This window comes from Bombus bifarius, unplaced genomic scaffold (genome assembly GCF_011952205.1).
Source record: "Bombus bifarius isolate JDL3187 unplaced genomic scaffold, Bbif_JDL3187 scf7180000008058, whole genome shotgun sequence".
Lineage (NCBI taxonomy): Eukaryota > Metazoa > Arthropoda > Insecta > Hymenoptera > Apidae > Bombus > Bombus bifarius.
In genome coordinates, this window is record NW_022884422.1 from 2,951,934 (window position 1) to 3,014,542 (window position 62,609).

Genomic DNA, 62,609 nt, shown 5'->3' on the forward strand with positions numbered 1-62,609 from the left:
AATACCATATAATTTCGAGCATATTTGCTTACTTAATAAATGATAATTAAATATAATTCAAATTATATCGTGTTTGGTCTCATTTTAATCTGAAGGATCTCACAAATATGCCAGTAAAAGAGAAATTTTAAGAAAGTCAGGAATAGAAAAGTTTTGCTGTTGAATAGCTATCTAGAAGATATATTATCTGACATTGGATCATGCTACACTACTCGATCGCAACGAACTTCGTAGTACGCCAGGGGAACCTCTCCTCCCAAGATGGCTGTGCAATTATCGAATGTTTCCTTAGTTACATGATTTAAAAACAATCTCCGGGAAAGAGCCACTTCACTTAATGACAGTGATATGATTAGTGTTGAGCAAAATTTTATTCAAATAACAGGTAGCGAATAAAAATAAAGAGCTCTAGCATAGTATCCGGATTGCAAAATATTCAGTTAAAATGACACTTTTTTCTTAATTAAAGGTTTTTGAGGTCGTCGAAGCAGAGAATGAGAACGCGACCAAACCGGTCGTTTTTCACGCAAATAAGGCGTACAAATTTCGGTCAGTTCGTTGATGTGTAACGTATTTTGTTGATATGATTTTTGCCATTCTTAATCTACTGTAGGGATTACTCTGTACGCTTGGATCGTGAGTTTTGGTTTAGGTTTGAGCCAATTTTTATTTTCCGGTATATTATTAGTATTAAAATACCTCCGGAAAGACATATCTAGTACAAAAATTTTGCAGTCCGGATACCTACTGTACTAAATCCAAATAAAATTTTATTTGCTGCTAATGAATAGGTGTGCAATTGAATAAGAATTTGTTTAGATTAAATTGTATAAATGTTATATACAGTTAGTGTAAAAGGTATAGAATATAGTAGAACATCGCTTATTAACAAAGTTTTAGCAAATAAATAATATGTACATATTCCTATAAGCCTGCAGATTTGCATTAAAAGAAATGGGATATTTATATCCTTTGTGAAAATATTAACAAATATCTAAAAGAATGGCAAAAATATATGTGTAATAAGTATTTGTGTAGTTACAGTTTAATGGGAAAAGCTAGAGAGAAAATTACTAAGTTTAATTATTTTAATACTTAGTGGGCTTTCCTTTTGATTTTATGAATTGAATATGAATTTTCGAACATTCCACAAGATCTACGCTCGCAAATTAATAGCATTATGCTTCGAATTGTTGAATCTTGCATCAGGATGAAATTGTTTTCGAAACCTATTCTTTTTCTACACTTTAATGCAGACGAAGATGAAACAGCAACTGTACGAATACTTACTACGCAGATATTTATTAATATTTTCACAACAGGAATAGATATCGCATTCTTTTTCCTTAATTATTCTGGGGACTTGTAAGAATATGTATATATTTTTTATCTATTAAAATTTTGTTAGTAAATGATGTTATACGATATTTTTGTTGAAGTTGAGTATTGTACGAGTACTTTTTACACTGATTGTATATAAATATATATGAGCTACATCGCAGATGCACATGGTACTGAACGTGTGATATATTTTCAAGTTTCATTGTTCAGTTATTGTAATATTGACTTTTATAACCGATTTTATTTTAGGTGCCACGTTAGGAAGTTTATTGTTCCTTGGTATATTAATAGTAAGAATTGTACCTGTATATTTGTACATAATTAGGTGAAAATAAGCAATTATTAGTATTATTATCCGAATAATTTGTTACGGATAACAAATAATTATTCCACAAATAAGATATTTATCTAATACAAATTTATTTAGATAATTATCTTAGATAGATATTTATTAAAAATTCGAAACAATTCAAATAATGCTCTACTCTGGACAGGATCGCATAATAAAATTACCACCGATTGGTTGTTCAAAATTGATCACTAGCAAAATCACTCAATCGGTGAAGAATTTATCGATGATTGTTCCCCGAAAGAAAAGACTGGTGTTGATGAAAATAGACCTCCTTCGACTTGATCATGAAATTTTCTCCTTGAACGAGCGACTCTATGAAGAGAAACGCTAGTAACTGTTCATTCTGTTAAACGACCGTTGCTCTTTACGCTATCGTACAATTTTTTTATACGTTATTTCATCGCTATTTAGCTGAGTAGACTAAAATGTCTAACAGCGATATTTGAATTTTATATCGTTTTTCATCTATCTCGCACATGTCAAACAAAATATATAAATCACGGTGCATAAAAAGTCCGTTTTTTATCGGTCGATCATTGATGTAATTATGAAAACAGTATATAAATACTGAAAAAAAGACACTTGAAATACGATGACTGTTTGTCATGATCAAGTTCTTTTTGGCACACTTTCTTTCTTGTTCATCTACCGAATTCGTTAACATTTGAGATAGGATAGAACTTGTAATACACATAGTGCGATTCAATTTAGACTACGCGGTATTCTTCTGACTCGTCGATATCTATCTATCATATATAATATTTGAAGTTATTAAAGTATTATTAAATACCTTACTAAACAACAAAGTCATCTAGGCAAATGATCTGATTATTTTGAGCGCGCAACATTGCATATAACAGATGGATGATTCATTTCTGAATAACAAATCGCAAATAGAAACGAACAAAACTTTCGTATATACATATTATATTTCTCTAAATTAACCCTGCCGTAATCCTCGAATTTTTATATGACGATCTTACTCCCATTTTAGCAGACAAGACACATTTAATGTTCCAAGAAGACTGAAAGGATATACGTACCAATAACGATTCTTCCATATTTTGCTCAAACTCGAGATATATTTTTTAACATTAGAAAAGTAAGACGCGGTTGAAGACAATCAAAAGAATGCAGGATTAAATCATGAACTTGATTCAAAATCGTTCGATTAATATTAAATACTTCAATCTTTGCAGATGGCGATTACAATGGAATTTGATACTAAACATAATATCCCGATTGATTCATTTTTCCTATAAGTGTCTAAATCTATAAGGCAATTGTCATGAGATCACGGGGGAGTTAAACAAAACCAAAATTATCATTGAACCAATGCAATCTTCGCGATGTACGCGATTTTCTTCGAATTCGAAACGATGACGGTTTTTACATTACTTTCACGAGCAAAGTAACAAGTTCTCTCTCAGCGAGGAACGCGTGAAGCAGCCGCACTTTTTCACATCGCGTGTATAATTTATACAATCGTACATATCGTGACCAAGCTCGGTCATTCTGATATTGATTTTTCTTTTCTTTCCGTTCGACCGACGACCCTTGTACGAGAGTGAAACGCTTCCTCGTAATTCAGGGTGTGCGTTACGTAGTCATGCGAGTTCCACTTGCGTATGTCTTTTTCAGGATCGTCATTGCATCGCCACAATGTGTCACGAATGCAAATACATAAAAGCCGAGAGAGAATCGAGATAACACCGGCATTGCGTGAATCATAGTGCGGCTACTTGATTACGTACAAAGTCTTATCGGAACTGTAGATTTTTCCGCTAATCATATTCGATGGGAAGGTGAAAAAAGAAAGATAGAGATACGATACGCGATCTTTGTCGGGGCAGTATACGCGAAAACTGAACATAGAGGTTAAGATAGGTTACTCGAGGAAAATAAGAGCATCGGTATTAACCTGCCACGTAAGATCTATCGATTTCTCATTGAACACGGAGACATCGGACAATCTTCTCAACCGTCGGTTTTTCGCTTCTAAGATGCTTCTCCCACCTCGACGCGCGACTCTGTCTTCGTTGTCTCCTTCAGACATAAAGTAGGTCGGTCGTGTCGACGAAGATGTAATTTCGTTCGGAATAAGAGGATACCGCTAAAAATTTAATTACCGTGGCAGAGGCGAGGCTGAACAAGTTTTACGGTGACGCAAAAGAATAAAGCTGATCGTACGGAATTATCCAATTTGACGATGACGCGCAGTTGTTACGTAGCATCTGTCGAGGACAGAGAAAGTAATGCTGTCCGATGGAGTTGCTTAAATAGTGTTTACTTTCGGCCGAGCCTTCCTTGCGGATTTTTAGTGGTTTGTTGTTCTGGGTTGCCTCGCTTCGTCTCGCATCATCAAGATGCCTTTGTGTCATTAAACGATAATATGGAAACAATTTTTTGTTTTGATTGATCAGACGATTAAAATAGCGATTGCTGAGCGAACAGCGAGTACCTGTACTTCCCGTTACTGTAAACTTACTTATTTTGGGCAAAATGATTGTTAAAATGTGAATACAACTTTGTGCATTGATTTTATCCTTTATCCATAAGTTACTCAAACGTATTAGAATATGCTGCGATTTCGTACTATGAATTAATATAAAATGTTGAAATCGTGTAATGTAAAAAGTATATCCTAACAATCGTTTTTTCCAAAGTAGGCAAGTGTCCAGTGACTTTTGGATGAGGGTAAGTACGTTAGTTAAAGCAACGATAGTACTGCTACGTACTCATATAAGCCGAATGCCAAATGGCACTTAACGCGTCTCTATTAATTCTTGCGAATCCGTCGTGATCGTCCGACATAGAAGACAGAATTGCTTTTGCCATTGACTGGCCCCGATAATATTCTGATTTTTCTTCTTCGCGACGAAAGTCGATAGGAACCGAGTAACAGAAGAGTTAATTATCGCAACATTTCGACCGTACTCCGCCTTTCGAATACGTTTTAAGATGGTCTCTCAAGCGTTTCGTCGATACAATTTCTAGTTTGAAGGGGAATCTGGTTCGACGATGCATCGTAGAAGATTAACTGAATATTCCTTTTAAAGGTGAACAACTCCGACGATAGAAAGAAAGGCGAAAAGAATCGGAGGAGAAGTCGGAACTATTATTTACCGAGTCAGGCTGTTCTTTGGATTGAGTGGTCTTATAGGCTGACACGATTCGATCCTCCGTTACCATACATATTTGAAGATAGATGTTCGTTTTAAACAAAATATTCTCTACGTTCATCATAATATTTCATGTTTGAATCATATCAATCAAGGTTGAAAAGATGTCGAAACATTCGCTGGTCGAGTTTTGCATTCGTAAATAACGCGATTGACAGACGTCATAGGAGGAACGAATTAGGAAGAACGAGAATGCAGTTTTGTCGGGCTTCCGGCCAGGGAACGACGAACGCAGTTGTAACCGGACACTACCGATAACGTCTCTTACTAAGTAACTTTCGATCTCTGTGTTTTTATATGGTTTTGCTATTAAGCAACGGAATTAAACACATTGCGTAAATTTTTAAGACGAAAGAGAAAGCGTTTGACGGAACGTTTGGTCTGTCTGCGAGCAATGAGAGCCAATTATACCGGAAATGAATGTAATGTCTGTGGTATTATCATTTTCAAACCTAACACGTTTGTCGGTCGTATGCGAAAGAATTATTAATTTCTCGTAGGCATAGAGCGGACCGGATATAACGGAATTCGAGGCAAACCGAGCCTAACCGACTCGAGTCGCCTGCCAAATCATCCGGAATACTATTTCAGCTGTAGGGAAAAATACGATTCTTGTCGAGGAATCGACAAAGAATTTTATAACGTTGATTATTTCGAACCGCTGAATTGGTAAATTTGATCGAAATTGAAAGAACGTCAATGGTAATACTGAAATGTCGCGCGCTATCGACCAAGATATTCCACAGTACGTAAACACAATTTGTAAATCACGAATATAACGCGTCTTTTTTATTTATTTTCGTCACTTCTATCTGCAGAGTAGAATGCCAGATTCACATTGCACATTCGATGTTTACATACCAGAGATTACGTTCTTCGACACGAAGATTACGTTTGATATCGATGATATCGTTAATCATTGAGAAAAAGTGTCATTTTGCAAAGAACGATGAATGTCATTCGTGTTGTATGAGGAAGGGATTAGAGGTTAGGTTAAACCATCGAAACCATCGAGAAGTTCAAACTGGGTGATTTCATTTTGAATGTTTTACCGGGAAATGTATCAAGATCACAATACGTAGATTATCGGGACGATTAAAGGGATACACGATGATTTTCTCGTCGATCAATAATCATTGTACCCGTTGAAAAAAACGAGGGTTATCATGTAGAACATATACATGGGTCGACGTGTCTGGTTTCGTTTTGTACGAAGCTCGAAATCGATCACGGGCTGTCCTAACCTTAAAAGCCGCGCCGGCACGCCTCAAACGTACAAAACCTAAATTTATTTAGAATCGAATCGTGTATGTCAAAAGATTACACCCACCTGTTTTTTGTCGTTGCTTTCCGTCTGTTCCTCCTTCGGTTATCTTTCTCTCCTTGTTACTAACGTCTCGTAGTACCGTGATTACCGGCTTCGCTGTTTCTCCAAGTTCTTACACTATCCGTTTTTCTTCTTGTCACCTAGCCGATGGTACATAAAATAAGCACGTTGGTGGTTTGTAGTCGCAGAGAAAAATGCGGAACTCGTCCTTATATCCTCGTGGAATGTGTAGGTTGATTGGTGGTACTCCTTCCGTCTTTATATCAGTTTCGTGAATCGTATTGCAAAATGGAATGCAAGCTCGACTCGCTTCTCGCTGTTAGAAGCAAGCAAACACGAATAAAGATGATGACTGCTCGTCATCAGATTCCTTCATCGACGTGATTTTTATCCTCCTCTCCGTCGCGAGCGCGTATCACGGAAGGAAAAAGGTGAAGAGGAAGAGAAGAACAGAGAGAGAGAGAGAGAGAGAGAGAGAGTGAGAGAGAGAGAGAGAGAGAGACAGACAGACAGACAGACAGACAGACAGACAGACAAAGAGTGAGAGAGAGAGAGAGAAATGGAAGCAGAAGGAGGAAGATAAAGAAATAAAGAGCGAGGGAAAAAGAGGAGGGATAACAAAATTATATCTGGACAAGAGTTTCCTGTGCACGCGGTCGCACTTGACTGACGGTACCTCGTTTCTTTTTGTACACTCTAACTGCCGGCCGTTTTCCGTTTACGCTACCTGCCACCTATTCACCTCGCTGTTGGTCACCGTCGCCCTACCCTCGTCCACGATGCTTCATTTTACCAGTCTTCTTCCCCCCCTTTTTTCCTTTCTTTCTTTCCGCCCTTTCTTTTTTCTTCCTTCTGTCTTTCTCTACGACTCTTGACCGACTCTTCGTAACCTGTCACTCTTCTGCGTGCTCGCATACGGATCTCCTACCTCGCCCCTTGCCAGATATCTCTATGACTCGTACTCGACGTAGCGCAGCGACCGTCTAAACCGAACAAAATAAACCGAGTCTCTTTAAAAATGATTAAAGGAAAAACCAATCGCGACAAAGATGAGGATGACAACGGGAACGACAACGAAGACGACGCGACGAAAACGATAGAAACGAGGGCCGCCGGGCCGACGACGAAAACCACTGCCGCCAACTTGCCATCTTGCGGACATTATTGTAAACGTTCGTGAATGGTTCTCAAACCGCGGATCTCTTACGTTATTTTTACTCAGATGTTTTTCTATAAGACATAGGTTTTCAAGAGCTTTCTGTTGTTATTTGTCATATCTATTGTGACTTCATTCAATAAACTTCAATATTTAAAAAAATTAATTCGTTTAATTAATTTAATTTTAATATAAGAATGAATGAGATATAACGGTTAGATGATTATTTGTTACAAGTATTAATGTTTTATGGAATATAAAGTTTTAAATTCTTCAAATTAGAGTGGTCACAGTATTGTTTATGTCGTTGATGATATTAAAGCGTGAAAATTATTTGGAAATAATTTATATATTAATATAATCGTTTAGAGATAATTGATAGGAAATCAAATGCGAAACTTGATCGAAGCACCAGTGAAGATGTGCAACGAATCAGGATGATTTTTTTACGCGGGAAACAACGTTAGAGTTTAGTCAGCTGCTTGTCAAAGATTCGCTCTCGTTTATTAATTTGCATGACTGTGAGTTATTGTTATATATTGTGTGTATACGTTATTTCAAATCAATTTTAATGACTATATCCAGGTAGTTATAAAATATGTGTTTGAAATTTAATGTGTGAAAAATATCAGTATCCTCTTATTATTCACATTTTTATTCAAAAGATTGTACAAAATTTATTATGTGATTAGGAAATATTATACACATATTATACACTACTTCGAATTATTTATGATTTTGTTATTTATTGTTTTATTATGTAATTATTCAAAATTTTGACAAATTTAAAAACTATAAATAAAAAATATATTATACAATTCTGCAATGCACGTATAATGCTGCGAAATATTAATTTATGTTAATTGATTTCAAATATTATTTTTAGTGATTAATAAACATTGCTCGCATCGGAAATCTGTGTGCGTCTGTGTAGCTTCATTTTCTTGGAAATTTCAGAAAAAAAAGTTTAGTCTTTAAAGAGGCATCCGTTATGAATTTATTTACATACATTTTTCATGTACTAACAGGTTAGATTATATGAGTGTCTTATTTTGTCATTCTGATAAAAAGTTAAAAGTTCTTACAAGAAGGCGGTGTGAAATCTATATCCTTATATAATTTAGAATAATTACTAATATGTGCAAAAGTACAGTTAAAAAAGCTATGATTAATGAAATTGGAAAATGTATGAAGTTACCTAACCTTATCCAAGTGCTTTTTGATCTTTATAATTAAGTGATCATATTTGTAAATTATTTATATGTCTCTGGTTTGCCCTCATTAATATTTTACGTTCGTTTCATTCACGCCATTGTATTTTAAGTGTAGATAATGGTGAATTGAAATTTCAAATTGATCATACGTATTTTCATTTTATTCTTGAGGAGAAATTAAATAGATATTGCCAATATTGGTGCAATAACGTGCAACAATATTAAATATTTATATTATCATAATATTATTATTATTATAAGCATATTATTAGAAGCATTAACGAGTTGTATATAATTTAAATCAATAATATTAGATTTAATAATAATGTCGAAATAATTCCTACTATCTTCATTATCATAAATATTCATAAATATTCATAAATAAAATAATAAACATTATTATAAATATTATCATGGTTTATACATTTTTGTCTTTTGTTGTTATTGCAGAATTTAAGACTTCGGCCGTGGTTTCTAGTTCTACGTGCTCGTGAAAAATTAATATTCATCACGCTAATGAAGTATTGTAGAAGCTTCTACTGACGATAATGTCAACGAACAAGTAATGGAGATGAAATAATGTAACAATCGTGGCGGTGAAAATATCGGCGCAGAATATTTCAAATCATTTTAGATCCTTTCGGTAGATGTAGGTCAAAATTGTTATCCCCGCCGCTCGAAATTTACGGCGAAAATTACTATGAAATCCGAGAACCAATTTCTTTCAGTAACAATTTCCAATGAAATAGTCAAATATAATGTTAAAGCAGACATCTAAATATAATTCACGTTTTCGAGCATGCATTTGGGATAATTATACATAGATATCTACAGCGTATCGCATAAATTGATAACTATAATTTAAGTACAATGACAAATAAGAGTGTTAAGCATGATCAGTAGAATGTAGATATTTATTTAGATTCATATCTTTACAAACATAATTAAAAAGTGGAACCTTAGTAAAGATATATTTTACCTATCAAATATTATAACGAATACTATACTTTGGTATTTTTGTATCTACAAATTATTCATAAATACATAGCAATTCACAGTTTAATGATTAGCATAGTCAACAAAGTAGCGTCATAATCGATGTGACTATACATAAATAAATAAGAAGAAGAGGAAAAAAATTTCTGTTTTGTTGTTAGATTCACCTCTGTCAAATTTACTATTCATATATTCTTGAAATAATTTGTGCATGGAAGGCCTAAAAAATCTCTATATATCGCTCAATGAAGATGCATAGTATTAAACCTTCTAGATGCGAGCAAGATAAAATTGTGCGACATTTGTTTGTTAGCCGATCGAGGCAGAAAAGAATAAGCAAGTGGACCAGAATATGAGTAACTCTGACAAACAGAAAAAAGAACAGAAAGTATAATGCTGTGTAATGCCTTGCGGGATGTTATGTAATGGTTATCCCAGTCTTGACGATCGGGGAAAGTGATTCTTACCTGACTTGCACAGTCACAAGATGCTTGCAAATACCTCTCAAAAGACGGTACTTCTTCGTTATATGATATTCGCATTTTGACATTTTCTTATTATTTTGGAGGATTCAAGAGAAACATATTTTTTTTACATATTCTGCTATTTATCTAGGTGCTTCTTATATTTTAATATCTCTTACACTGGATTGCAATCCGCAAAATATTAATTCTTTAAATTGAAGTAAAATTTGAGTTCAATTCTCATTTTTCTCAATTCAAATTCTCATTTTTTCAATAGAAAATTTGATACATTCAGAAAGAGAATAGGATCAAGCGCAGAAAGAACAAGACTCTGTTCCTTCTAATCAGCTGGTTTAGATTAGGTCTTTTTTCTGGCAGTAGAAGATACATTGATCAGTGTTTCTGATGATGAATAATGTAGAAAATGTAATTGCTAACACTACCTAATTAAATTATCATCAGGTGATATTTCGCATATTATAACTGGTTACTTTTTATATAATTGTTTATCGACTTCACTTTGCATAAATAATCTATTTGCTCATAGTGCGTAAAAAGAGGTTATTCTGTGCGTAAGAAAAGTGTAAAAGTCGTTAATTATAAATTTGTATAAAGCTAAAGGTGTTCTTTTTAATTCGAACAGTATTGGGCGATAGCGCAACAGAAATAAAACATAACCATTCCGAAATTATACGAAGGAGCAGTTAACACGATACAGCAATAACGATAATTTTACAGCAACGGTTCAAGATTCTTTGCCAATCGCTCTCATCTGTCGTTATTACTTTGATCTTTTGTTACGAAATTGCAGTCGCAATAATGATTAAATTTTACCCATTCGAGTTTATTTTGTCTACTGATTGCGAACGTTAATTTATCGATTCTTTTTTAGTTCTTAAAATCTGTACTTCGAAGAACAGCAAACATTCCTGATTGATTTTCCAGGAAGCTGTTTAACGGATCTTTGATAAACATGCATTTGCAAAGACATACAATGACGCTAGTTCGTAAAATAAAATCTTTTTGTTTGCTGAAAAAGGTAAACGAAGGAACTACGCATTAATAAGTTTTCTCATCGTTTAACGATGTATGAAATTCAGTAGTTATAATAGTTATCTTTCATTTGTGAAAGAATGAAAATTTGGGCAAAATATGCGTAAGTTGTCTGAGAAACACATGCATATGTTAAAACAGTATCGATTATGCGAAACTCGAAATATATCATTACATATTGTTAAAGTTTCACGGACAAATGATTTTAAATGAAAATATTATACATGAAATGTCTAATTTTTAATGGTAACATCAAACGGTTGTAATTTTTTTCTAACGAAACCTTATTGAAATTGAAGAGAATTGAAATAAGCTTTAATTTTCACACTGACATCGTTTTCGCTTTCACGTTCTTCGTTGTCAAAGCTCTCATCTCCACGGTTGAATTTTTCATATTGTTGCAGCCTTGATACTTTGAGCAGGTACTCTAGTAACTCCTCATGCAAATAACTAAATTACGATGATTCATTCTGACAAGTAAACTGTACAAAAGCAAGGTTAAGAACGTAAATAAAAAATAATAATTGCATCTGATAGAAGCAAGTTCAGGGCTTTCGAATGACATATAATACATCTGTAAATACGTAAAAATATTTAGAAACGCTTTAGAAAATTGACGTTATAAAACCGCGCATTTCATATGTAACGGCCATTAACTAAACTTATTCAGAGCCTTGAGACTTTCACGGCTTCGATTGTCACTACTCACATTGTTACACTTATTGATAGCGCTTACATAATTATCACTACTTTGTCTAATATTGTTTACACGGCTGCGGAGTTGGTAATCAAAGTTCCCCAACCAAAGTTTCCTCTTCTTTTTTATCTCCGACTTCGACTCTGATTCTGACACCGACCTCGACTCCATTTATGATACATTATTAACATACTAATTATGTGCATGTATACGTACATATCACTATTTTGCTCTGATAATGGAATGACCAAAAAATTTAAACTTTAGAAGAGAGACGCTTTAAAATTTAGAAAGAAATCTTCGTGTGCCGTTTCAACGACATAAGCCTAACTTAACGCAAGATGTGCTACTGTTCGTGAAAGCAGTACAATCTGCCATTTGTCGTGTCACAAAACAATTGAAGATTTAACTAACCCCAATGTTGCATTGAAACTAAGATCAGGTTGTTAGCGGCTTAGTTAATAATATAATAATTTTGTCCTTTGACGCAAAGCCAATTGAATTATAGATATAACATTTTACGTGATAAAAGTAGAAACATACTGTAAACTTCGTATGCAGTAAGAGCAAATTTGAAATTTGTTGAGTTGTGCCACTATCAAGGCAAAGTGGAGGTATGTAATATCTTTGACGAGCAGTGATACTAATTTACGCACTATAAAAGACAAAATTTATATTGTGATGATTACATGCAAAGAGGGTTGAGGTTATTTCTTGAAATTGATATATTCGATTTCTTTATTAAGGATGTGAACATCGCTACAATTACAATATATATTTCTACTCCTACAAAACAAATTACAACTCAAATTTTGCTCTAACACGCTTCAGAAATCACGATTTTCCCTCTCTAATAAAAAAATAGTGAAGTTTAATATTTACAGTACTGTTTCGTAGAATACAAGATTTCAAGGCAACTACAATTTTATACGAGGATTTCCTATATTTCGTATTTTTTTATTTTGATACAAATGCAGTACTTCTAATATATAAATAATTTTATTACAACTTTCAATCATTTCGAGCATATTTTTCAACTTCGGCTCCAACTCCAATGATTAGACTCCAAGTCTGACCTCACAGCTCTCTTGTGTGTTTGAGACATACGGGAAAGAGACGCGTTTAGATGGAAAAGAATTCTAAAAGATGATTTCATCAGGGTCTCACACTGATATTGCACCCGTGTGTATTGTACTTTCGAGTCGATATTCTGAATTTCCTCTTGACAACTTTTCTGTCTCAGCTGTTCTACCTCGTTCGTAATGTACGTGTGATCTACGACTAATTATAATGATGCGACTAATTATGATGATAGTCTTTTTCGTAGTACGATGACACATCGTACAATAACACTTAATATCAAATAAATATTATTCTACTATAATATTTCCACAAACAATGAATTTGTAACGCAGAAAATCGAAAACGAATTAAATTGTGCACGAGGAAATAACATTATCTGCGCTTTTTCTGAACTCATATAATAACTATTACAGATAATAATTATTACAGACGCATAAATTAATTGAACGCTCAACTGAATCTCATTGAACTGTAAAATTTATTAAAATTTCAACACTAATTATCTATTGACGCAATAACTGTTCACTGTTCATTGTATACCAAAATAGAATTTCTTACCTCGTCTTTTATCATACATTTATTAAAACACAAATATTTGGATATATCAATGTTCTTACTTTGTAACTTTCGTAGCTGACTTCTGTTTCTTCTGCCTCTCTTATACAATATCATTTTAATGTGTACTACTTTAAAATAATGTAATGCATTTTCTTTTGTTATTACGCATCGTTTTAAAGTTTACCTTTCGATTAATCGCTTTCGGGTTAGTCATAGGATTGCAATAATATATTAATTGTAGAAAAAATATTGGCGGCACCTTATGTCGATATCTCAATTATAGATTGATTGCGCTTCAAAGATGCTTATTATAAAAACCATGTTAAAGGATAATTACGAAATACATAATTATTAAGTTGATAGGATATTATCTGTTGTTAACAAGTATGTTAATATATTGAAATCGTAAATTTCTTCGTGAAAGCATTGGAAATGCGTAAAAGAATTATTGCAACATTTTTATCAGCGGCGTTTGTATACATATAATTGGTTTTGTGTTGTATCGTATTGTATATGCGGAAAAATTTGAATAAAAGGTAATGAGTTGTATTACGAAACTTGAAATCGGGGAAGTGACGTAAATCATAATTGCGTTGTTCGATTCGTTAATTAAGTTGACTGCTCTTTGATTTGATCGAACAGACGCGACAATTTATTCGCTTCGTCGTTTATTTTTAATGGAACTTCACCAGTAAATGGATATATACATAATATATGCGTTTTAGTTTTGCTTCCGTCACCATGCACACGTTTTTAAGTGTCCACTTTGTGGTGTTATATATCACAGGTTCAAATTTATACATAGTCATGCAGATTGGGAAAACGCGTTCGACCATTCGTTTACTTTCGTAATGTTATTCATGATCTTTACAATCGTTGTGTTATTATTATTAAGTATAACAATTTTTGCTTGTTAATTGCTTGACGATTTCAATTGGAACAAAAGATCACTTTTCTTTTCGAAACAAATATCAATCGAATTTGAAAGCAGAATAATATACAGCAATTCATGAAAGTATTTGAATATATTTTTAGAGTCTGAAACAAATACGTATGTAAAAGCTACGAGATATTTACTGTATATTTTATTATATTGTGTTATAGTATAATCTTCATAATAACTATAAACTGTTTAAATGATATTATCCGCTATATTAATAAATTTCCATATTTAATAAGTCAACCTTTAGACTTTAATAATTTTATGTTTAATACAATCATTCTTACTATGTGTACCTACTAACGTTTTATCAAATGTACGTGTTCGCAATAAATTGTTGTTATTTCTATACTCAGAGGTAATATCGGGATAGTTATTATTTTATTGAATGGATCACACTGCTCTGAGCCAAAAAAACCTTTATTGCACGCACTTACACAAACTAGGGATAAAAACAAAAAGCATCTTAAGCCTATCGATTAAATCTATCGATTGTAACTAGGATCACCCTCTAGTTACTATTTCTTATAACTAACGCATCTGCATATGGAAGGCGAGCACGAACTCACGTTATCATTTTCAACAATATTCTTCATAATGGCTATAAACTGTTTAAACGATATTATCCGCTATATTAATAAATTTCCATATTTAATAAGTCAACCTTTAGACTCTAATAATTTTATGTTTAATGCAATCATTTTTACTATGTATACCTACCAATGTTTTATCAAATATATGTGTTCGCAATAAATATGTGCTTTATATTATATTTTCAGATCGATCTTAAATTTTATTATTATAATCATGATGAGTTGTGTTGAACGACTATATGATTATAATAGTCGAAATTTTGAATGTTAAAAATAATCAAATACTTTTGCAAGTTACCTAACCCTAACCCTAACGCTAAACCTAACCCTAACCGTATGCGAGTCAGTTATAAAAGCGTGTCGTGATCTTTGGTCCAATAATTTGAATACCATAAGAGAAAAACTGCAGTGCTTGATTTATTTGACGTATCTTTGATACCATATTAATCAATATTATTATTTTTCAGTTATTAATTGCTTAAAATTTCCTATCAAACGATATGATAATTTTTCTTTTCAAACCTTCCACTCAATTCATATTAATCGAATTTAAAAATAAAATAATGTATATGAATTACTTGTAAACGTAGGTCGTACTTCCTGCTCGAATAATTTGAGTATTATAAAAGTATTTTTGCGTTGCTTGATGTATCTAGCATATTTTTGGTATAGCATTTGTCGATCCATCGATAATGATTAATTCCTTGGGACCTTCGATTATAAATTCTTGTTTCGCGCTAGTCGGACGCAACCTATCGTAATCGCCGGTAAAAGTATGATATATCTGTCGTAATATATTAGCATGTATAGCACATGCATTTGTGATGTATATGCAGTTTATACGGTGTCTCCTTTATGAGATGTGGCTCGCGACTTTCACCCGTCGTCACTTTCACTGATGAAAATTAGTAGTACTTGGTTTATTCGCTCTCGAAACCAGCAACTAGATCGTCTTTACTGTGGATGATAGGCATCGCGTGAAAACACTTGCTCTTTGAATTTAGCGTGTATATATAATCACGAACTAATCATTGGATCGTTGGCTTTAGTTTTGTTCTTGAAGACTAGTATTAGCAAGCACACGCACATGTACACGTAGTTATGATTTATATAATTTGAATTTGAATAGTATTTTTAATATACTAATACTAATAGTCATTGCTTGAACAAAATTAGAATTTCAATTTTAGTTTTCAGAAAAGTGTGGAAGATGATATTTGAAAATTTGATTCTATCTTGTGAATTCTTTATGCTTTTAAGTTCTTTATGTCAATGTATCTTATGTCAAGTTGATAAGTAAAAGATCGAAATTATACACTCGGATGGTTAAAGTAGAAATCGTATGTCGTTAAAGTAGGAATTTTATATTATTTCACAGACGAGGTACAGACATTGACTAGTCAGTGATGCAAAAACGCAATCTCGTCGATGGTCACATCTTGTACCATTGACTAATAATTGATACTTGTCTGTATCTGGATCATTGATTACCGATGATGTACGGAATAGACCTGACATTCAATGCTTTTTTGTATTTCGGAATTCACTTGACCTCCCACACCATTTTCGTATCGCATGCAACGTTACCGATTCAGTATAGTAGCGGTCTAAATTGAAACTAAATTTTCCTATGAAATTATAAATAAGGTATAAAGCAACATTTTGCATATGAAGCATAAAACCCTACACCTCTGCAATATCTATTTGCTCAATTGTTCTCCTTCAATCGTATTATACATGATATAACAGATTCGAATGGTGATTTCGCGCAAAACCTTTTATATTGTTATATTCTTAATGTTTTCCAATTTTAATGCGATTCAATTACTGAAATTTTCGGAGATTTTTGCAATTATTAATTTGATAACTCTCCCACTCATATTCACGAAAGTTTCAGCTTCTTAGATAATAATTTTTCAAATGTAAAATTTGATTTCTATTATCCGTATATTACTAATTAATTTTTATATTATATCCCATTTTCTAACGAAAACATTTTTGAAAATTAAAAGGAATATTTTATTGTTTGAAATTAATTTTGTGATTTACTAAGTTTTCGTGCATAATTTACATGAAACTTAACACTAGAATCAACTACATACGAATGTATTAAATCTTACGTTATATGATACTCTGTTTCGCAATTTTTTAATAAACTCTATGAATGATATACATGATTGATCGCAGTATCACGATTATTTTAGTCCTCTATGCCAATCGATTACCAGACAATAATAAATTCTAAATGAAACCCATAAAAATTAAATATACTACATGTGTAAAAAAATTTAAGGGTTGACTTTTGAAGCTACAAGAAGATGAAAATAAACAATAAAAAGATTGCGTTTTCGGTTTTGTTCTATGGTTATTGACAATTAAATATTAGCCGAAATGTCCCTGTGCGCGGACAAACCTTCTTACACGAACGAAAGCAAATCAGCCTAAGCAGCGGAATGTACAGGGATTCTTAAATCGAACGATATATGGACAGTAGTATACCTCATACAAGTCATAAAAAAGAACATTAATAAATAAATTGATAAATAATAGCAAAAAATAATAATAACAAAACATCGCGCAGAATCGTTTACGTTTTCGAATGTCGTAATCTTCTTTTCTTTGACTTGTACGAAGTAAGCTGCTGCCCATTCTTCTTTTAGCTTCAAGGATCACCCCTTAAATATTTTTACAGCTGTATCCGAACACCCTATAAATCATATAAATAGGTTAACTGTAACGAAAAGAAAAATGATAGTACTTTTCCAAATTTTTGAGCATAATAGGTCTTAGTCAAAGAGGTGTAGGATACAAATATATTATTCACCACGTATAGTTCCTTTATAAATATTTAAAACAAACAAAGCCAAATCAGGATTCATTTTCATTGAAACTACTGGTTTTATTTGCAATAGCATCGTCGCCGTAACAATGCCCCGCTGCATCTTAGAATGGCACAGATGAAGCAGTCTATAAGCAAAATGCGGCTGCAAATTAATGTAGACTATTCGTCTGCATCGGTACAAAAATTGGACGCGTGAATACGAAAGCTATAAATGTTAGACGATGTTTTGTAAGAACTACTGTACCTTATCTAATTTAATCTATATGCAATCTATGTGAATGACCCTTTGATACAAAAATAGTACAAATAGCAATCACAAGGTATAATAATACACATTGCAAAAAAGTAAGATAACTATTAATAGAACCATTACAGATGGCTAAAAGGTTAAACGTAACGAAATAATAGTAAAAATGACAATAATCGTTATAATAATAGCAATAATGGCAATAAAATAATAACAATTATTATTCTTAAATTGAGGTAAAGAAGCAAGAAGAAGGAAGGAAAGGAAATGGTTAAGGAGAGGAATCGCGAATGTCGATCTGAGCAGAATAACTAAAAGCATTGTAAAAGGTATTGAAATCGATGGGGTCACAATAGTGGTTAGAATGAGGCGATTTACACCGTTATCGTAGTTTGTATGACAAGACTCACGAAGGAAAAGCGCATGTTTCATAAGGTTACGCGCTGATGTATAAGGATAACAGAAACGTAAGTTTCTCAAGGATTTCAGGACAATAAATGAAGTGGTTAACACGTTTGTACGTAAACAGAAGGTCGGCAGCGGGAAATCAATGCGGCAAAAAAAAAAAAAAAAGAAAATGATCAAAGGTAATAAATTCGAATGATGGTATTCGAGAATAATTTAAAGCTGCGATAAATAAAGCCAAGGATCTTGAATCCATACCTACCTATATATTAACAATGAGCCAGAAACGATAGCAAACTAGAAAAATACATTTCTGAGTCACGTATGGTATCAACGGGTAACAAGATGTATTGTAGATAGTAACAAGGATAGTTAAATACCTTAAGCTTGCGGCTGGAACGGGTTACATGATACCTTTGTTAAGTTAAAACTAATTTCATTACGCGAGCACCAGGAAGACAGGCTATTTAATTCCTCTTGTAACAGAAGTGCATCGCTCACAATCGTAACTGATTAAGAAGATTTCTGATACATCGTTAGTGTAAAGTATAAATAAATAAAAGTAAAGGACCCAAGTGAGAAACCTGTGGGACGTCTGAGAGCACAGTAATCTCTTTAGGAAGATGGTTATTGTAACAATATTTGTTACAATACAACAATTGTTACTTAACAGTCCGAATTCTGTTAGTCAAATAGTTGGAGAGCCGAGGAGAAAAATACCGTAGAAACTAGAGGCGAAGAGATTGGGAAGAAAAGTAGGATGATCGACAATGTCGGAGTCTTTATGAAGTTCGATGTAAATTGCATCAACCCGCAGGTCACTTTCTAAACAATTAATCTTATTTGAAGTAGCTATAAGGGCACGAACAAAGAAATAAATTTGTTCATTAAAAATCACACAATTTAATCATAAAATAAATACATCTCTTATTTGTTACTATTAGTCTGTATTGTACAAATTTACTTATTCTATATATTGAATATGTTTCCTCTTCGTATTGTTCAATCGACGTCTCTGGAATCGCTTTTTTTCTTTTATAAACAGATAATAAAGAACGCTTGTGTATACATTCTTATTAGAAATTGGTTGTAAACGGATATACGTGTCGGCCGGTAACTATCACAGTAACTCTTAAGGGAAAAGATATCAAATTATAAACAAATTGGCAATGTGTGCCAACACTCGCATTCTAATGTTCTCAATCTATAGCTCGCGCTTGTTGCAGAAGTCAGAAGATGGTCGCAGATGGTACAGAATACTTAATAACTAAAACAAGCTAACCATGTTCGAAAAAGCAGGTAATCGCAACCGAAGTACGATACCATGCAATTTCAACTGTTCGTTCGACTGTTGATCACAAAGTTTCTAATGCCAAAATAGCGCTTCTTTACCAAGATACATTTTTCTCGAAAGATCTACAAAATTTAGACAAAACAACATTCGTTGAATACATTTGAAAACAACCACAAAAAAAAAAAACGATCCGATTTGTCGATTGCTCGCGAGCAATACTTAGTTCTGAGATTGATTTGCATTCGCGATAGAACACATAGTTCTAATGACACGGGAACTCCACGAGCGGTATTTTACCGTCCGCTAACGCTGCAGTCGTCTGCTTCTGTTGTTCTTTGTAGCAAAACAAGGAAAGATCACAGCGTTTTCACGCGGTAAAATGTCGCTCGTATCACTCGTGTGCCGCCGAGTGACTAAGATCTACAACGAATCATGGAAAAAATAGAACATAGAAGTTAATTAGTTAGACGAATTGAGCAATAAGAACGTTGCTGAATCGCAACGAAGTCCATAACGTTCGTTACGACTAGATCGGCGCTGCCGATTTCACATCATGAGCTACACACCGTGATACGCGTACGAGATATACTCCCGAAAATAAAATATACAGTCTCGTTTATGCTTATGGATCATCTGCGTCGATCGTTTTTTGATCTGCTAACTTTGTACGAAAAGTATTATCAGCGGCCGACGTACTCGGGATACACAAAATCAGTATCGCGATACTGTATCTCTTCATAATCCATTGTGTTAACGCTTCCATTGGTATACATGGTATATTTACTATGTCTCATACGATACACGTATCGCCGTGTGAAACCGGTCTTAGTTTCGCTGCCATGTTGCTGACGCTCCAGATACAAAGTAACCTTCGTTCCGAATTTACGAAGTTCCACGACAGACGATAAGAGCTTAGAAAGAAAAATTTGGCAATTTCTCGTAACTCTAGCTTGATGACAGTTAGATGTGACCGAGTATCGCCGTTATTCTGTCTCATACATTCTCCGATACGCATCATGCATATTGATCGTTCACATAGAATCATACAAATCGTAGAATCACACAATCTACACGCGCGACACAGAATACACACAGGAAGCGAGCTAGTGTTTGTAATATATTCAAACGCACCCTTATCCGCGCAGAAGATAACAGGTGAGTTACTTGGTGAATCCGAAAAATTAGATATCGAAAATCGAACGTTTTCAATCACCTTTTTATATTCTTTGACGAGATATTCTCGATATTGTACGACGATAAAATCTGTCCGCTTATGTTATACCGATGGATTCGTCGAATACAAATTCATATAATGCGATTCAGACTGATGGCTAGCATTTTATTTTTGGAAACCGCGGTTGTCGATAAACACGCGGTTTCTGAGGCCACTGTCCGAGATGTAACCGGTTGCCATTTTGTATTCGTTCGCGTACATTTTACCGTTCTCGTCGTTCTGCTGTTTCTTCTCGTTCTGGCTCTCCGTTTCCTTCTTCGTTAACGCGTTGGGCGATTTCCTCTTCCCGTATGACTGGTTGTAGAAGTTGCGGAACAGGAAGTAAAACATCACGCCATGCAGCCCGATCCACCAAACAAACACCTTCGGATAGTTGCAGTCGATAAAGAGAAGTTGGAAAGCGTGGAGTACCACTAGGATGAATTGGACCATCTGTAGCACAGTCAGGTACTTCTTCCACCAGAGATACGGCTGTATCTTCGGTCCGAGAGCAGCCAAAAAGTAGTATGAGTACATCACAATATGCACAAATGTGTTCAGCATGCCAAAGAACGAGCCATGACCGCCTATAAATTAAAGTCAATCGTGTTACGATTATCTCCCAATGAAGTTTCGAATTTTAACGACGTTGAAAAGCTTCTAAGTCGTTAAACTAATAAGTATTACGTCTATCTTTGACCTGCAAGTTATACAGGGCTAAGAACCAACTGATTATTGATACAGCTTTCCCATTTGTATGGCAGGTATCGAATCGAAGCTGTTGCACGTTACGTATTACGGGGAATGAACGGTAGGAGATAGTGAAAGTTTTATTTTTCGATCCCGTGTTATTCGTTAATAATATTACGAAAAATATAGAAGATCTTTAGAAATCCATAAGGGAAGTCTCATGTCTAATTTTAAGCCGATTAATTTTTTAAATTCAGGTCTTGCGTTTCGACCTTTTAAAATTTAACAGGCATTTTACTTTAACCCTTTGACAATGTAACAAACTGGCGACGAATTCACTACGAACAATTTAGAAAAGTAATTACACTGAAGATATTTTCTGAGTTTCTGGTATCAGATACAACGATATATACAGGGTGGTTGGTAACTGGTGGTACAAGCGGAAAGGGGGTGATACTACGCGAAAAAAGAAGTCGAAAATATGGAATAAAAATTTTTCGTTTGAGGTTTTGTTTGCGAGAAAATCGACTTTGAATTTTCGCTCGGTACGCGTGCACTTTATCACGTCTCGTTATAACGGATCTCACTGTAGATTTTTAAAAAAATTAAAAAAAAAAGAAAAAAATTTTTATTCTATATTTTCGACTTCTTTTTTCGCGTAGAATCACTCCCTTTCCGCTTGTACCATCAGTTACCAACCACCCTGTATAGCATAATTTCAACCTTTTGTAAAAAATACGTCTCTCTCAAACCGCTACGGGGTTAAAGCTTCTTTGTTCCAAGTTCAGTTTAAAATCACAGATTACATATTTACCACGTGCTGATATCTAAGAAAATCACTATCTTAGACGGAATGTTTCACGATCAATTATCATGGTTGAATAAGTGTTTATAACAGGCAAGACGCGATGAGACTCTACTGCCGTGCAAAATCTGTTATGATGTAATGGTGGTTGTTCGATTACATTTATTTATGTATATGCGTGCAAAGTAGGAGAATACTTACCAGGAGTGAATTTGACACCAAACCAAACCGATATTGGCATGCACCCATGATGGATCACGTGCAATATTGAAATATGATTGTTCTTTTTTCTCAATACAAACAATATAGTGTCAAAGAATTCGGTGAATTTTGAGAAGTAGTACCACCAGCAGCCATGTGCCATTCGTATTGCCAGCGGGTTGTCCGAATAGTCTACTGGTTGACAACGGAACGAATAGTGACCTCCCCATCCAGATACTAAGGACTGTACCGAATAAACGATGCATTACAACGAATTTTGAAAAACTTGTTTGTTTTCCATGACATTTTTGAAATAATTTAGCTATAAAGATAGGTATTTCTTAACCGATTCACATACCTCGTGAAACAACCACGTGGATAATATCACTTGGAACAGATTATAGAATAGCATGACCTTCCTGAGATTGAAAGGTTTGCGATTTTCCATGAGCTTAGGACCTAGGACCTTGACAAAGTAGGCGTAAAATAGGCAGATGAAAATGGTCGGGAATGGACTGCTCATCATAGGCCAATTATTGACCCTTGGGTCGCTCTTGTTGTCCATTAGGTCTCGGTAGCCATCGTATATCGCTCTTACGAGTTGTGCCATCTGAAAATCACGTTTTTATATAATATAAATGGAAATTATAAATAGAAATTCACGTTTTTACTGTTTGTGTATCCTTGCCAATGATGCGAAACGATTTTGTTCATCACGAAAAACATAACTCAATGGTTCAACGAATCGATCAGAGGTATGATTGGAACCACTTCTACACAATTTTTATCGAATGGTGCGTTCGACGAGATCGACTTGCGTTTCGAACAAGCAAACTGATCACGATTTGCGATTCGACCATCGTCCAACGCAGACGGCGGTTTCAGAATCTATGGATCGATGTTGACAGCGTGACTAAAAGTTAGAGCCGACTTGTGCTTTCACTGTTGTAAGATTTCCTCGAATGTACTACACCCGCGAAAACAGGAACGCGAACGACGTTGGAACAGCGCGGCGCCAGGAATTCTTTGTTGAAAACACGATCAACGAAATCACATCTCGTCACGCGAAAGGCAAACGCAACGCACGTTTATCTCGAGGCACGCGTGAAACATTTTGTTATGCGTCGCACGTGATAGCGCTCATTGTGAAAAAGCCATTCTTTAATAAGGTTAAACCACGTGTTAACAGGTTATTGTTTGTTCTCCAACGATTCCAAACATTTTATAGAGTAATGTTATCGATGTAAGGAAGAAGCTGTGTAAGTTGTTTGAATTTCTTTCTTCAGACTAATTCTAACAAACTCGAATCCATTTTATTTTATAATTTTAACGCGTTGAAATTAAAATAAGTCTCACAAGAATCTAAGCAGATTAGATTTTAAATATCGTGTCTTTTTCCTTGTGTTCAATAATATTTCAATATTTTAATATTCTTAACATCCTCGTGCCTATTCATCCAACCATTCTATAAATCCTATTGGAGTACCGGATTCCTGTTCCCAATCGAATTGGTCCTTGACAAATAGATGTTGCTTCTAGTTCCGTGCATACTTTAAACTGGTAATGCTGATTATAAATTTATCGTATTTTGCGAATTTTTGAGAGTTAACGAATGTTAGGTCTAAAAGGTCTTCATATCTGATGATTTAGATGAAATTGGGAATACCACTTTTTGATGTAGCGACTATAAACTTGTTTTCTTTATGATTTTCTTTTTAATTAAATGAACCAATTCGGACGACTGAATTCGTAATATCTTGTAATCTATGATCGTTTGTCGATTTTATTTTATCTTGTATCTTATGTCAGCGAAAATAACTTTCCTCCTAATTCCATTATTCTACCCTAGAATCATGCGTCATTAGTTTCTCTAATACCATTACGGCTTCAATGTGCCCGTAGTTACACTCGTTTTCTTTCGAAGAATCTCGATCTTTTATGTCACGCCTAGACCAAACAAGGACAATCTTTCTGCGTACTATATCCTCGTTTACCCAGTCGATGTCAACGAGCTAAAATCGATTCGTTCGAAAGCGAAATGCCAATTATCACAGAGAAACAAAGCCAGGTATGAGAAAACGTACTTTTCAGTTCAGTGATTCGACACAGCATAGTAAATATTTTCAAATTCGTGTATAAGGTTCATCATTGTCGCAGAGCTCATTATCAAACAATTTTTCGTCCATTTAAATTGCAATTCGTAGACTGCAGATGTTCATGCATTTATGGAGAATCGAAAGGTGCAAAAGTACACATAACGCGTATCACGTGGAATACTACTTAAGTAACCAAAGTATAACGATCATCGAATTTAGTGGATGAAACATATTTTTGTTTAAGTTTCATTTCTTTAGCTATATGTATTTAGAAAAATTAAAATTTTGCATAAACATCCGCAGTCTAGCGATAACCACTAGCGATCGCGAAAGCTTATTTTTGGCCGGTTCAATCTCCGAACGGTTGTTTGAACCAATTCTCATAATTGTTTTCTTTAATTCGTCTTTTCTAGCGAATTACTCGCAACACCGACGAAAAGTCGCGTGGCCGACTTTCAACGCAGTGGCTTGCGAAATTTAGAAAACTACGAGCAAATCGGGTTCCTCGGAGAACGTTTGTCTGTCGAAAAACGGTACGAAAGACACGCTTGTCCCAGCGTTGATTTCGCAATCCGATCTGCACTGCCGTTTGAGTAGGGTCAGAAAGAGAAGTGACCTCATCGAACACTACAACGCCCACTCACGATCCAAGTACTCTACTATTTCCGCCACGGAAATATTCCAACCTACTGTCCGATTCTAGTCGTTGAATCTAGTCGTTCTGTCTGCTCTTCACTAACCCATCCCTATGAACGTTTATTCGCTCGGAATTGATACTTTTCGGTCATATCTAGATTTATCGACGATTTAATATCTCTATGATTAAATGGAGATATCACGTTCAGTTGAATTACAATATTTCCGATTGGTGATAATAACACTTGGCAGTAGTATAGTTTCGTGGTTTGGTGCGTTAAAAGCAGTGCGTTGAAAGCAGTGCATTCGTTTGTCTATTTTCTACGTTAATAACTATTTTCTACGTTGCGCAAAATGCTTCATAAATCTACATAAAGTAAATACTAAACAGGCGAGCCGATGCAAATATTTTTATTATTGTTTGCTGGATGTTGGATATTTTGATTAATGTTAAGTCAATGCATCAGTGTTCTTTGAAGATCAAACAATTTCTTAGCACATCAGAAGTAGCGTATATGACTACAATATGTACAAATAGTTATCAGTAACTGCGAGGTGGACTGGTATTAGGAAGTAAATCGTAAAAGTGACTATAAAGTGACACCAGTGCGATCAAAGTTTAACGAAGAAGATCAAATTTTCCATAGAAAAATATCCACAGAGGCTCAAGGACGATTATAATTACCTCCTGTTCTTTCTTACTCATCAATGTCTTTTCTCGCTCTTACTTTACTATATTTGTTTACTTTTCTGATCCTCTTGTTGTTCTTGAACTTCTATATGCCCATCGCATTCTTCTTTCAATAAACAAAAGATCTTATAATATTTTAACAAGAACATTAGCATTGAACTTGAAACAAAAATTCACGTCTGTTATCAATGACTCCGTTGTATTTTCTCCAAATTTGTTGTTAATCTAATTCGTTATTTTCTTTTACGGCTAGATGCATGAAATACGAGTGGCATTAGAAATATTTGATTTCAATCGCAGTCGCTATATCGTGATAATTACTAACTTCATTACACGTACGATTAATGTCGATAAAATACGAAGAACAAGAGGAAATTCTGTCCAATAAATAACCTATGAATCGCGGTTTGATAGTGTATGGGAAAGTGATTGAGGCAGTAAGTTCGTCTTAAGTCGAGGTTTTCCGTGCAACCAGTACTTTTTTATTTCTTTTTTTTCCAAGAAACGTGTAACGCACACGCAATTCAAATCAGCCAGGATCCTGAGCAGGTCATTATATATCGAAGACGCATTAAGAAACAGATTTGCAATGTAAAGTCTAGAATGTGGAGGTCTGACGAATGTGGTGTTGCGCGTTGCAATTGAAATCACTATTCCCTTGACAATTCCCGCTTGTTAAGCACTGTTTGCTGCCGAGTCAGGTGCATCCTTCGCTCTTTATTTTAAGCCTTAAGCCTTAAGCGAAGAAAGTAACGAATGCAATGCCTTTGTTATGAGACAACGATAGCGTTCCAGCGCGTGCAATTACCACGATTACCCGCCAAATTCAGCGATCGACCGATCTATTGTCTGCGAGAGAGTTAAGAAAACATTAAATCTCTTTTTATTTTGATTAGCTGTTCAGTTAAAGAAACATGTTGTTTTGGGAAGATGAGGATGCTAAGTGGAAATAATTATGACCTCTTGTGCGAGCATTAAGTCTGTATGCAAACGGACGAAGTTTCATAGTAGATTTTAAACAAATTCTATTCGTCTTCTGGCAGCTTACTTTCGCGGAAACACTGAAAATATCATCGTAACGGTCTTAGCCAGTTGCAATACAGCTTGTTCGAGAATAAAATCGATCGACGAATATTTGAAAATCACGGTAAAAGCTTCTTGAAAGAGCTACTTGAACAAGGACTATTATCGAGCGGGTAGAATCGATTGATCGATTCCGTGAATCCGATCGGTTCGAAAGAAATTCCGTGAAATTCATAATTAAATAGTATGTTTTATAGAATGGAGGCTGGTCGCTCAGAGCTGAGATAATTTTATTAAATCACATGGATGATTAAAATATTGCGAAAATGTAACGCCGATTATAATTTAAAGGTTTCATTGAAGTAAGTGGGGATCACCATAATTTGTCGTTACATCTAATTCCTAGTTGAATTACAAAGTTAATGGCGACACTTAGCGGTAATTAGAATTTCCGTAATCTTAACATAATTGTCCTTCGTAATGAACGCCTTTGCGTGGACTGTCACTTGGATTGATGATTTTCACACGTTACACACTGATGTCCTTTTTATATTCTAAGATTACTAAAATTTTTAAGTTATGATTTATGAGATGTTAATTTCCTTTACTGCATATGACTAAAAGCACATATCTTGTTATATAAAAATTTCATATCATTTTTCGCCCGCTAGATCGCGATGAACAAAGCAAAATAAGATCGTTTATGGCAGTGACGAGCCCTGTCTAAATTTGATTTAGCTGTTCTCGCGTAAACGATCCCATGTAAACGCAGCAATTTCTTCTGTAAACCTCGTCTGGCCCAGTTCCGTCATGAAACGTTACAAATTACCCGATGAGGGACATGTCTTTAGCGAAATATTTTGATCGTAAAACAAACGAAATATTCAACAATGACAATAAAATATATTCACACGTCTGCAACCGAAATCTTCTACCTACCGTGATTTGATAACGACCTGGCCCGATCTAGGAGGCAGCTAAATAAGAAAAAAAAAAACAACACCAATGTTTATCGTCTTCTTTCCGTGAACTAGATCGCGTCAAAATTATATCGAACCCAAAGTCTTACAAGATGCGAGTGCACAATTACGTTAAAATGTAATATAACTCGATTCTCCAGGAGAGAACCTTCGTGTTTGACTACGTTCGAAGAAACTGAAGTTCCACGATGAAAACGGTGTTTTATATCGGCACATCCGTGTGTGCACGTTGGTTACCGTATGTGGGGTAGAACACCGATCCCACCAACTTCTGTGGAAGTCGACGCTTTTCTGCTGCTTGTAGATGGTTCTCGACTGTTCAAGGGTCGTATAACCAGGGTGCACGTGTGTCTTGCAGGCTATGTGTTCGAACCATGAGCGATCTGTCCTGTTTGGGGAATGTGACAGTGGTTTACGACAATTGTACAATGGTTCACTCGTTTCCGAGGATTTACGCGCATTGTTTGCCTTTGCACGAGCAGATTTAGTAGGACGTCTACCAGACTGAAACTACTAGGATTTTGATTGGACGTTCCACGTGAACGACCTTATTAAAGATTCACCACATGAATGTTTATATTCGTCATGTGTTTTAGTTGCTTTTGTGATACCTGTTTATCTACGCTACGTGTTCATCGTCTGTAACTGTTCGGGTTCGGGTCAAGTTAAGATTCGCTGCAATCAGGGTTGATATCAAAGCAATACGTACCAGTTATACCGTACAGCTCGACATCACGAATGTTAAAATGTCGAAACCGCTTTTATTTTTTCCTTATTTTTCTGCTTGTGCCGCTTAGTATTCTTCAGGTAGTCGAACGATGAATACTTAATGTGTAGTGTAACCAGTGAGACGCCGTGATCGGCTAAATTCTCAATATCGGGACGGTATCTTTTTTTCTTCATTACTACCTTACTACTATGTATTCTCTCAAATAACGCTTAAGCAAAACTGATTACGCAGTCGTACACAATATAAGTCTTCTCTGGACAAAGTCCTAACTTGAATTTTTGGTATTCGTTGTTTATGACGCAGTTTTCAGTGCGAGCCGCATCGAAGCTGGGTACATCGTGGTCGTATCAACACAATGAAATATTTATACTACGCAATTAGTTAAGTAGTACTGTTTTTCGCTTTATGTTAATGATCGATTTATCGATATAATAATATGTATGGACGCTCAAGTCTCCTATAATACGTTATTCCGAAAATATGATTTCGATATAACACGGTGCAAAAGTTGCAATACGGTTCCATATAGCACTAATAAACTTGGACAAACTTCATACAGCACGAGTGTTTCCATCACGTTGTTTTTGTTTAACACGGCTTCAATGTGCTTAGCACGGAACGAATTAACTGTGTTCTAGGAGGATTGACTGTACTCATTTGCATCATCATGTTATTTGGATTGTTGAATGCTACCTATCATTGTGCACGACCGAGACGATAGTCTATTCATATTAGATGAATCGAAAACGAAACATTTGTTTATATTATAATTAAATGATTAATTAATTAACCGACTATAAAACTGGACGTAGCTGATTTTAAGGTATTCCGATGACAGTTCGATTTTTCGAAATTCAATATCTGAGAATAATCGTTATTGCCTACAGCAAAATAACGGTGAAATATTAACGAAACGTCGAAAGTACTTTTGGAAGATAATGCTCTTACGGAATTTCATATTAAATAATAAAATTTGAACAGTTGGAGTCTGGGAAATTAAAGAAATATAATACCTTAAGATGGTCGTATTCCAGAGAAAAATCCACCTCGCAGTTAAGTTAATAAACTATAAATAAAAGTATAATCAATTGTCAAGATACCTGTTTATTCTTAATTAATCTAACTTTTCTATTCCATAGAAAGTAAATTGATGCTAATGAATGGTATCTTACGTGAAGCTTTTTGCTTTGCATTTCTACGTCAAATCAGAATGCTTTATTTAATAATTGTTAAACTTCTTTTTATGCTACCTAAATTACTTTTTCGAATGTGACAGTGGAATAATTATTTTTAATATGGAAGAATAATATTTTGAAATATGAAAAAATTTTAGACTTATGAAATATGAAGAAATTTCAGACAGAAAAGTAAATGATTTAAAAATGGGGAAAAGAGTTTCAAACCTGATACACTTTTTGTTTTGTGAAATGAAACGATCTTTACCCTGAGAACTTTATATTTTTTTCATGTGTCGTGTGCAATTTCGAGCGTTAGGTTTTCAATAAGATTTAAAAAATTATCACCTTTTATTCGCTCGGTTATTTTACATAAATGAACTACAATCGCTTATTTTCTTCATTGGCTCCAAAATCTTTTTCGCCTTTTTTTTATTTTCATTTCACAATTCTTTATTTATTGATTCTACCGATGTCTCCAATATAATAAATAATACATCGTGTACCACATACGAAGTCAAATTATTTATTGATCGGGGCATGTCTGTCCACTTTTTACACTGAACAGAGTTTTTATGACACAGGTATAATTATTTCGACGTAGAAATGTCAATGAGGTAAACTAGTTAGATGAATTTCTTCTTATATTAGTTACGTCTTTGCGTGTTACTTGAATCTTCCAAAGGTCATGTTCAGTCAATCGAGAATTTTCATTCGATTCACTGTGCCGGAAATATAAATTAGCATAGAGAACTATATCACTGTTAGTATACAGAAATGTTTACATAAATACATTTACATAGTATGTACTACAGGCGTCATCGTACAGTTTAAATGATTAATCAGACATAGTAGCCTTGCGTGATGTTACAGGTCAAGACGCAGGAAACAGCCAAGGTTTCAGAACTCGTCTTAATAGTGTGGAAATTTTTACTGTCTTTTTCCGCCATTGTCGACTTTCTGTTAAGCATCAATGACCTGTTACGGTTTAACCATGCCATACTCCATGCTGCTAAACATATACGAGTAATTTAACATTACGATTATATTGGTAAAAAGTAAATTCCCTTTGTATGTTAAACTATATTTTACTTATTACGCTAGGTCGATGAATTTGTATTCTCTCAGAATTTGTATATTCCCGGTCAAATAATATAACAAGTGTTGGACGGTGAGCGTAGTCGGCTCGACTAAAAATGATCTGCAAGGTGGACCACTTTTAACCTTGAAAACCTGCGGTTTTGCCCGGTGCGATGGCCTCTCTTACGCTAGGAGAGGAATAAAGCTTAGGGATTCGAACTTTATAACACGAATTTTGTTCTCGTAGCGATATTTCTACAACTATTTTCACTTTTGTTTTGCAACTATATTAAAACGACCTGTAAAGAACGTAGCTGTGATTTCGGACGATTGCATAAAACATATAAGTGACGGGTACGAATGGAATCCATTTAAAATTTATTTCGATCCTCTAGAGTATCTTTTTGTATCTTCCGCAATCTTCCGTAAATACATTTGACGTTTTGAGAGGATAAAAAATATTCCTTTGGTCTTTTTCTATCAAAATTTTTGTTCTCGCTTGATATTCACATAAGATACATCTTTTTAAATATTACATAAGAAATGAAATACATATTGTATTGACAAGGGAAACGAATTTATTTATTTCTGTACACATATTTTACCATATGTTGTATCAAATCGTATGCGATATTATTTATTCTATTATCAGTCACGATGCGTGGCCAATAATAATTGGTATTCGATAGGCGTGCAACACACCCGCATCCATGGAACTCGCGATCGAGCACTATTAGTTCCTTCTACATGTGATTTGGCGTCATATGCGAATCGATTTATGCAGCTGGGTGGTCTCTCGTAGTTGATAAAGAAAAGACTCAAAGACGTTCTTGATAAAAGAGAGACAGACATCGAACAAGTTTTTCCTATACTTTTATATCAATATCTTAAATTAATACATTTTCCTATGATTTAATTCAGCCTCGTGTCGAAAGAAAATGTGAAATACAGGAAAATTTAAGAAGGATGTTATATTCCACCGTTACACCTTGTTGTACGATATTTCATTTATACGATGTAAACAGCGAGAATTACGACATTAGCAAGTTCTCTGATTAAGCATATAATAAGCACGAATTACTTATATTAATAAAAAATGCATTAATCATATCTTTCCCAGATTGGAAATATCGAAGCTTCTTTGCGTTATTCTTCGATTAAATAATTATTATGTTTGTTTTATTTATTTTGAACAAAGAAAAATATCCGGTGTTACAATCGAATTGCATTATCTTTGTAAAGAGAATGCATTCTGTGAACTGTTGAAACCGATATTTCCATCGTCAGAACGTGCTATTCGACTATTTTATTGCACCTGTTCGAGTAAGAATCGGTCTTTTCTAGCTTCATAGTTGCTTTATGTTGCTGTCAGGTAGAATGTTCAAGCAATGCTTCAAATAATCGAGTAGCACGGCGGATTGGTCGGTTCATAAGAGAAAAACAAAGGCATTTTTCTTAATTGTACGATTACGGGAATCACGAGCGCAGGATATTTACATGAGTAATTCTAACCCCTTTGATTGCTTCTTTTTTACGTTGTTTTTTCCTATTTGACTTAGAACTTTGAAATCGTTTAGACAAAGAATTAGTCGCATAGTTTGGCCTGACTTCACGGTATAACGTTTCTTCATCATAATGAGAAAAACTACCTGTACGATGATTGTATTACGTAGATTGTTCGTAGAAAAATAGATAATTTTTCAGAATGGCTTGGGAAATTTGTAATATCTTGCACTATATCTATATTGGCAAATAAGATATGTATATATATATATATATCTTATATATATATATATATCTTATATATATATATATATAATCCAGTATATTTTCGTTGTATAAATCGAAAATTTATACATCGGATCAGCGAATAACAATTTTCATACTACTACACAGGGGGTAGCAAATGATCCTCTAAATATTTCAATTTCATTTGCCTTGTGTTGACGTTTTCAAAACAATGAGACGTGAAAACCGTTCGACAGAACATGTTTAAAATATATAAATAAAAATTCACGACTTGGACGTGTAAAATTGAAGGCAAATGTCTGTAGAAAGGCGTAGATATTTCCGACAATATCAAGTAGGAAATGAATTAAAATTATGTACCTATTGTTTGAAAAATTAATTATTAAATATACAGAATGTGCAATATACATTGACGTTACTTAAGAATATGTAAGTTTATTTAAATGAAGTATATTTAAAAATACGTACATACATAAGATCGGAGCTGATAATTAAATCTAAACACGCGTGACCGGTTAAACTTTGCAATATTTTTAGCAGCAATTCCCGCCTTGTTATCCTGATAAATATCACACGTTTTCGAGTGAAAAGTTATTTACACTTCTTCGACTAACGAAGTACCAAAAGGAAAAAGGTGATCGGCAATCCATAAAAATTTATTTCGATTATGCAAAACAAACATCAGAAACTAAAGAAGACGCGATACAATGACGACGCATTTCGTAAAAGATCCCGCGATTTTCCGCGTATTCGACGAAAGTAAAATCATTTACGTCATTATTAATTCCTATCGTGAAAATGTATATTTTTTTCCATGTTTTTCTTACCGCGTTTTGATGCCGAAAATTAGTATGTTAGCACTCTATAGTCTTTAGAAAAAAATTTTTATGAAACCATTGACATCCCGTTAAATTTTTTCAAATAAAATTGTTAATAAAGTTATGCTAAAGCTATATAAAATATTGTTGCGTTTCTGTATCTCGTTATTTCTATAAATTCTTTATTAGAATGCCGTTATTTCCGTACAATGTACTGTTAACTGTCAAGTTAGTTAGACTAGTAATCGAGAATATACCTCCAAACCTTTTTGCGTGAAGGTCACTCCACGTTCAAAGTTGGCGGAACGATCATGATATGTTCGACATTTGAGTTCTCGTCAATAGTAGAGTACTTCACGGACCCCGGAACCGTCGATGTCCTTGTATCATGAAATTCGACTTTCTCACTTAACAGCATGTTTAAAAACACACCTGTCATTATTACACAAAAGTACAGGTCTTGTATGTACACGGTGTTAATATTGAATGAACGAATCTTGTTTCATATTTTACTGTTTAGAAATGTTTAGTCACCATGATTATTAACTTTATTGTGTTTAGTAGTAAGTGTTTATTAGTATTGTGTATCGTTCTTTACATAATTTACGAATTTGCATTTAAATCTCCGTCAATTACAATACAATTCATAGAAGTTTGCATTTCTCCAACTTATTCTACTAACCTCGGACCTTAGCATCATGAAATATTAAAAGTGTTATTATTCATTTCATGGATTAATGAATAAAATTGACTTGTAGAAAATTCACTAAAAGTCTTGAAAGTAGGTATTACGCACATTGCCAGCGTGGAATCTGGACTAAGACTATTGCGATCGAGGCTAACAATTACGCATGTTATAATTAGGAATATTTTATATGTAATAGTTATATTATCTGCTACGTAAACGATAAATAATATTATTGAATTTTTCATATTTTTCAGATAAAACTAGTGCATACAAATACATATTAATTTATGGTAGAAATATGGCGGAAGCGGAAAGAGGGGATTCTACGCGAAAAAAGAAGTCGAAAATATAGAATAAACATTTTTTTCTTTTTTCTTTTTTTTTTAAATTTTTTTAAAAATCTACAGTGAGATCCGTTATAACGAGACGTGATAAAATGCACGCGTACCGAGCGAAAATTCAAAGTCGATTTTCTCGAAAACAAAGCCTCAAACGAAAAATTTTTATTCTATATTTTCGACTTCTTTTTTCGCGTAGAATCACCCCCTTTCCGCTTGTACCACCACTTACCAACCACCCTGTATATTAACTTTGTATATCCTAATGATCTATTGTAAACAATAAACAATAAACAATAATGTGCCCCTACAAACCATGCTGCTCTATTTCAAATTATCAAAAATCTATTCATACAACACATACTTTAGAAGTTATCGGAGATGTGCACAATGCGTGAACTCTCCTGTATGTACAAATAAAGATAGCTATGATTTTAACCAATGCGGAATGTTCTAAATGTCCTATACATATGTGGAATACTATTGCATATGAAAATAATTCTCGGATATTCTGTCCTATGTAATTACACATTCAATCACAGTTTTCGCAGGCTATTTTATTTTGAACGCTTGTTAAAAGTTGTCTGGTTATTTAGACGCGTTCATTCAAGCATTTTTTTCATCCGATGATTTTCTTGAATAAACAAAATGTACTTGCGAATATGCACAGTCTGATCTCATCGATTACCGTATTTTACTTGCTGATTATATTGGTTGTTTCGATATAAGGAACACGAAGCGTAAAATTCCATAATCATTCATTCATTTTGATTCTATATTCATGAATCTCTAGAATTTTTCTCTGTATCATCGTCAAGAAAAAAGTGCCATTTTAATTTATTTTGATAGATAACTTATGCTTCTTTCTTTTACGATAACATCCATCGCAATGAATAGTAAAATTATAATACATCTTAGAAAAACTTATACCAATTAGTCTGTAAATATTTTCAACAAAATATTTATTCGTTGAAGAGCGTAGTTCTTTCTACTGCAGGTAGCAGATGATTAAACGATTTCACCTGTTTTACCGCCGTATTTTAGGGAACATATTAAGTACGCACTATATATGTGTAGTATTATACTTCTATGTATTGACACACGTATCAGTCTCACACGACAGTTTTGCGATAGACTGTCGATTATCCAAGGTTAGATACGTGAAATTTAATCATTGATAGTTTCTCGATAATTATTTTGTCAACTAATTTTTGGACAGTAGAAACACCGTACATTATATGATCTTCCAAGAATTGATAACTGTTTTGTTTGATGTGTTCTTCAATTTGAATCGTTCAGAACATATAAAATGAATCCCATAAAGTTTTTGAACTGTGATACTGAATATTGTATCCATTATTTAGATAATATGACCTTTAGTACAGACAAGCAATATCCCACTAATTTTAAACGACAAATATGGTATGCAAACATCAGAACGAGAGAAAAAATATTTGAGGATGAATAATTGAGTCTTTGTCGTACAAAGGAAGTTTAAGCGTGTAATATCTACATGTATGCGCATATGTACTATATATGTACCATATAATGTACCTCTTAGAGGTACATTAGAGCTACGAATCGTAGCCTTAAATGGAATTTTGGCAAGTGTATTATATATCGTATTATATACCGACACACGACCAAATCGACAAGAATGTTCTGGATTTGAATAATATAAGATTAAGCTATTATTAATAAATTAAATTTATTCGTTCCCACGGAGTTGTACAAATCATATCCGCTTGATGACAAGTTACTCTTGTTTAACAATATGAATAAACTTTCCTTGCATTATATTTTTTAACTCATATACCTGATAAATTTAAATCTGTATTTAGCTAGTAGAAGTAATTGATCGTTATAAGAGGAAAAATGAATGATTAGTGATTGGTTTTATTATATGTTTCCCGAAGCATTTTATTCTTCTTTTGATAATAATTTATGGTCTCATTAATCCTTCTCTTCATTCAGTTAATAGCTTTTTATTTTCGCGTAGTCGTTACTTCATCGTTATTCTTCCTATTCATATTTTTCTCTTTCGTGTGTTGTAATGTAGATGTACGCACATAAGTTACAAAAATGGAGACTACATTATTATTTATGTGTTTATCAAATTGTATCTGTGTACTGATATGTTCAGGGTGTTCCATTTTACTCTTTCTACGCAATCATCTTCCAAAGTATTCGTTATCGTAAAAAATGTTTGAAGTAAAATTTATTGTGTTTCGAGAGACATTCACAAATCTTGTCTAGGTAGACATATTTTCGAGATTTCAAAGATGAGCCATGTTTTTTAAAGTGGAACTAACAATTTTTGGAAAACATTTGATGCTTTTTTTAATTCTCTACAAATAGATTTAAGTTACTTCAGTCCAAAATTACTAGTTTATAAGATATTTTAACTTTAATATAAAACTTATTATATGAAAGACAAGGGAAAACAACTTAAAAACAAGTCTTATCTTTTATACAGTCAATCTAATGAAATTAATATTGAAACATCTTTTAAACCATTTTTCGTTAAAGCATTTTCAAATGCAAGTATCTTAGTACTTTTTTGTAGAAAATTAAAAATTACGTCAAGTGGTATGTAAAAAAATGTATTGTTTGATTTAGAAAAACGAAGATCACATTGAGATTTTGAAAACGCCACCACCTAGACAAATCTGGTTGTCATCATACGACGTTCCATTTGAAATAGAACAAGTTTTATTTGAAACATCTTTTATAATAACGAATACTTTGGGAGACAATTGTATGGAAAGGTTAAAATGGAATATTCTATACGTTTGTAAGCGTTTGTTTCTGTTGGTTACCATGAGCTGCACGTTTTTTGAGAATGAAGCTTACCAATCATAAAAATGTAGCTTTAGAGAGAACCTTATGGAAGCTATATTGTGATCGTTGTCAGGTTAAGTTTTGTATCAGTTTTATGTGGTAGTATCATTAAATAATGGTTAAGTTAACACCAGATTTAATTCAACAATCCATGCAATATATTAATCCTGTGAAGGATCGAGAATTAGATCTCAGAGGCTAGTAAATAAATTATATTGGTAAAATATAACCTAAAAATTTTCGTTAATTCTGTATTTCTTAGTTATTTAAGTCTCTGTTATTGCAGGATATAAAATACCTACAATCGAAAACTTGGGCGCAACTCTGGTTAGTGTTCTAGTCAATAGTGATTCTTATTTTTTGGTATATCTATAATGTATTTTCGTGTGTATTTTTATTCATCTCAATTTGTATTTATATTGACTTTGGTTTAAAATTTACATTCAAGAACAAATTTTTGAAATATTGACAATTTCTATAATATTTAAAAATATTAATTCTATTAATATTTTAATAGAATTAATATCTATTAAAATAAATCACAGGTTTAGAATTTAATAATATTTTTATAGGATCAATTTGATACCATTGACTTTTCTGATAATGATATAAGGAAATTAGATGGGTTTCCTCTGTTAAAAAGAATAAAAACTCTCTTTTTCAATAATAATCGTATTGTCAGAATAGGAGAAGGATTGGAACATTGTATTCCAAATTTGGAAACTCTTATGTTAACTGGAAATATGATACAAGAACTTGGTGATTTGGAACCACTAACGCAGTTAAAAAATTTAACAAACCTCTGTTTACTTCAAAATCCAGTGTCTGCGAAGCCTCAGTATAGACAATACGTTGTATACAGATTCCCACAGTTGAGACTTTTGGACTTCAGGAAAATTAAGATGAAAGAGCGTGAAGCTGCAGTTACATACTTTAGGAGTAAAAGAGGAAAAGAAATGGTTCGTGAAATAGCAAAGAAAGTAAAAACACAAACATCTGGCATACCTACGGACAAGCCACTCACAACTCCAGAAGAACGTAACAAAATTAGGGAAGCTATTACAAATACTTCTTCCCTTGAAGAAGTCCAGCGCCTTAGCAAATTGCTTCAAGCTGGACATGTGCCTAGTGAAGAAAGATTACAAACTGGTATGTAATTAAAAGAATGTGCTCTATTCCTTTTATGTTTCTGATTATGAGAAAAAACTCTGCATTGATTGTTCTAGGAAATACGATACCTGAAGCAATGGAAGAAGAAGATGATTAAGTCATATTGTACATTATTTTCAGATCTAAACCAAACAAGAAAAGCTTTTTTTATTACAGTAAGTACATGACTGTATACCATACATGGAACTAGAAACAGTTTGTTAAGCTAATAAGAATGTATGTGCTACACACAAATGCATTATCATTTAAAGATGTACAAATAAAATTATACATACCTTAATTGGCTTGAAGCGACTTTATAAACGTATATCTTATAATACTAAACATTTTCGAAACTATTTGTAATGTCCATATATGTATTTATTTCAGTGATCTTTCAATAAACAAGTTGCCCAGAAAGATACTTTTTTGTATAAATTTGTTCCTCATATAAAATAATATTACTTTTAATAAATAAATACATCGTTATATATCATACTATATTACATGAAATATTTATGTATCTTGATTCGTGTGTTTACATACCTGTCCATTGAATTATGTAAGTTATATAAGATGGGATCACTAGATGTCAGTATTGTATGTTGTAGCAATTTTCCATTTTCGATTTATATTACTTTTTTTGCTGTAGTTCTATAATATACTAATAAAATGGGCAATACATTTCAAAAAATGGTTAATAGCGATCCATTTCCACCATCAGATTCGGAGCCGACATTTGATCCGATGTACGGATTTCCTAAGGAGCGCAAAGAAAGGGGCAAGTATCTTATTCAGTTCTAACCTTTAATAGGTGCATTTTGGCTCCTAATATTTTGTATATTTGATAAAATACTATACCTTTTTTAAGATTGTATAAACGACGAATTTAATTAAAACAAGCTACAACACAGTTATTAATTTTTCGTTCTTATTTTATTTATAACTTTTCTGTTATATTTGTCTTTATAAATAATTTATCAATGACATAACAGTTTGAATAAAACTTTTGGATGTCGATTTCGGTGAAATATTTTGTTAATATTTCTTTTTTTTGCATTTATGGAATTTGGGTAGAATTGTACAATGTAGATTATAATGAATTAGAAAAATCTTAGATATCTATAAAATATTTTTGTCTTCATATGATCGTTTTAGTTGAGTGTAAGTATTAATTGAAGGAGCTACAGTATTAATTGAAACAATTTATTAACTGTTTGACATGTATTATACCCTATTAAAAATGTTATTTTACAGTTATGCCCATATCAGAAGAAGATTTGATAGCTGCCAAGATTCCTTTAGAATTTAGAGATTATTGTGCTGATGTTTTTTTGGAATATAAACGTTGCTTTCTAGAAAAGTTTCCTTTTGTAGTACTTTGTCATGACACAGCTCACAAGTATAAGGAATGTGAATATAATGAGTGAGTCTTCATTAGAAAATATAGATAAGTTATTATTACTTAATGTGCAATTCCTGATTATAATTTGTGTGTATTACAGCGACGTTTTAAGGGCCAAAGAATATGAAAGAGAACGTAGACTTCTGGTCAGAGAACGCAGGAAACAGAGGGCTATGGAAGCAGTGACAGCTTAGACTCCACATTCATTGAACATTGTTTACATTTAGATTATACATATGTGAATATAGATGATATATACATGAAATTTGCTTATAGAAGAGTGATTATAATAAAGAATTTAAGGTATAAATCGGTAAACAAAAATGTAAATATTTTTATTATTGTTTCTATTGTTATTACTAATATGCCACAATTATTTGTATTGTTATATATAAGATATGTCAGATATGTCTTTTTTATTTATAAAAGAATACTTAATATTTGTCATTAAGTTGGGCAGAAGATATTAGTATTTTAATTTTGTATATAAATAAGTTATTATTGAAGCGACATATTTCTTTACGTCCCTTTAAAGTTTAGACATTAATTACTTGGTAGAATTTCAAAACATTTTTACATATTTCCATTTCATATGTATGCGTATATACATACAGAAGGTTCTAGAGTTATGTTTTTTTATTGTATTTCTTAAACAGGTAAGAGTTTTCAAACCTTGCAAATAACTTATTAATATTTATTCGTCATATTACAAAAGAAATAAAAGAATTACATATTTACAGAAGGGTTCCATTATGCGTGGCACACCGTAAATAAATTACAACTTTAGGATGAGGTTCAATGATAAATTCCTAAACGAATTGTCGTATTATTAACTGTAAGAGTTTCAGCAGATTTGTTTTTTTCCACTCGTAGCAACGGGATGAGCATCTCTGCTCATTCCTCTGGAAGGGGTGTAATGGAAGAATCGATAAGGTAGAAAGTGCCTGTACTCTGCTGGCTTCCGAGCGAAGTATCGCACATGCTTGCAACGGAGGTTGTCCCTTATCGTAAACGTTCCGTTACTTCATTGTCTTCTCCTATAAAAAAGTAAATCTACGGACACATTCTCTCTATTTTTTCATTCTCAAACGTTGTACATCCATGTTTGTCAATAGCTTTGTTACATGTTTTGGATAAGTTAAAATCAATTACAAATCGGATATTATTGTTGTTGTTCGGTGATAATTGTTTTTTCTTGACAACGTAAATCTTGCGTTTACTATCGTGGTATTGAAAGATGCGAGAGTTCGTCTTTTGAGTTCATGTACGGCAGCAAAACTTGATTACGGAATTTGATCTCATAAATTTATCAGTTTACAGCTTGTTAATTAGTGAGAGAAATTTCATTTTTAGAAATATATTCGGTGTGCGTACATGTACATGTGTGCTTATGTATGTGTGTTCCTGCTTCAGCGATAGCACGCTGATGTTCTTGATTCACTGTCGCAAATTTCATTGTTCTTCTTTTATATTGTTCTCATATACAACGATGTGAGCGTATTTACTTATGATTTATCGTTTATGGGGTTACTTTTTAACACTCGAAAGTACGTATATAATAATAATAATAAAGATATAAATAAATGTAAACAAAAAAATTGAGCTTGGACATTCGTGAGATGAGCCATTGAAATTACGCGGAACATTCATTAAATTACACGTTCATTTTCCATTTAAACGGATCATTCTTTTTTTCTTCGATAATTATAAAAATCGACAATTATATCGCGTAACTGACTCAAAACGGGCAGTAAATTAAATAAATCCGCGAGGGTAATACCTTGTGGCGCTTACTAGGACTAACCTTATTATTTACAGTAATCTTAATTACAGATCCGGCGACATGTACACATACAATAAAAAAGAAGCACTAAATTAACGACACCAAGGACCGATCGATGTATCAAGTTACGTCGATTCTGGGTTTTCGATGCACTTTTTCGCGCGAACATAAACAGTTGAACGCAACGATCTCGATTGCTTTTACCGAAGATTCTTGGTTCGTTCTGACAAAGACGTCAATTTTAACGATAGCGTTACCCGTGTCCGGGTAACTCGAATACTCGGTCGGTTTTTTAAGTAACGAGTGCTTCGGAAGCCCTGGTCCGAGCTGTTCGCGAGACCTGAGATGCCCTGCAGATGATACAAGGAATAACGAGTGAACTCCTCTTTCATACGGAAGCAAGCTGTAAGCTCCATTCCAACGATCAGACGAACAGACGATCGAACTCACGAATCTAATTAAATTCTTTCTATATAATCTGTATCATACGATTTACCAACACGACACTAACCTTACACGGTTCTACTAGTATACGAGAACGAATTTCACTATACGATGGTGTAATACAATTTTGTAAATGCTTCTTTCCTTTTTTTAACTGACTCGTGATTTTCGATCGTGCATGCGCGACAGAGAGGTCGACGCGTTGAAGCGTATCGGAGGCAAATTTGGGATAAAGCGCGATAATGTCCTTCATTTATTCGTCCTTTAGCTCCTTCTTCGGTCTGTCCTTATTATATGCTTGCCGGTAAAAGTCGGAGAAGAGGACGAAGAAGATCGTTGAATGAAGCAAAAGAAGCGCCGCCACCAGCTTAGGATAGCCGCAATCGAAGACCAAAGCTTGAGCGCTGTGCACGAACACTAAGAAGAATTGTACCTGCAAACGAAGTGATGAATTGAATTGTTACATTATTTCGTATTAAGGGTGAGTCGAATTATCTATATTTTCTTTCAAACTATGTCTCGAAGTAGTAGAATTGTAGCGGCGTGCTATCCTTTCGAATCGTTTTAAATTTCTTATGTTAACCGACTTAAAATTTGGCGATATCGTAGTAGCTTAGAAACGCTCATGCCTTTCTCCTTGGGAAAGACGAGGAGTGTTGCAACCCGAATTGTACCACGACGATACATGAGCTACGCGCCATCTTTGAATTAATGGAATATATGTTATATACGGCAGTGCCAATGATGCAAGAATAATCTGCTATACCTTGCACAGATTGCGCGACCGCATGATCGGACAAAATTCTACCGAACAATGTGATGCAACGGTACCATTCGCGATAGATTAACCCGTGAAAAGTGGAATATTATTGCACAGCTGTGAGATGTGTAATTTCATGCTCACGAAACAAAATCACTACCATAAGAAACAAACTACATATTATATCGAAGTGGTAGTTATCGGTGCCTTTGTTAAGTAAAAGAGTCTGAGTCACCTATCCATTGAATCTCTATAAGAATATCATGATGAAAATAATGACTCTGGATATAAATGTTATTATTTTACCTATTTGTAAAATGTAATGAATTTTGAAAGGCTATCATGGACAAATTTTATTTCATCGCAGTGTCTTTGCTACGATACCTAAAAGTATGATTGCCTCTAAGGGTTAAAGTAAGAATCGTATTTCATTTGTATCTCGAACGTTCGATCGCCTCGCATCTCAAAATCACTAAGCGTCGCCTTTCGTTCAGAAGAATGTGTAAACGGCGTTCGTAACGCCACGTAGTTGGAAATGACGAACGGTTGCGGAACATCCTCGTGGAGAATATTATCGCGAATGTAAACGAGGGAGAGAAGCGCGTGTCATGCGAGAAAGAACAACGCGATTTGTCTTTTGAACGATTTGCGCCAGCTGCGCACGGGAAATCAATGGTGTTGCGAGATAAAAGCGAGGTAGGAGAGCATATACATAGGTGAGGTTTCGTAGGCATGCAGCCGATTCCTGGTAGCGTGGCAGTTGTTTCATGGTGATGGTGGCACGGTGCTATACGGCATATCGGAATGCCAAATTATTGCGCCACCGTGACGTAGTCGACCGAATCCGGCCAAAGTAAGTCAGCCTGCAATTGCTCAACGTTGTACTTTTCACTTTCCCTCACCCCTACCGCGTGTTTACGTGAAATTTTGTTCACCGGTATGGGCGAGTAGTCAATGATGGCCCAGAATTCATCAAAGTCTCCGATGTCATCGACGTCGATCTTGTGCCATATACGACTTCTCTTTCCTCCGCTTCTCTGCTCCCGATATCAATTTTCAAAAAGATTCTCTCTTGATTATAATTTGAGACCTGCTAAGAGGCTCGCAGCATTGACTTTCTTTCTGACACGAGGCTCTCAGTTTAATCAACACGTTGTTGCGGTATAGACAGTAACGAGTATCATTATAGTAGGCACTAATGACTATTTAATGGCTTCTATTGCAAGATTTTACTTGAGTACGCTCGAGCAAAAGTTCAAGTTGTTGTTGAAATTAAAAGGCTGAATAAATTGAGTAACGTTACGATACGGCTTGGAAAACGTAAACTGCGCGAGAAGGTAACGAGTATATTGGAGAATTTGAAGTTCTTTCTAACCCTTTGAAAATGCAACAAAATGAAGAATTCAGAATGAACGATTTAGAGAATAGTTATTTCTTTACTCTTAAGATCTTCAGCGTTTCTGATATCTGATGTAAAATATCTACTTTCAACTTTCTATAAGAAATAATAGTTTCTTCAGTCTCTTCTTTTATACTGTGAAAGGGTCAAGCGCCTGGAAGTATTGAGACATCTACGATGGTTACTAAAAAATTTAATCCCCGTTACTCTACAGTTTATCCGCAACAGCGTAGTCCATCTTGCTATTGGTGAACCAGCAATTTATATCGTTGAACATTGCTTTTTCTTTCTTCTGTCTCCAAACTACGTAAATTGCAGCAATGTCTCTCAACATCTTATCCGGTCGTTACGTCGTGAAATGTTTGTTTCGAGTGCATTTACACCCTGCCAGTGGTGCGCACACGTGAACACTGTATATGACTTGTCGCCGCATCGCTCACTTTCATCGATGCAGATTATTATCTAGCCAGGCTGGTTGCGTACACGTTGTGCAAGAAGAAGGTATCGCGAATCCTGCTCTAAAAAGTATTTGTGTCGGTGCCTGTTTATTGCGCGATTCGAACGTGGTTACGTGCCCACATATTCTGGGAACAACGCGCTACCGAGATCACTTTTCAATGATTAAAACTCACTATCTTTTCAAATACCTTGATATTTTCTTTTGTTTTCTTTATTAGCCAATCGATTAAAAATTTCATGATATTTTCAAATTTCTTTTCTTTTGTGTTTGCATTTGTGGTTTTACACATACTTACCTTTATCTTTCGCTAAGATAAAATGAGCTCGTAGTTAAAATGACATGAAGTGTAGGAAATTGCCAAGCGCCAGGGGCATATCCGCGTACAAAATGTCGCGATTCGTTGAGACGCATAACTAAGAGCCATTCACTTTAACGTAATAATGTTGTATTATCTGTATCAGTAGCGTTACAAGAAAGCATTATCTGCATCTTGAATTGCCGCGCAATAATTTCCTGGTTCGTTTCAACACGCTTTCGATCGTTGTTTCTGTAGAATCTTGCACGCGATCAGAGGTTTTGAGTCTTTCGCTACATTCCTTGATTATCGGTGTTCAAATATCCTGTTTCTTTGTGCTTCGTACGTAATCTTCTGAGAATCGCGCTAAAATTATACCACTTGTTTCCTTCTTCAAGTTCACGAATGATTCTTGAAGTTGGTGAAAAAAAATTTATTTTCTCCTAAATAATGCGCATTGTTTCGAGGCATGATATTGTACCAGTTGCTGAGTGTCTCAGAACGCTTCGTATAAAAGCAATTATGCGCATTGCTTGCATTTGTAATGAATCACCATCGTTATGTCGTATTATTTATTATCGATGATAAGTAAAAGAAATTGATGTAAAGAAATAATGAAATGCGAGAATCATCCTTTCGTGATTTGGCCAAGCAGATACGAAGTAGATACACATTTATGAACATTATGCTTTGACTTTTTAAATTAGTACACCTACCAACTGCACGGTAGTGAGGTGCTTCTTCCACCATAAATATTTGTGGTATTCCGGTCCCATTGCAGACACCATATAGTACATGTACATTATTACGTGTACCGCGTTATTTATAAGGTTTCCCAAAGTACCGTGTCCTCCAGCAATGAATTTCACACAGATCCATGTCTCCAAAGGTGTTAAAGAGTGATGGTACAGGTGTAAGAACGTCACTTGACTGTCTTTCTTTCGCAGAACGAAAAATATCTGAAAGTTCATAAGATAAATTAAAAAAATTATGGTATTAATATTATTGCGGAACTACCGATAAAATAGTTTTGATAGTTGTCGTTTTCCATAAGCAGATAAAGAAGCAAAAAGTATTCTTCTCTCACTGCTATAAACAGACATTTGTTTTACTTTCATTAGGGTAATTCGTATAATGATAGTTTTCTCTGAAAGTTATCGAGTTTGGTATATATAGCGGCCGCGGTTTCATTAAAACCAATACTATAGACTACTATTTATCTTTCGTTTATCTTTCGGGCAGTAAATTGCTGTTTATAGTACTATCAATTATTCGCTACTCTTCTGGATGTTTTTTTTTGAATATTTCTCCTTTATTTTCCCTGTCAATTGCGAACGTGAGTGATATTTCGTGCGATTTCCTCGAGCCACAATTGTTTCCTTTTTAAAAACTTCGTATTTCAACAAGATTAAGAAGAAATCTGACAACTATTTGTCACACTCGATAATTCCGCGTAATATAATACCACATATTTTTAAACCATCAGAAATCTCAAATTTTTCGTGGGGCAACAGGCAAACGCACGATTCAATGAATAACTACTATGAGACGTAGGCAAATTACTTCACCGGAATATTTGATATTGTTAATTCGGCCGGATCTTATTTATTCGCGTAATTCGCATTCCCGCGTGCACCGTAGGTTAGGTTACTTTTTCCTGAGGATTTTATTCCGCAAGAAAAGGCTTAATGACTTAAGGCGCGATGACATTATCGCGAACAGTGATTTCTCTTGCGACATGGCTCTTTTCGAAGACGATCGTTGAGCATTGAACAATCGTGTCGATAAATAAACAAAAACATCATCGCGTGTTGTAATGAAAGATCTATGGTGCAGCAGCTTCTGTTTCCGCCTCAGTGATCGATTTTTACGATGGATTGAGAAATTCGCAAAGAATTTAGTCTAACACCGGAAATTTTTTAATCGATGCTATGAGATTCCATAACTTCACAAATTGACAGATTTATAGCAATAAGAAGACAGCTCCAGTAATTCAATTATATTTATCGGAAGAGAAAGAAAAAGGTATAGGTTTTATATTCAAAAGCGCAAAAGTTTATTACCAAGAATATTGGTTGATTATAAATTTATAGTGCGTTAGAAAAAGTGATTTAATTTTGATTGCCCCTTTTCAGATTTCTGTAAGTTTACTCAAATAACTGGAAAATGGAACTGTCTTCTTGCTGCAGCAGTTTTCCCAATTGTGTTTCACGCGGCCCCGTACATACCGTGTCAGCGAATTCTGTGAATTTGCTGATGAAATACCACCAACATAGATTCGCCATTCGCAGCGCGGACGGATTGTGGGAGTAGTCCACTGGTTGACACTTGTAACTGTAGTCTAACAACCAACCAGACATCAGGTGCTATGAAACAAAAGTTCATGGTCAAGGTACATTCTCGATTGTGTCTTACGCTTGTGGAGGTAATTATGTGATCGAAACAAAAACGCTTAGCAAACCCATTAATATTTATGGCACGTAAGATATTTATAGATGGAAAAAATGTATCAGTAACCTAAGAATATTCTTGTTCATTGTCTTACTTTCAATGACTCGGATATCAAGGAAATGTTGTTATTCGAGGTTTTTCAGTATAAGTCTCTTGGAATATTTGCTCTTCTATGATGTTGGAATTTTGATGATATCGAAGTTTTAAGAGTAGATTCAACCTGTTTGCGATGAATTTTACTTTTAACAATGAACCTAATACTATAATAACAACACAGGCTATAATACGTTCAAAGTTGAAAAAATGTAGATTAATCATAATTTTTAAAATATTACAATGACACGTAGTTCTATTTATATTGAGATCTTATGTCCTAATAGAATTTCAGTGGTATCGGGAAAATTATTGCAATCCGACAATCTTGCTAACAAATTATTTTGCTACGTATTGTACTATTATAATAGTTTCGTAAGAATTAACTGGTTGGCGATTAAAAGTAAGGCCGATGCAGGAGGGAAAATAGAACATAAACATTGCATCATCGATTATATTCCCGTTTACGGGATGACCTTTTGCGGGTGAAAAAGGAGATAATTGAAAGTTGATTGTTAGTTCATATAGTTGAACTAGCGGCGAATGCTAGTCTTTATACCAAGGACGCGTTGATTTCCTAATTATAATGAAGCTATTTAAGAAATTACCGCCTAGAGTGTAATAGGATAATATTCAGTTCTCTTCTAGTTCTACATTGCTGATCATAACATATAAGTTCTAAGTAGAGTCGAGAACGCAATTTTTTGCCTTAACGAAATATTTCGAAACGTTCAGCCGTATGTTATTCAGACAGAAGCCTTCACCGTCGATAAACAAAGCCACGAGCGTCTTATTTCCTTTCGAAATCGCCGGATTCTTTTTTCCCCACGATGCATTTCTAGTTCAAACCGGAAACAAGTAATTGGAATGAAATTCGGCCAGTTCTTACGCGCCGTTCGAACCGAATTCAACGCAATCCCTGGTGAAGAAAGAGATCGTCAAAAGTTATTTGGCTACGGATTTACAAGATCGCAATCGCGATGCTCGACTTTCTTGATAGCCGATAATTCCTTGCTTTTTCACACCGGGCAAATAATCTGGCGTATGGATAACTTTCTAAGGTGATACTAGACAGCTTTTACAAGGTTGTTCTCATTTAGAAAGATATCTTTTAGTTTCTTACGATAAATTATGGTGTACCATCTTAGACTCGAGAGGTTAAGAAATCGATACGATTTCTTACTCATGGAAAAGTTTGCTCGCGTGAAACTACTTCCGTTTCGATGTATTGAGCAGTTAAGATCTGTTAGGCAGATCACGCTAAAGATTCTGGCATGAGAATACATTGATAGATTGAATAATTAGGAAGATTTTATTTCTTTGGTCTCTTGCCGACTTATGGAATGAGGCAGTAACTGCAAGTAGTTATTTTCTTTGCACTTTCGAGCAGATGTGAACATCTTGTATCTGGATTAAGTAGAAATTTGCGATATTTTGTGCAAGAATCAGTGATAAACACAAACAAGAAAAGTATTAACTGTATATACGTAAATATCATTATTTAAATCGATTACGATCCTTGAATTTTTATATATCAACTCTCACTTTCCTCGTAGCAAACAAGGGAAATTTGTAATGTTCCAAGAAAATGTTTAGCATAAAAAATACCAACGACAATTTTTTCATATGTTGCCCAAAATCGAGGCATTTCTAAATATTAAAAAATAACCGAAAGGATGCAGCACGATTAAAGTATTAATAGCTGAAGTTATAAAAGCTTATGCCTGTCAACCACAAATTCTGTAATGAATATCGCCTTTCTTCATATTTGGATAGATTTTACTTAGGTATTCTTTCGAATTTTTCAAGACTGTCGAGGATTTATTAATTATTCAAACAAAGCTGTTTGGATGCACGAATTGCGAACGCGCGGTTTCTGGAAAGTCGAAAACAGGATGCTTCGCCTTTAACGAACCGCGAGCTCGAGTGTACAAATCGATTGGGCAACCGGTTGGAAGGCTCGCCAATCGTGCCCGCGTGTATGTAGCTTCTCTTTCTTACTTTTTTTTTGCAATGGTATGTTTCACGAGCCGGTGCTCTCTCACCCCCTGTTTGCCATTAGCACGGTTCACAACGGAAAAGATCGGTCGTCGCGGTGAGCGACCGCTGTGCTCTCTTTCAAAATCGCACAAAATTTCGAATGGCATCGTTGGAGCAACTAAAATAGAAACTTTGCAGTTTCAGTTTGAGGACTCGATGTCGCAACGCGACTTCTTCTTTCTGTACACCTTTCGAGAAGGCATTTCGCATCGTGGCCGGCTCCCTCTTTGCAACCGCCGTTTTCTATTACTCACAGCTGTACGTTCTGTAAATAAATCTCGTTATGTTTTCCTTCGATCGGTCAGGATGAAGATTCGTTTCCTGCGGAAATTTGTATCTCGTGCAAACGCGAGGCAATTGGAGTAGACGATTATACAAATCGATCACATCACGATTAAAATGAGAAACCGAAGAAAGCTGAAGTTCTATTCTACCTTTGTGCCGTCTATGATTTTCTTCGTTCAGTTTGAAACATTTGCTCATTATTTCGTAACAGTCTGTATAATATAATTTTACTTGAAAGTAGAACATGGCGAACTTCAAATATTTCAATATATTTTGAAAAAAAGAAAATGAGAATCTGCTAGGTAGGATATTTTATCTGAGGAGGACAGAAGGTCGTTATTATAAACAATAAAATTGAACAATTCAAGAAAACAGAAGCAAAAAGGTGCCAATAGGCTTGATAGATAATTGTATTATCCGTATGATACTGTAATAAATAAATTGCGGATTTGTAAGCATTTAAATTTGTTTAAAATAAAATAAATTTAAAGCATACGTAACATTTAAAATATCCAAAATTGAATATTAATTCGAAACAGATTTCCGTGTAGTTTTGATTTTTTCAATAGTGGTCATAAAAAAATGAATTAGCATAAATATTTACATTTTCATGAAACGGATCGACTTTGAAAATGAAAATTACTATAAAATGCGAACATACACAAGAAATGGTAAGAATATTAAAGTGACGTAGAAAACGATCTTTTAATTATTACGAGTAGAGAAAATCGAATTGAATTTTAATCGACGACTATCTAAGTAAAGGAAAACGCATTGAAAAAGGAATGTATGACGTAATAATTTCCTGTATCTAATCGTGCCTGCACCCAAACTATTGATCAATAACAGGCACTTTCGAGCGAGAAAATCTGCGTTACAAATACGCGTGTTGCGATAGAGTGAAAAGCGTTTCGAGACGGTCGATTAACTACTCGTTAAGGAGTTCGGTTAGCGCAAACGTGAGAACGGCTTACAATGAATCTTATTATTAGAGCGTTCGAATGGTCAACTATTTTTTGTTATTACCTAGTGAATGGCCGACGAACGTCAAGTCGTTGGTCGATCGAAACAGGTGCCGGTACAAAGCGGTTACATAAATTGGAATGTCGCGTTTCGCAAACGTCTCCGGTCGAATCTCGCCAAGAACGGAGCAAAGTCCGCGGGAGCAAAGAAATTAGTGATTCAAGGTGATCGAATGGGCCAACGAACGATCTAACCTATTCTCCGCAGGCCTTCGAAACGACAGGAAAAAGAAAATGTCGATTATTTGTGCTTAAGTGGATTGGATCCATCCATTAATTTTTACGTCGTTGTTCCAAAGTTCGGTCGAATTTGGCACTTTGGTGAGAAGTTGTTCGGTTGTCCATCGTAACGATTCAGCATGGTTGTCCTTGGGGAGACGGGTTCGTTATATCGATTAAAACAGAAATTTTGGACGAGACACTCGAAAATTATTATTTACGCGGTTCTTTTTTATTATAAACGAGAAGGAGAGAAATTATATGTTCTTCAACGCAATTCATGTTTACGACCTCGATAAAGTTACAAGATCGTTAGCCCGTGAGATATTAATCGAAAGATGACCCGTAAACGGTTGATGTCAAACACCTACCATATTCACTATGGTTCAGTGAACACAACTCGATAAACTTAGCCTATTCAGTGGAATCAAATACTTCAAGTAGTTAGCTACTGTTCGCCAGTTATTTATATCGAAGTTAGTATCACGAAAGAAGTCGCCTAAATTGCAGAAATACTCATATAGGTCTGATGGATGAACAACCCCTGGCGTGTTTTTACTGTTACACTTCAAACTAACGCGAGATCTAACGAAATCTCCGTAGTTGACATTTTTGTCAGCGCGACCCACTTGCGTTCGCGATGCTCCTCGGAGAGAGGCGTTTCGAAATCTGGCAGCCATGAACTTTGAAACCCGGCGAGGCGATGCATCGATCTCTCGCAAACCTTTGGGTCAGCGCATCCTCGTCAATATCTTAATCGTCGAAGGTATTTAGAGAAAGCTCGCGGCATTTCGAAATGTGTTTGAAACCTTCGGAGTAAGGGAAAAGTTTCGTCTTATGAGAGGTTGTTAGCCGCGCGCCTTCTCGCTTCAAACGCTATTAGAGATGCTCGTAATTGTTCTAGATTCCGATTAGTTTGAACCAGATCGCATGTGTGAACATTGCGTGCCTCAACAAGGAGTAGATTCCATTGAATCTCGAAGAGGAGAGAACCGGCGAGCTACTTTCGTACATAAACGCTGATTCGTTTTCCTGGTTCTCTAACCAGAGGTTGAGTCTTTACGATCGAAGGCTGTTTGGATCTCGAGTCGCTTACCTCGTACAGCATGCCTAACGAGAAGACTACTTGAAACGCGTTGTACGCTACCAAAGTTCCTCTGAGTTTGAACGGTTTCTTGTTAGCCATCACCCGTGGACCGAATATCGTCACTCCATATAAATAAAGAAGGACGATTAAAAATGTTGGTATCGGCGAATCCATTAACGGCCAGTCGCTGACTCGAGGATCCGAGACCGTGGTAAGGATTTCTGTGTATTGGTCAAGGGCCATTCTGACCAGGCCCTGGGCGCCCACGAACGTCCGATTCGTGTCGCTCATCTCGATTCTCGGTTCCGGCTCCCGCTCCACGACCAACTCTGCTGCCGCCGACGCCATTTCTGAAAATCACACGAGTTTTACTTTAATAAATTAATAAAATTAATAATTTAGTAAAATAATAAAGTTGGAATGCGACGTGTCGAGAATAGGTCATCGAGATGTTATCAAAAATTTTTTTGCATCTATTATACTCGTTCTTTCTTATTTTTTTTCTCGTATCCATTAATATCTTTGTGTCCTTTATGCGCCTTACACAATTTTTTATACGCTAATGAGATTTATTCTTGTATATCACGTAAGTAATATTAATAATAATGATGAAATTAGCGACGATTTTAATGTATAAGCATTATGATAGTTCTTTTCTATACAGTCGAGTCTTGATAGAGTTTAACTATTTCGATAATATCGCGTCTTGACCGAAACACTAAGACATTTCTTCAAAATGATCGAAGTTAATAAAATAAGTCGTCGTTATGGTTCTTTTCACCCGATGACACAGTACTAAGAAGTCAATAGCGTCTCTGGAACGTTCATCAACATAAAAAAAAAATGAGGCGAACGTATGGAATCGAACTTCCATAATTTATGATTTTCCTCGCCCTACCTAAGATCAAGGTAACCTGTGAGGCCAAGGGGACCTGTGAGGTACTCGTGGTTCTTTGCTCGTTCACAGAGAACGAAGTCGATCGACGATCGAGTGATATGGAATGTCGAAAGTTAAACGCGGCAGGTCAAAAAGTTCGTCGAATGCGCTATTCTCGAAGATCTTGGTTTCACCGTCTATCTGGAATTGCATTTTATCGATCTACGTTGATTAAAATTATGCCGGGCGATTCTTTTTCTTCAGCGTTGCGCCTGCTTTTTCAATAGCTGTAATAAATCAGAGGATGCAACGTGATTACGAGTTTCAATTGCGATATTGCATACACACAACACGACACAGTTTGACGACTAGGTCGACTCTTATCCTGATTGATCCGTGATCATCGCGTTTCTTTGCCGCCTCATCGTTTGGTTTTCTCCTTGAGTGTCATGCAGTTTCGATTCTTTGATTATCGTTCTTGTTTTCTCCGATTTCTATTCGAGCAGTTACATTTACCATTTATTTCCGTCGATACGATCAGATTCTCGATTAAAGATGACGCGTTACAAACTGACATTCAATTAAATTTCAATTTCTTGAAGGTTGTTGTTTCTTTGCAGTTGTTGTTCATAGAAGTTAGAATAAGTAAACGTATTAGATGCGGTTAGAATATTAGTCACCCTTTGCGTATTTCTTTGGTTGCATTTCATAAGACGGATTGAGCAAGTATTGCAAATTCGTAGGCACACGCATAAATGCTCGATTTTTAGTTGACGTAATATATGTAGTCGGCAACTCGTTTTCGCGCGGCTCTCTGATTTACAAAAAATGTTATTAAGTTGACCTCCTGTTCCCCTTTCCCTCACGAAATACACTAATTCTGCGTTATTTGTATTCGATACAGCACCAGACTTGGCCCTAATTGCTAAGAATATACACGTATACTCTACACTCTGAACTTGATCGATCATCTTTATTTATTGATTAATGCCTCTACTTTTAGTTTGTGTAGGTGTATCTTTGAATTTATTGCTGAATGTTCAAAACTCATGTTTGGTCAATAAATTAAAAATCTTGGGAATATAAGGAATCAAATGTTTTTGGAACAAATAAAAAATCTTGGTAATGTAAAACATAAACGTAAACGTTTTATACAAAAATTAGTATCTCGTAAGAAAATCGGTAAAATGTCATCTACAGGTGATGAAAGTTTGCGAAGCGATATTAATAGAAAGATAATGACACGTTTTTCACCACAGAAGGAATGATCAAAGTTAACTGTACATCGCGCGATATCTTTCAACTTTCGCTCTCCAAGATTCGCCCGTGGTCACCTGTTTTCCAAGATAAGGCGAATATTCTCGTCGGCTGTTTCTTTCTCGGAAATTTAATGTCGTTAGTTATTTGGTCTTTCTTGTCAGACACGTTGATAGTTTAAAACATTTTGTGGGACACAGCTAATTCGAGTTCCACTTTCGAAATATGAAAGCCTGAAACTACTTAAAAATTCTTAAGTAATGAACATGTTTCGATTCTCATTATTCGTGTATGAAACATATTAGTTACAATCTGAATAACGAGGAATGTCTCAAGAAGAGTTTCTTCGGCGCTTATTTCCTTTCCCCCATGAATAATGTATTTTTCATCGAAACACAAAGGGCAATGGTTGTATCGATCGACTTCTCATTTTTCTTTTTCGTCGGATTACAATTCGGATCGTTTCTTTCGCGGCCGAATCAGGTAGCTAAATCTATCGGCCGATAGATCGCTGTGAAATAATGCACCGTGTATGAAAGCGCAATCTTGAATCTCGTTAGACACGCCGAGCCGGTCGCATAACTAGACTAGAACTTACCAGTCGCGCCACAACTGAGCCCGTGTATGTCGAATGTTCTAAGGCCAACACTGACCGATAGAATTCTATGTAACGAAACCGCAATTTCGAGCCACAAAAAGTGGAGTAACGGTCATACGTAATTGCACTGGGAAGGTTGCTCAATGCCATTACATCGTCTTTTCCCCAATCTTGGTGTATTTACTCATAAAGTTTGTTTTGTCACTATAGTTAGACTGGAGTTTTCCAAACTCCATTTATTTGAACTCCATTCATTGGAACGAAATGTTAGTTTGTGCTCGGTTAACTGAACTCCTGTCAATTGAATCCATTTATCTGAATATAAAATCCTATGAACAAAAAGTCACTAATAACTAAAAGAATTATTGAGCCTCTGTCGTATACATTTCATTTACAGAAGAACTCCATTTATCTAAACTCCATTCACCGGAATGAAATTTGATTTAGTGTTCGGTTAAATGACCACCGATTGATTGAATTCATCTTTTTGGCCGGGAACTCCTGTTATATGGACGAAAAATAATAAACAGTTGTGAAAATCGGTGAACTTTTATTATATGAATTGTATTTCTTTCAATAAATTCAAGTAAATATAAGAAAATATAAGAAAAAACTTTATTATAGTAGTACTTGACAATTTTTTAGATGATGAAAGAAAGGAAAAGAAAGAAAGGAAAACAATGAAAGAAAAATAGCAAGAAACGCGTAGACCTTGCGCAGAGCAAAAATAACATTTAAATTTCTTCCTGCCTTGATAATTTTTTGAACGATCTCGCAAAATGGCTACCCTTGTCGGCTATTCGATAATTTTAACGTAACGAAATAGTCCAAGAGATCGTTTTTTATTTATTTATTTTCGATCTATGGACATCGGCACGAGTAGAGTGAATTGATTAGTCTGGTTTCACAACGACAGGCAGAGCAACGGTACTTGTTGCAGAGAAAGTCTCGAAGATCGCGTGAGCCTGTAAAATACAAAAAGATAGAAGCTCGATGGTCCACTACGGCCAGAAGAAGAACCAACAAGAGAAAAAGAGAAAGGTAGCTGACTATTTGAATGGAAGGAGGGAATTCGAACGTGGCAGACTAACAACGATACCGGCAATACGATGACGTCGATGACGAGAACAACAGCTGCAGGAACGGTGCCGTTTAACACTCCCTTGCTTAGAGTTTAGTGGGTAAGTGGGTCGACTGTCCGGTTACGTGCTGATCAGCTTTTGATTCGTCTCCTCGATCTTCGTCTGTCACGATCTAGGTATAGCCGTTGCTATTGCTGTTAATGCGTAGCTCGCATTTTTTTTGTTCGTTTTCTTTCGCAGTCTATATTTACTTCACTACGATCCGGCTTTTCCTTTTTGCCTTTTTTCTTTTTCTTCCCCTTTCCTACTTTCTTCCTCTTTTCCTTTCAGTTTCTCTGTTCTTTCATTTCGTTGCGTATTTCCTCCTTTCCTAATTAGTGGGTGGGTAATAGAATCGTGCCATTTCGCAAATAAGAAGCTCGTAAAATGGAATATTTTTAAAATTATTAGACGAAATCGACGTTTTGAGTAAATTATATTGGAAGATTTTTTAGATTTAATTTTTTAATATTAGCTACAAAATAAATAAAAATTTCATCGTTAAACTACCTGAGTAGAAAATACACTTGACACCTGTACGTTTATCATAGATCTCCTCGACTGCTAATCGGTCATATCGATTGATTTAATCAAGAGGAGGAAAGCTATAAAGTATAGGAAGTATGTTTTGGTTCAGATTTTCTGACATGTCCCGTTCTCCTTTTCTAGGTCATTCTGTTCTTTCGAATTTGTGGCGACCTCGTTGGCGGATACTACACGTTCTATAATTATTATTTATGCTTCTTTCGTTCACTTTTCAATTTCTCTCGTGCATATACGTCTTGTTATCTTTTTATTTAAAGTCTTCCTCTTTTTATTTAAAGGAAGAAGCCACTTAGGGTTTTCCTTACTTCAAGAACCGGTATTAGAAGACGCTTCACTTTCCTCGCCCTCTTTCTTCGTACGTTTCTTTCACCTTCTGCTTCCCACCATTCTTCCTTCGTTTATTCTCATAAAGCTCCTAAGACACTAATCTTGACATCTTAGCTTTTAATCATTGAATCTACGAAACGGCTCAATTTTCTTCCATTTGTAACTATCGCGGATGCAATTTCTTTAGTTTTGCCACTTTCTATGTACAGACGGAAGATTATGAACAATTATCGGTATCTGTGTTAGTTCGTTTTTTACGCAGTGCAGAATCGGCCAACGAGTTTTTAAGTATGTATGCGCCGCGTTCCGGCTTCATTCAATTTCTCTTTCGTTTTTTCGACGACCTTAAGCTCGTGATCTCGTCGTTCGTGCATACTTAACAGCTTGTGAGACGAAGTCGCTGTATATTTATTAACTCCGCGAACAGTTTTTCATGAAGTTTCTATCCAGCAACTTTCCGCGAGTTATTCACGAAATTCTCCGTTCTTCTAATTCATTTTTCTTCCTCGTTATGGCGACCATCCCGAAACGTAGCTTGGTTTCTTTGTCTTTAGTAGAAAATTCTCACTTCCTTGTCCCTCCTCATAGAAATTCGAAATTTTTAAACTTTCTGATTGAAGTCCATTTCTGATTGAAGAATCTAATTTCTACTCTAGGTTCGAGATAAGATACAAAATATGCTCTGAAATTGTTTCGAATGATGATAAAGCATCGTTTATGCGACTATAATTTTTGAAACGTATAAATGCCAAAGCGTGAAGAGATGACCTCGCCTTATATATTTCAATTCTTCTTGGAAATTAGTTCTCTCCAGAATGTCAAGATTAAATAATATCTTCAATCGAATATCCAGTCCAAGGGCACGTGCTTCTCCAAAGCAATCAACCGTAAGCTTAGGTGACGAAGAACCAATAGAGAAACTTAATGGTACTCATCCTGAATGATTCTCACATGTAGTGTGTCATGATGGATGACACCAATTCTGCTCTTCTCACTTTCATCTTACACAGCCTTCTTTTGGACAAAACGGTACTAATTTTACAGTGACCTGGATCATCATAGAATCTTCGAATCGTTAACACATTTTCTGTCTCTCATTTGTACGAATCGTTACAAAGAAAAACGTAGTATATACATCGATGAAAGTTATTAATTTTCTTTTATCTCGACCCTCGGTTGATCGTAATATCGGTTCAAATAGTCTGTTCTTCGAACCATGTGTACGAGTACTTCCTTCTTTGTTCGTGAATATCATTCACCGGAGTTTCCTCCGTATTTCGGAATTCTTTTATTAAGAATAACGATTAAATAAAGCGGCGAAGGTCACATAAACTTATCTTGGAATAGAAATCGAATTGGAGGAAAAAGTGTGGAAGAGATTTTATTGAAGATGGAAGGTTAATATGGTTATAGTGCAACGATCGGAATAATTATTCAAATAAGTTTCTTTCTTAGGGAGTTTTCAACGACTCGACCTTAAAAAGTATGAGTGTAATTCTCAATTCTAGCGTCACGAATACATTGCATATTCATATCATTAACTGTCTTCCTTTATCTTTCATTCTGTACAATTGAACTTTTTAGAAATCGAGATAGCAATTCTAAAAGATAATCAATTCAAACCTCAATTCAAATAATAGTTCTCAGTTCTCAAAAAACAGACTATTTACTTCTACAAGTTCGTTTTTCACGAAGAAATGGCATAACTGTTAGTAAATCCCAATGTAGAAAACTCCAATTTACTTCAATTTAATAACTCCGAAAATAGAAAGTAGAAAATAGAAAATAGAAAATAGAAAATAGAAAATAAAAAATAGAAAAATTTATGTTTTAACTCATTTTTCATTTCGTTAGTTTCTAACTAACATCATTTTTCTTTACTATCCAATTTATGAATTTGGTTAGAATGGCTCAATTATTCACGCGATAAATGTAAGTACATATATCTTTCCAATGGTGGCATCTCTTTACGAAGTCGTTCGATTGGTTGTGCAATTGCAGCGAAATGATTTTGCATGACACGTACAATACAATATGTACATCTTTTTATTGTAATTTCCTTGCCGTGGCTGTCAAACTAGGCTGTATTCGAACAGCGAAGAACGTAATCTGATAGAAAATGTTCCTTTTTGCATACGTTTTTCGTTGTCTTGAATCTTTTATGATACAGTGACTGGTACAGTATACATTTGTCGTAAACACAGTAAAGACGTTTTTCTCATAGTTTCGCGTTTCTACGAGGGTATTTAATTACACAGGACAAGAAATTTCCGACTCGTTGTCCTCGTCATTGATCGTAAATATTTAAAGATCGACGGTGCGCTGGTTTTCGCTATACTTCCTCTTGTTTCGTTTTTATTCGACGTGAAAGCCCGTTTCTTGGTTAAGGACCTTGGATTATTTGACGTTCGTGATTCATAGACTTCCTGCAGTTGTAATTCTCTTTTGAATATTTGGCAATTTATAGAATTCAATGAGACAGGTGAGATAATTTATTCTCGAATGAAACATGATTGTGAAAAGATCTGTAGACTTTCGAGAATTTTAGATTTTCAACAGATTTTGGATTTAGACTTTTCCATAATGTCGAACTTTTTGTCTCTTCCAATGAATACAATTAATGTATTATAGCTGTCCCTTCGTAGCTGCAATCCTATTAACTGTTCAAATTATTTATCTAGAGCAGATCATACACACCGAGTAAGTTGAACACTAAACGTTACAGTTTCGCGGAGAACAATTAGTAATAATTAATATGAAAACTGAAATCATTAGTTCATAAACATTCATATGTCTCAGATTTCCCCATGAAATAAAGTAAAAAACAGACGAAGAGTTCTGTCTAATTTTTAAAGTTTCCAAGAAATGTGGTATACGTGCTTGATCAAATTCTTTAGGCAAGCAATGAGACCTGCTCAAAAATGGTCCAGCAACCTTGTACCGAATATTTATGTCGAGTTTCGTTCAGTCGGTTACATCATGCGACACGTTTTACGTGTTCGGACATTCTCCTGATCCTGATGATTACTCGACGCGACACATGAGGTAGTTGACCATGCACACCACAAAGAAAATAACTTTTTCGTACAGTTCGCGATAGTTCTGTGTGAAACTTTTCGTGAAATCACGATTAGAATTTCGGTTCTTTCTATTGCCACGAGGTCTATCATTATGTCGTTCGGAATAACTGGAGCAGCTAGTATACACGTAGGTAATAAACGTTACAGCTTCGTGCAAAACAATTATTAACAATTAATGTAAAACTTAAAAAGTCGTGTGAGTACTAAATCATAAGTTCACATACTCGTATAATCAGATTGCTTCGTGAAATGCGACGATGAGATATAAATGTTCCTTATTTGCATTACAGTAAATTATTATCATACGGGCTATATGAATTATTCACAGGTCAAAGTGGCCAACTCCATTTTTTGAAATTGGTTATATTCCAATGTCAGAGCATTTGATCGGTGCTTATTTTCATGCTATAATTTCATCAATTTTCTCTATTTTTTGTTTCGTAGAGTTAACCAATTTGGTAAATAAGCAGCTCACATATCGGAGTTACGGAGTAAATAAATTACTCCCAGTTTTATATGTCGCCTATTTTTGAAATGAAGCTGTTAGAGATTAAAGACTCTTGATTAAAACGATCTGTCCTTTCAAGGAAGATGTGGTGTAATAGAATTTGTAAGAACGAGATTGTTCCTGGATATTCTAAGGAAATCAAAACAATTGCTGGTATACGTGTACCTTACAAATAACAGAGAAGAATCAAATAGAATTTGAAACATGAATTCTACCATCAAGTATGAGGCTGCTTCGAAGGAAAGCAGGCTCTTGTTTTAATAAACCATTAATATGACTCGCGTCAGGAACGCTTATTCATGTTTTGCACGCATAAGTTATGCACGCGCAGAACTAACTAAAGGCTTCGAAGCAATTAACGGCGTTGCAACCAGTTTAGTTCAGAATTACTTGGAATATATTTCGCGAAGAGTTTCACATTCGACGAGAAGAATTAGCAACGCTTGCAGATCTGGTTTCACTGGCTGTTCAGAGGAGTTTGTATGCAGAAAATGGTTGAAAAATACCAACAAGTGAGAGAAATTTTGTGTGTTTGATTATTATAGAATTCTTAGAATTCTACGGATTTTGTTCCAATTTCGAGGCAAACGCTAAAACGATTTGTAGGGATGTAATATCATTAGAGAAAATGGATCAGATACACTGTCGGCCATATATATACATATATTAGAACACCTACTCGTATTTAATTCAAATTAAATGCTTCCCACTGTTTTTGTTTTCTAGTTATGTTATTATAAATCAATTATTTCATTTATATCATATCGCACATGTATTGCAAAAACGTCACAAGTCAAAATAATTCGATTCTCTGTTAGAAGAACATTAAAAGCAAGGGAAGGGTTTCAAGGATTAAAGATGAAAAATTACAAAAATGATATTTGATCATTGTTTCTTAGATTCTGTTTTTATGGCAATATTATACGTTCAGTATAAATAACATTTTTGTAGGTTCTCCAATAGGTCCTCGCTGTTTCTGAGAAATTTATTTAAGTCACGTTTCTTCTGAGATAGATGTGTAGCACGTGACTTATAACATAAAATATTAAATAGGTACAGAAGTAGGTACCCTAAGATATTTATGGCTAGCAATATACATAGAGAATATCCCCTTTGAGATATTTAATTGATGTCGATGGTAAGAAGAAACTTTTTCTAACGTTAGAAAACAATCTTACTACTTTGACGACATTTAAGTGGCTGTGTAACGCATTGTTTTTAACGCATGGTTTCTCTCTAGCTATCACCTCCCAAGGCTATCACCTATGGCAGTGATAACGTTGGCGTCTCAAATAAGGCGGAAACTTGTTTCCGAGAATAAGATCCTCGAAGGGGGTCAGACGTTCTTTCCCTCCCACATTCCTTTCGAATCGACTAACGCAAGGATGTGAACCTTGCTCAAGTGTGCAATGTGGCACACTTTTGCGCCGCACGGGAAGCGCGTATCTTTTTTTATTATAATCTCATTCACCTGTAATTTTCGAAGGCGATGAAATCAATTGTGAATCGCGAGAAAGATCATGACGAGCCTTTTTGGCTGCTTCTATCTCTCCAAGTTTGACTTGCAACATATCACCACTCTGTGCGTTCAGTCAGATTTTTTCCTCTGATTTATATGTTTCGTTTTTTCGCACGGAATTTTGTTCACGAGTTGCACATTGCAATAATTCATGGACTTGTTTGCGTTGTACCAGCTACCACTAATGTATGTGTTTTGTATTTTCTGTCGCAGTTAATTTCGTTTTCGTCAACGCTTTCGCTAAGTAAGACAAATTTTTTTGTGGTTATTTTCGTTCTTTTTTTCTCGTAATTGTCGCATACGTACGACTTTGTGTAGAACATGTTCAGTATTGATAATGATAATTAGCGTTTTTATCTGACAGTTGTCTGTATTGGCAAAGAGTA

The 62,609-nt window shown here is 34.8% G+C and overlaps 5 protein-coding genes and 1 long non-coding RNA gene across 6 annotated transcripts in view; 3 read left to right on the forward strand and 3 right to left on the reverse strand.

Moving 5' to 3' along the window:
- LOC117208215 (elongation of very long chain fatty acids protein AAEL008004-like) overlaps positions 1-6,713 on the reverse strand; it is a 36,760-nt gene extending 30,047 nt beyond the window's left edge. The window contains exon 1 of the mRNA XM_033449184.1: positions 6,206-6,713. The gene's annotated coding sequence lies outside the window, so the exon portion shown is untranslated. The remainder of the gene's footprint in view (positions 1-6,205) is intronic.
- Positions 6,714-20,501: 13,788 nt separating this feature from the next.
- On the reverse strand, positions 20,502-28,257 carry LOC117208239 (elongation of very long chain fatty acids protein AAEL008004-like). The gene is made up of 5 exons (XM_033449231.1): positions 28,169-28,257; positions 28,039-28,076; positions 23,012-23,263; positions 22,654-22,897; positions 20,502-21,544 (listed from the first exon to the last, which is right to left on the reverse strand). Exons 3-5 carry the CDS (start codon positions 23,261-23,263, stop codon positions 21,084-21,086), a joined length of 957 nt encoding a protein of 318 aa, XP_033305122.1. The 5' UTR covers positions 28,039-28,076; positions 28,169-28,257; the 3' UTR covers positions 20,502-21,083.
- A 9,096-nt stretch (positions 28,258-37,353) lies between these two features.
- On the forward strand, positions 37,354-39,071 carry LOC117208236 (probable U2 small nuclear ribonucleoprotein A'). Its single transcript, XM_033449228.1, has 4 exons — positions 37,354-37,695; positions 37,785-37,825; positions 38,071-38,647; positions 38,725-39,071. The coding sequence occupies exons 1-4, from the start codon at positions 37,614-37,616 to the stop codon at positions 38,763-38,765; spliced, it is 741 nt and encodes a 246-aa protein (XP_033305119.1). The 5' UTR covers positions 37,354-37,613; the 3' UTR covers positions 38,766-39,071.
- A 157-nt stretch (positions 39,072-39,228) lies between these two features.
- Positions 39,229-40,386, forward strand: LOC117208237 (NADH dehydrogenase [ubiquinone] 1 beta subcomplex subunit 7). The gene is made up of 3 exons (XM_033449230.1): positions 39,229-39,428; positions 39,905-40,073; positions 40,153-40,386. The coding sequence occupies exons 1-3, from the start codon at positions 39,320-39,322 to the stop codon at positions 40,244-40,246; spliced, it is 372 nt and encodes a 123-aa protein (XP_033305121.1). The 5' UTR covers positions 39,229-39,319; the 3' UTR covers positions 40,247-40,386.
- Positions 40,387-41,521: 1,135 nt separating this feature from the next.
- LOC117208235 (elongation of very long chain fatty acids protein AAEL008004-like) lies at positions 41,522-52,739 on the reverse strand. The gene is made up of 4 exons (XM_033449227.1): positions 52,400-52,739; positions 47,422-47,559; positions 45,910-46,152; positions 41,522-42,712 (listed from the first exon to the last, which is right to left on the reverse strand). The coding sequence occupies exons 1-4, from the start codon at positions 52,736-52,738 to the stop codon at positions 42,533-42,535; spliced, it is 900 nt and encodes a 299-aa protein (XP_033305118.1). The 5' UTR covers position 52,739; the 3' UTR covers positions 41,522-42,532.
- LOC117208238 lies at positions 42,101-56,363 on the forward strand. The gene is made up of 3 exons (XR_004487652.1): positions 42,101-42,240; positions 42,548-42,760; positions 56,063-56,363. It is a non-coding gene; the product is annotated as an uncharacterized LOC117208238 (long non-coding RNA).
- The last annotated feature ends 6,246 nt before the right edge of the window (positions 56,364-62,609 follow it).

Bases quoted from the DNA above. Each gene is read 5' to 3' on its own strand.
- LOC117208239 (XM_033449231.1), bottom strand. From the start codon at position 23,263: ATGGCACAACTCGTAAGAGCGATATACGATGGCTACCGAGACCTAATG. The intron at 22,898-23,011 runs GTATGTGAATCG...TATTCGGTACAG, and splicing joins CCACGTGGTTGTTTCACGAG to TCCTTAGTATCTGGATGGGG. The intron at 21,545-22,653 runs GTAAGTATTCTC...TTTAATTTATAG, and splicing joins TGGTGTCAAATTCACTCCTG to GCGGTCATGGCTCGTTCTTT.
- LOC117208236 (XM_033449228.1), top strand. From the start codon at position 37,614: ATGGTTAAGTTAACACCAGATTTAATTCAACAATCCATGCAATATATT. The intron at 37,696-37,784 runs GCTAGTAAATAA...CTGTTATTGCAG, and splicing joins TCGAGAATTAGATCTCAGAG to GATATAAAATACCTACAATC. The intron at 37,826-38,070 runs GTTAGTGTTCTA...ATATTTTTATAG, and splicing joins AAAACTTGGGCGCAACTCTG to GATCAATTTGATACCATTGA.
- LOC117208237 (XM_033449230.1), top strand. From the start codon at position 39,320: ATGGGCAATACATTTCAAAAAATGGTTAATAGCGATCCATTTCCACCA. The intron at 39,429-39,904 runs GCAAGTATCTTA...GTTATTTTACAG, and splicing joins TAAGGAGCGCAAAGAAAGGG to TTATGCCCATATCAGAAGAA. The intron at 40,074-40,152 runs GTGAGTCTTCAT...TGTGTATTACAG, and splicing joins AAGGAATGTGAATATAATGA to CGACGTTTTAAGGGCCAAAG.
- LOC117208235 (XM_033449227.1), bottom strand. From the start codon at position 52,738: ATGGCGTCGGCGGCAGCAGAGTTGGTCGTGGAGCGGGAGCCGGAACCG. The intron at 47,560-52,399 runs GTAAGCGACTCG...TTTGTTTCATAG, and splicing joins CGTTAGGCATGCTGTACGAG to CACCTGATGTCTGGTTGGTT. The intron at 46,153-47,421 runs GTATGTACGGGG...ATGAACTTTCAG, and splicing joins TCACAGAATTCGCTGACACG to ATATTTTTCGTTCTGCGAAA.